Source organism: Pygocentrus nattereri, chromosome 5 (genome assembly GCF_015220715.1).
Source record: "Pygocentrus nattereri isolate fPygNat1 chromosome 5, fPygNat1.pri, whole genome shotgun sequence".
Classification (NCBI taxonomy): domain Eukaryota; kingdom Metazoa; phylum Chordata; class Actinopteri; order Characiformes; family Serrasalmidae; genus Pygocentrus; species Pygocentrus nattereri.
Window position 1 is genome coordinate 4,995,278 of NC_051215.1, and position 72,089 is coordinate 5,067,366.

Below are 72,089 nucleotides of genomic sequence, written 5' to 3' on the forward strand. Positions count from 1 at the left end.
TAAAACATTGAAGTGAAATAAGATCAAATGTAACTGAGGGGCTGCAGAGTTAATATTAATGATCTGGGAATTCCTTCCATGCTGACATTTTCAAATATTGCCCTGTTGCCGTTTTAACAGCAGCCATAAAAGATGATTTGTTTTTCCAACAGAGATAGAATATGTTAATGTTAAACTGGATTTTCATCATGATAGGTGAGCAAGCAAGTCAACGTGTGTGAGTTTTCTGTTGTGTTTAAATGTTATTCTATGGTTCCAGTTGCAGGAGATTTTTTATATGTGTTCAGAGAGCTGTGGTTATCTTACAAATCATTAATAAGCAGTTATAACGCCTTAATGAAAAGGGCAACAATACCATGTTTCATGTCAAATACTGATCCCACATTCATGGGATTCATGTTCAAACTCAGATCTAGCTGGTTACTGATATTACTTTGTGTCCTCCATCAGTTATAAAATTTATCAGACATAGCAGCTCATTGCTAAACTTTTCAATTGATGATTTATAACATTATTATTGATTTTAAAGTGCTAACTATTAAAATGATTTTAAAAAGTGTCATAAACCAATTATAAACCATTTATTAACCTGTTATAAGGGTAGTCTTGTTGTAAAATGGTTTAAAAATCTGTATGTAAAAATATTCTATATATATATATATATATATATATGTGTGTGTGTGTGTGTAAATGTATATTTACACATTATTACATATTATTACATATTATATTATAACATAACTCCATGCTCTGAGCTCCAACAGATGTGAATTATAGTTTTGAATGGATAAAAAATAATTTCTGAAGGAAACTGGTGCAGAAATGTCTATTTGCAATATAGTCACTCCACCCACCAAGATGCTTCATCAAAGGTTCTACAGTAAAGGCAATGGTAATGCCATGAGTTCTATACAGAACCCTCTGCATGCTTAAGCAGTTCTTTGCATGGTGGAATGGCTCTTCAGATTGCAGGAGAACATGTTAGTTGTATACAACGTTCTGCTATCATTACAATATCAAGCTTGTAACAATAGAAGAACACGTTTCGGTTTTTGATAGAACCAAAAGATTCTATATAGAATATATTCTCCATCAATCTGAAGAACCATTTCACCATCCAAAGAGCCAAGTGAGCATGAAATGGTTCTAAATAGAGCTCATGAACAATGGCCTTTACTAAAGAGCCCTTGAGGAACCGTCTTTTTAATTGAGCACGTTTAGGTTCTAGAACTTGACCAGATTCTAGTGATCTGAGACTGTTCGGCTGTTTTGTTCAGCATGTCAGCGACCTATTAAGGTCCTAAGCCAATCAGTGATTTGTGGAGAATCAGTAGCATTTAAAAAGCTATTCTGAAGCTGTCTGAGAGCTGAGAGATGTAATGGGCCAGTTACTGCACCAATGTGAGTAAACTTTCTTTCCCTAAAGTTCAAGATGTTCACCAGGTAAGTGTGAGGCACAAAGTCCAAAGGGGGGCTGGGGGGGTTACCATGATGGTAAGTTCCAAAGCAGACTTACATACAAAGAAGTTTCAAAGCCAGCATTAAGGATCTTCTACAGTATGTATCTGTTCATTACCAGTGAAAGAAACTGAATCTGGGCTGCAAAAGAAAGTAGTGCTGTGCGTTGTGGTTTTACTGAGTCTTTTCTTTTTACGTCAGAATACCGTCTTCATATTTTCACACCGTACTTTCGTCATTTTGCATGGTATAATTTGCCTTCATCATTTTACACCATGTCAGTCACCTTTTACTTCTCGTTTACTTTCCTGCTTAACCTCCCAAATGGCCAGGACCTCCCAGTGGGCCCAAAGTTTTATTGTAAGCTTCTGCAACCTAAGAATAGCTCAGTTAGTTTGTACTGAAGTGCCTGTAGTTATCAAATAATAAGCCTTCGCTTGCAGTAAGCCTGGGATTTTAAGGGCTTAAACACGTAACATTGCAGGGAAATGTAGAGAGTTTGGACTTGCTGATTTATTGCTTCAAAATATGAGATACTGTGTAATTTATTAATTGAATAGCTGGAAGGCTATTTCAGTGGAATTTGATTAAACTGTCTTTTTACTTGCCATCATTTTAACCAACATAAACACACAGCACTTTCCACACCAGGTCTGGAAATATCTTGGAACTTCATCATCATATTACCAAAAATTATTATATTGTACAGGGGACATTCTGGGCAACAGTGCTGTGGAGATCAATGTTTACGCTTGTCTTACACACTTAATTCAGTTCATGAAGGCCTTGCTGATAAGCTGATGAGCTGTATCAGGTATGTTTAACGAGGCAGTGTGCAAGTCTGCAGTGTTTTGACCCGCAAGGACTGGAGCCTGACACGTATGCTATTGTTTTTCAAACCAGGACTTTTCAGATGACTGCAAGAGCTCAGATCAGATTTGTGTGTCCAAACATTACTAGCCAATCTGCATGGGCTGTCATGGTAACAAGGTAGGCATTAGTAACTATGCAGCAATGCTGGTGATGCAGATTTGTAATGCAGGTGAAGGTGCATCATCTCACCCTCCAAACTTTTCAGAACTCTCTGGCATAACCATCGATCTTCGGTGCTCTTCTTGAATCCCAGCGCTTTAATCACTCTGGACTTGATATTGTCGTAGTTTTTTGCATTAAGAGTGACTCAAAAAACACGTCCAGCATCCAGACAAATCTGATTGAATTGATTGAAATCACATTTCAAACCCCCTCCAAATGTAGCTTGGCTCCGATTTGCAAAAATCAGATTTCATTAGTTTTTTGTTTGTTTGTTTGTTTTATATTCAGACTATCAAAAATCAATCTAGGTGCAAGCTGGATGCACTAACATTCAGAGTTGGGCTGGCAAGACCTTAGTACTCCACACCTACCTGGTTAATACCTACAGCTTCAAGGTTATATAGTTATTATATAAGTTATTATAAACTATAATACCCATAACTGATCTCAACTGCAAAAAAAAGTGATATAAAAAGTGATATTTTATAAATAAAATAATAATTAAATTGTTCCACATAAACAGCAACCTCAACAACAAAGTCAGCAACTGGCCTTTTGTATATAAAGGAAAATGTGTTGAGAGTATGGTGCATGGTAATGAACCACACGCTTCAGCAGCAGGAGAAGGGCATTAGTTTGAAAGCGCTACAGTATTCCTTTAACCCTTTTTTGAACAATGTTGCCTCAGGGCAACAAACTCCTTTTCCTCACATTACAAGAACCTTATACATATTTAAACTCAAGGATAGGGTTAACAATAAAGGGAAGAGTTTGAGTAGGTCAATAAGAAGCATGTGTTTGGTCAGACTCTCTCGTCAAATCTCTTTGTAAGCATTGAGTATTCAACACTGTGCGACAGTGGGATGGATTTAGCCAGTGACAAGGCAGGTCTCACATAAAAGTGAATAGATTTTTGTTTTTTTAATGCTCCCATAATGCAGTAGAGGGTTAACCCAGCTGGGGAACTCCTTTAACCCAGCTAGACAACTCCTTTAACCCAGCTGGAGAACTCCTTTAACCCAACTAGAGAACTCCTTTATCCCAAGTAGAGAACTCCTTTATCCCAAGTAGAGAACTCCTTCAACCCAGCTAGACAACTCCTTTAACCCAGCTAGACAACTCCTTTAACCCAGCTGGAGAACTCCTTTAACCCAACTAGAGAACTCCTTTATCCCAAGTAGAGAACTCCTTTATCCCAAGTAGAGAACTCCTTCAACCCAGCTAGACAACTCCTTTAACCCAGCTAGACAACTCCTTTAACCCAGCTGGAGAACTCCTTTAACCCAGCTAGACAACTCCTTTAACCCAGCTAGACAACTCCTTTAACCCAGCTAGACAACTCCTTTAACCCAGCTAGACAACTCCTTTAACCCAGCTGGAGAACTCCTTTAACCCAACTAGAGAACTCCTTTATCCCAAGTAGAGAACTCCTTTATCCCAAGTAGAGAACTCCTTCAACCCAGCTAGACAACTCCTTTAACCCAGCTAGACAACTCCTTTAACCCAGCTGGAGAACTCCTTTAACCCAGCTGGAGAACTCCTTTAACCCAGCTGGAGAACTCCTTCAACCCAGCTGGAGAACTCCTTTAACCCAGCTAGACAACTCCTTTAACCCAACTAGAGAACTCCTTTATCCCAAGTAGAGAACTCCTTCAACCCAGCTGGAGAACTCCTTTATCCCAACTAGAGAACTCCTTTAGCCCGACTGCTCTGAAGTTTGAAATCAACCTCCCTCGGCACTCTTTTCATCTGTCTGAAGAACAATCGATAGACATGCCTCCACTTTCTGCAGCATAATGAAGACCACTTTGCAAAGTCCAGGATTTTGGAACTCAGCCATGGCTGCAGGTTTTTTTTTTTGTCATTAAATCTTTCAAGGGCATCTGCTTGGCCGTTTTGCTCTCGCGGACACGTCTGGCCCTGCAGATTTAAGCTGCTTACGTGGTGTTTTCAGTTCAGCTGTGAATTCCAGGGCAATCCAACTTTCCGGCTGCTCGGCGCTGTTAAAGTGAACCACTTTACGCAACCATATGTGTCCTATTTGTGGAAAATCTGCTTTGCATTGAAATCACGTCTGAGTGAGGTTTTGTATTCAAGTGATGCATGAAATGTCAATGTAAATACAGAATTTTATAAAAAAAACGGAATGTATGCTGTTCGTGTGTGTTGATAAAAGTTATAAATTAGTTTTAAAAAGTTCAATAATTATTCTTTAATTTAAGGAACACATATTGGGAGATTATTCTTTATTCTTTATTCTTATTATACTTCTTTTGTTCAGTTAAGCTCAAATCAGATTCTTTTAAATGTTTAATTCACTATACATTAAACTTTAGTCATTATGATTGGTAGTAGTGCATTACTAGAGGTCTCTTTTATAAAATTCATTAATAATTGCATTTTTAGTTGTGTAACGGTGGGGAGCGATGTTGAGGCGGACACGTGTGTGGAGACAAGCGAGATTTATGGGCGAATCCAAATTCAGGGTGAAGACAGTCCAGGTTCAAGTGACCAATATGTAGAGCAGGAGGGACAGACATAAATAAATGAACAGGTACACAAACAACAAATAATCAGACCATCTAACATCCAACATATCAAACAAAGACCAGCGAAAACACAGGGCTTAAATACAACAGGGCTAACGATTGTTCACAAGCCACAGGTGGAAAACAGGTGGAACAAATCAGGGGCGGAGTCAAGAAAACAAAGGGGCCAGACTGGGAGGAACCAAACAAAGAAGCACATGGACACGTAAACAGACACACATGCCAGACCAAAACAAAAAGCACATGGAGGAGTGGGAGGAGCCAATTGTGACAGGTTGTTATAATGTACAATAAAGATCTTGTTTATATAAGATCTTGTTTTACACATTACTGAGCATAAATTCATTCTCTAAATTCAAAATATTGGTGTATAACTGACCATCTTTCATCCGTACTCTATAGGTTGCAGGCAGTGTATTATATTTTACCTTATCATAACTTCACTTTGGGCGGCACGGTGGCATGGTGGGTAGCGCTGTCGCCTCACAGCGAGGTGGGCCTGGGTTCGATTCCCCGGCCGGGTGACCAGGGTCCTCTCTGTGTGGAGTTTGCATGTTCTCCCCGTGTCTGCGTGGGTTTCCTCCGGGTTCTCCGGTTTCCTCCCACAGTCCAAAGACATGCAGTCAGGCCAATTGGACATGCTAAATTGCCCCTGGGTGTGAGTGACTGTCTGTCTGCCCTGTGATGGACTGGCGACCTGTCCAGGGTGTATCGTGCCTTTCGCCCGAAGACTGCTGGGATAGGCTCCAGCACCCCCCCGCGACCCTGACGGAGAAGCGGCTTGGAAAATGGATGGATGGATGGATGGATAACTTCACTTTAACTTGTTTTAGCACTTTTTGGCCTCTAATTAGTGGTGACTAAAATTATTTTGAAGTTTTAGTCTCATTCAATTCTGACTAGCTCTATATAACCTTCAGATGTCGCACCATCTAGAAATTACAGCAATGGTGCCATTTATACACAAAATAGATGAACATGCTGGATTTATGTGATGAAATCACACTCAATAATTTGCGGAAGGTCTTTGCTGTGCATTATAAAACCAGCAGCGTTGGTCCTGAAATCTGACTGGCTGAGCCGCGTTCGAAGCCGTTGTAAAATCCACGATGTACCTTAGCTGTGACCACCTCACTGATGAAGTAAGAACCTTAAACTGAGGGTCTGAAAACTTATTTTCTTATCTAGAACTAGGCTGGTCAGCTAGCTCACAGGCAAAAAGATAGCAAACATAGTAAACAACACCAACATTAATATCACAGGCATGAACTAAAGTACTCACGAAATGATTCACTAAAAAATGGCAATATAAAAAATGGATTACATGCTTCAAATGTCCGTGTTTCAGTCAGACATAGCATCAAACCCAGGCTGAATCCCAAACAGCTCCATGCTCCTTAGCTAAATCCTGTGCTGTGTAACATAAAGTTTAGAAATTCTAGCTTCTGCTGTCTAATAGTGGCTGCCTGTCGAGTATGAACTCTGATGAATCCCAACTGACCATTTTTAGTGATACTTTGCATTGTTGGGCTGCAGGATCCAGTATTTAAACTCCTATGTAGTGCTCTATGTAGGGAGCAGGAGAAAAAAAAAGTGACATCATCAGACTGGCAGAAGACTTGCGGTGGTTATTTGGTGACCAAAAACTACTTAGAAACTCAAAGTATTTGCATTAAGTGGTGTCAACAGTGCTGTCTTAACATATGTTCACTTTTACATGAAAACAAGTTTTAATAATGATTAAATGTCTGCAGTTTACAGTGATTGGCGACCAAACGTTCTTGTCCTCATTCAATGGTCAGTGTATGCTTAGCAATGATACCGTACTCTAAAGGCACTACATTTCTTGGCAGAATACTTGTTTATGTTGGTTATTATTAATAACAACTTAAATAATCATCTAAAACATGCAATTTAATATATTTTATGTTGGCTGCTGTTTTATAAAAGCAGTAAGCTGCTCGAGGCAGTGGGTCACTGTGATTTTATCACGGGGAAGGGAGTTTTAGGCACTCCGCCTCACATCATGCCAAAGAACACACTTCCCTGAGATAAAGTCACAGTCACCCACTGCCTCAAGCGGCTTATTGCTTTATTATTACAACTAATATATCATTATCCCCCGTATTCCCATGGTTTTCTTCATGGTTTATTACAGCAAGAGCAAAATTGTATAGTATGCTTATTGATAACACTGTTGATTTTCTAAGTGACAATAAGTGACACATTTTAGTGCACAATTGCTGTGACATACTGGGAGAATGCGCAGTGGGTGGCACTGTCAGCTCACAAAAAGGATTTGATTCCCCTGCCCGGGTAACCAGGGTCCTTTCTGTGTGGGGCTTGCATGTTCTCCTTGTATCTGCATGGGTTTCCTCCGGGTTTTCCGGTTTCCTCTCACAGTACAAAGACATGCAGGCCATTTGGACATGCTAAATTTCCTCTAGGTGTGTGTGTGTGTGTGAGAATGTATATGTCTGTCTGTCTGCCCTGAGATGGACTGGTAACCTGACCAGAGTGCATCCTGCCTTCCACCCAGTGACTACTGGGATAGGCTGTGATCCAGAAGGATAAGTGGCTTAGAAGATGTGTGTGTGTGTGTGTGTGTGTGCATTAAATTCAGCATATAAATAGAAACTGCATTAAATTTTGCAGATTAACTTGACCAGGTGTCTTCAAACTTCTGCATGAAAATGTCATTTGAAAACTAAAGTTTGGGACCATTTAACATTAAATGTATATGGACCTGATCACTTTAAGGGGTTTTAATAGGGAATGTATTTGCCAGGGGTGTCCAGTCAAATCAGTCAAAACAAGCAAGGAGCACATCTGACTGTACACACACACACACACACACACACACACACACACACACACATATATATATATATATATATATATATATATATAAAAACTTGGTTGCAGGTCATCTAGAAAGCAAAATGTCCCCAACAGTATAAAACTAACCTCAACTAACTAAAGAAATCTTTCAATAGCATTTCCGCTTCTGATAACAATGCACATAAAAGAAGGCATGCCAAGAGCCAGGTTTATGAAATTCAGCTTTTATCCACATGAAAACATCATAAATATTGTAAGACATGTTTTTGATGACCTAAGCATCAAAATGCATTTGAAGTTCAATACCTTCAACTTTTCCCTCTTTTCCTATATGCAATTATTCTGTTTTCTATAGCTGATGCTACATTATTTTATACATTTTATCCAAATGCAACATATAAAAATCTTTGTTGATAGCAATCAGAACTGATTCCTGTTCTGCACTGAACTCACAGTGACATAGTCTTTCAGTGATGTCATGGATTTGTCCTTGACTTCACCTGCTTACTACCCACTTCATTCATCATTATCAATTCATAATTATGTATTATATTAACTAAGAGCAGATGTTGATGTTTTCACTTGATGGAACACGTCCTCAGAGTCTGTTCACAGCTCTCAGACAGCGAGCCTCACACTCCTCTTGCGTGTCGAACCTGTTTCCGTTGCCCTCGCATCCTCCGTACCAGAAGCGAGTGCACTCTCGCTTGGACACATCGAAACGCCATTTCAAAGAAAAGTTATAGCATTTCCCCATATCATGAGTAAGCTGGCAAACATCTGTGCAGAGACAGAAGAAAATAATATACTGAATGGAGTACTTTCATTTTTTTTTCATCTTCAAAATGAGAACTTTACAACAGAAGGAAAAAACCTACTTTACTTTTAATGTAAGTCAATGGAACCAGATTTTTTTCCAAGTTATTTTGGGCCATTTCTTTTAGTCCGTTCATCATGAAATTTACACACAATGTAAAGGACAACAGGCACTTTCAATTATGTCAAAAACTGAAAAATGATAAAAACGGAGATATGAGGTTTTGTTCTGACAGCAGTGATTTACATTAAATACAAACCCAAATTCTGGAAAAGATGGGACATTGTGTAAAATGCAATAAAAACAAAAATCTGTCATTTGTTACTTCCTTGAACCTTTATTTAACTGACAATAGTACAAAAAATCCCAACATCCCAACCTTTTCTACGAGTGTTACAGGCATCAAAGTCTGAATTTCTTACATTTACAAAATACAATCAAGTTGGTCAGCCAAAACATTAAAAGGCACTTTTTTGTACTTTGGTCAGTTAAATATTCAACAGAATTAAGAAATTACAGATTCTTTTTTTATTGCATTTTGCGAAATGTCTAAGCTGTTCAGGAAATTTTGTATGATCACATTTGAACATGTTTTCCAAGGATGGTTTTGGTTTGATTCATTTTGATCAGGGAAACCAAACTAAGAACAAAACAATTTTGGCTGCTCCAATAATATTCAACACTAAGCTTTAAGTTGAAATATTTACTGGATGGTTCACTAGAAAACTGTGCTTCTCTTAACTTCTGACATTGCTGTAGCTCATCACTCACTTAGACACTTTTCCAAATGCATTAAACTTTCTTTTCAGACCACAAAGAAGCCCTTTTGACCACTTCAGCAATGGACTCATTGTGCTTTATGGCCAAATGATGACTTGGGGGTGCCTGCTTTTACTGCTTATAGCAAGAAACAGCCATCTGTGTGTGTGTGTGTGTGTGTGTGTGTGTGTGTGTGTGTGTGTGTGTGTGTGTGTGTGTGTGTGTGTGTGTGTGTGTGTGTGTTTATATTACCGTCTTGTGTTGGAGGATCATCCTTGAGAAGGCTTTCCAATTCTGTAGGGGTAAAAGATGAAATAATGTATCAAACATATAATTTATATTAAGTTTTGTAAGGTCACTCTGAAAAAATCATACGTCATATGGTTAAAAAGTCATTAGATTACGTTCAAGGCAACTAAATTATTTGATTGCAATAAGGCAAAGCAAAATGACCATTTAAATGGCCAAAATCAATGTTCATCAGTCCACATCAGGCCAGTGCAGGGCAGGGGCTTGAGGGGGCAAAAGAGCGACATGAACATGAATTAAAGGGCTAACATAGAACTAGGAAAGTGCATTTCCTGAAAAAAACGCAGAGTGATAACATAGCTTGCTAAGTGGTTACTAGGGTGTTGCCAGACAGTTATGATGGTCAGTGGCTACAAAAATGTTGATAAGTGATCACTATGATATGCCAGGGTGCAGCTAGGTGGTTGCTATGGAACCCCACATGGTTAATTGGGTGTTGACTTGTATAAAGTTAATTCCTATGTGAAAATAAATAATTTATTCCATTTAGCAATGATTTTATAAGAGCTCTACATGTCCTTAAAAGCTGCACCATTCCCAATCAGAGCAAACATTCCGGCATTGGAACTGTGGGAGTTATCATACAAAAATCTGGCGGAAAAATAAGAAGACCAAGGGATGAAAAGGTGTTACATAGAGGAGTACGGGTCAGTTTGGCTGCTCTGAGGGCATACATGCAATTCTGCTGGCTAAAGGAAAGAACAAGGCTTGTGTGGGGGTGAAAATAAATGGGACCCTACAGGAGGAAAGAGGGATGAAAAAATAAGAAATAGATGAGTCCAAGTCAGAGTAAAATTGCATTCGTGCTTGGGGTCCTGCCTTGAGATAGTATATGTGAAGCGGTGTTTTTTGGTTGAGCTGAAGTACAGTTGATGGGCAGTAGGGGGGGGGCATGAACATGAATGTAGCAGGTGGATAAGTGCATGTTTCCAAATGTTATATATAAGAACACCACAAATCAAATTTGGTTTGGAGTCGATATTTCAAAAACCCCTGAAGAAGAAGGCCAGACAAGAAAATGTAAGAAAACTTGAGGAGAACGGTAGTGCATATGCAATCCCAATAAATATGCACTGTATAAGGAATTTGATGAGCTATAAAACTACAAAGCAGTGACTTATTTGAGTTCTGCACAGAATCTGGTATCAATCACTGTTGTTTGTTTGTTTTTGTTTAGTTTTTTTCCACATGTGCAGTCAAGATAGCTTACAGTAACTGACATGAACTCTCCACAGGCAGTCAGGCAGCCAACAGCAATGAAACCTGAGCCTAACAACTTGCTCTACCATGAGCCTCGCCTTGCTGAAATGAACCTTTAAAACTGGCTATATAAAACACAATTATTATACATGGCATGTAGAATCACACACTGATTGAGGGGGCAGCAGGGACAGAGGACAGAAGGGCAAGACCTCAAGCCCCCACTGGGGTCATAAATGCCCATGCCTGATGCAAATCTCCGACCCTTCAAATCAACCATTACCCTTTGTCATTTTTTCCAGTACATTGGCAGCAGGGTTGCTGCTGACTTACCCAGTCCTGCACACGTCTCTAAGCATTCATTTTTGTTAAGGAAGCGATTGCTGTTCCCATTACAGCCGCCATACCAGAAGTGTCTGCATTCCCGAGTGTTTCGGTCATAGAACCACCGGGACTGATAACTGGAGCACACAGTGCCGGTGTCCTTATCGAGCAAACATCGAGCTAGAAGACAAACATTAGGTGCTTTATTTAACTCCCTTATACTCAAATTCTACTTAACACCAGCCAGAAACTAGAAGAAAAACACTTTAAAAGAAACTTTTGAAAGATAAAAGTCTGAGACCCTCTCATATCTAAAGACAGTGTCACAGTTTTTAGTCACAGATTATAATTATACAAAGACTAGCAATCTTGCAGTATCAGTATTTGCAAGACTGCAACTAGATTTTTGAGATGAATTCCCATCATGCACCTGGTGGAAATTTACAAGCAGAACAACACTTTTCCTTTCACTCTATAGTGGTAAAGATGTGGAGATACGTTGGCTGGGTGTGTAAAGATCTGGGGCTCAGATTAGTTCACTATAGAGTCAAGTCTAGCACTGTATACTCGACAGACCATCGCCCAGAATTTGAAATAACCTGTAAAATGTGCAGATACTTTATTAATTTTATATGATTTACATATCAACACAAACCATAAAAAACAAACAAAACAAGAAACCACTGTAACGGAAAGCAAAAAATAGAAAAAAACACATTGATGATTCTTCAGTAAAGCCATTTTCAAAGTCCTCTGCAGATTTCCTTACATCAGTGTTACCGGCTCAGTTAACATGAAATATTAAAACAGCTAAAATGTTCAGATAAATATGATTTTTTTAAAGTTGCGCAGATTTGCCTTTTTACAGAGATTTCAGGCATGTGCAAGCATCCTAGCACATCGCTATTTTCATGAACCAAGACTTAAAACGTCTGATAATATTAAGGATGGTGGATTTTGTACTGAGCCCCTAAGGGACCGTGGTAAAAAAAAAAAAAAAAAAAAACATTTAATGACATTGAGTTCCCTCACAAATGTTTTGGGCTCCCTCACAAAATATAAGCTATTAAGACAGCAAGCAAACGTAGGACCAGAGGTGCCCAGCGACAAGGCCTGCATTAGAGCTTTGTTTTTATCATAGGTAACGTTAAAAACTGTTTGCCCAGTTTCGACAGTCTGTGCTGAGTTTATTCAGCAGTTTCTCTCTGCAGTGTAAATTTAGCTTTTACTGTACAAGGACACTCGACCTCAGTTTCAGTTTCAGTCACTAACGGCAGATTCATGTTTGATTTTGAGCAGCGAGACTATGTCTTTATTTTTCAATCCAAGATCAACACAAAATTCAATGAGCTGCTTCATGTCTGAGCTTAAGCAAAGCACAGCTTTCACCAGTGAATGCAAACCGTTGCATCGTAATGCAAAACATTCGCGAGGGAGCTCATTTCAAAGGGAACGCAAAACAAAAACTTGCCCTTGATCCAATACGGCAGCTTTCAAGGTGGCGGCCAATGTTTCGGACATAGCCTAAAAGATAGGCCCCCTCACCCACTGCTTGCTGGGGTATTCAGATCTGTCATTTTCCCTTTCGTTTCTGATATAAAACGGTGTCCTGTGACTTTTTTCACTTACCCTGTAGCTCTTGGCAATGGACACCAACCTTTGGACCCTACATACAGTGTGAACTACAAAGTGTAGAGTCATGAAAAACCAAGAAGAAGTCGGATTTATGTACCCTCAGATTCATCCAGCCCACTTTGATGTGTAACTTCTTTCTGCTCTTCCACTTCCTTTGCGGGAGCCTCAGTGTACTCCAGGTTTTCAGCGTGTTGCTTTGTGTGGTCATTGGGATATACGTCATGATACACATCTTGATATACATCTGAGAACACTTCTATATAGGGCTCCGTATATGCCTCAGCATAGGGCTCCGTACTTAACTCCTCAGTCTCTGCTGGAGGAATGGTGGTTGGAGGAATGGTGGTTGGAGGAATGGTGGGCAGACCAATGCTGTCACAAAAAAGATCATTCTGTAAGTTGCCTTGTAAAATATTATATAAAAACAAAAAAAGATGCATTACATTATTGTTGAATAAAATTGTTGATTGCCATTTTTTCATAATTCTCAATATAAACTTTGGAAAAAAACTGTTTAAACAAAGTTTCTATGCACTTTCAACTAGCTGTGTATTATGTACCGTGTACCATGTCCACACTATCAAAAAAAGGTATAATTGGTTTGTGAATAAACATTGCCAGAATATGCTGAACAACTGAGTAGTAATTTCTTAAAATGATAATTATCACCTGGCTTTCAAACATGTTTAGGATTATGTGTTACCTTCCAGGTAGACGCACAGGACCAATGCTCCCATATGGCCCAAATTGCCTGGGAACAAAGGTACTACACTCACTCCTTTGGGATGAAGGCTTGGGAAACAAATCTCCTGTAAGCAGAGGAAAGGATGGCATTAACGGGGTGGGTGATATGGCAAATACAAAAGATCACAGTGCTTCAAGACAAGGACGGAAACTACCAGCTCAGAGACAGCACCATACAACCCATCACATATTTACAAATCCTGTATTAAAGGCCACTAATCTTTTTTTAGTATGCGTATCTGGTCTGTAAAGTTCACCCAGCAAACACTGATACTGGTCTCCCAACATTACAATAAATCAGCTTAGCATGATGATCACATTGTGGAAAGTAAAATTAGAGCAATAGAGAATACTAGAAGACATCTGGTTCTGCAACACAACCCTATACCCCATTCAGTATTGGCCAGTTTCTGATTATATTATACTAACGTTATAGTCTCCCATAAATTATCTACAGTTTAATAACAAACTGTCATTTTACATCATTCCATAAAACCAGCTTAGAATGATGATTCCATAATCATCAAAAGAGCTTTGTGACGTTATAATAAAATTGACACAAAGGATGCATCACATTTGGAAAGTGGTGATCAAATCTTAAGGCAAATAACGTGACAGGAAAATTACTATTACTGATTACTCTTATTAATGTAAATTATGCATTTTTCTAGTTTGACCAATCAAACTATCCTCAGCAGTGCAGGCTCAAGCCTAGCTATTGCTATAATTTTGTGACTGTACATTGGAAAGTTCTACTAATAGCTCTCTTGATTAAAGATATTTCCAGCTACTGTGATGGTCAATGTGTTTATCACTTTAGAACATGGAGTCTGAAGTGTCATTTACAAGCAAAACAGCTGATGCTGGGAATTTCAGTAATTCAGTAGACTGGATAGTTTTTGTGGAACAAATACAGATAAATCAACAAGCAGCAAACTAACAAAAGTAACAGCAAAGTGGAAAGTTCCACTTCCTCTTGACAGCCTCATCTGTAACAAGAATCCGTGAACTGTATGAACAAGAGTGAGTGCAAAAACCTACAATCACAGAGACTGTGTATATGATATATACAGTGCAGTGTAATAAAATAAGAATTATTAATAAACATATATTTCCTTTATAAGTGGTAGTACATATCAGAAGCTGGGAAAGATGTGTCTTACTGGTCAGCATGCGAAGGAAAGCTCTGAAGAACCGTTGAGCATGCTTCAGATCTTTCAGCACTAGCTGACCCAGGTGCACTAAGTGCTGCTCTGGAGGGTAGGTGGTCAGTTCCTCAGCCAGAGACCTGCTGAACTTCTCCCCTACTGTCAGGATGAACAACACCACATCTTGGCACATGCACAGCTTAGAAATATAGTTCAGCTCTTCTTTGTCCAAGTACCCAGAGTCTTCACCGAGAATTGCCAGCACCATTCGTTTCTTCCTGGGAGCTTCAGCTTCCATGAGCACATTGGTTACTATCCGTTCAAGAGCTGAAAATAGGTGCGATGACCCACCAACTTGCTTCATAGCTTTGGAAATGTGACTCTTCATCAGGCCTCTGTCTCTGAACGTTTTGAGACTGAATTCTTCCTTGATTTGGTTGGGGTAACTAGAGCTTTGCTGGTAGACAGCGATTCGGGCCTTTCCATCTTCCTTTGTGGGTTCAATGCTCACATCTACTTCATCCACCAGTGAGACTAAAACTTCCTTCACCCCAGAGTACTGGTCAGTTGGAAGGTCAAAGGATGCATCCATTATTATAACCAGGTCCACATCCACCTCTTCAGGTGGAGGGCTCAGGATGATGCCACATGTCAGGTCTGGTTTGCAGCGATCTATGGACGAAAAAAAAAAACACTTTATGAGTTCCTTGTATCTTGTAGGTCTTCTTCACTCTATATGTGTATAATTATAGATTGCAGCCCATCTGAAGTCATGTACAGCCTTCCTTTACATGTGATCTTGTAATGAGAATGGTGTAAACATTTGGTACATGAAATCTTATATCTTAATGCCATGGTATGCAGTGACATTGTCCTCTACTTTGAACCCCATCTTCACAAGCCATTGGATTGGCTCACTTGTATCTAGATCACATCTTGTTCCATGACACTACCATATGCTCTACTGATTTTTGGCCAGTTGTTGACTACAGGACTGCTAACCAGATATTGTACTAATATTATGGTCCCACTTAATTTAGATCAACCCCCATAGATCATCTACAGATGTCTACTTTATTAACAAACTTTCATTTAGAAGTCAGTTGATTCTAAGCAATGGTAGGTTTAACCTTAGAATTAATGGAAGGGTTAGACTTGAGACCAAGATGAAGGTATGGTTAGGTTTTGGGGTGAGATTAAGGTTAGGGTTAGGTTTGGGTGAATCAGTCTAATTGTACACCATCAAGATGAAGTGACAAGGTAACTTGACCTCTCTGATCTGATATAATGGTGCACTTACAGCTATGAGCAATGCATGAGGGTTCGTCATTAAGAATAGGATGATTTACCAAAACAAATGACACACTCTTTAATCCGACTGTGTCGCCGATCGTCAAATATCATGTAACTCCTGGTTTCATCTGCCTGAGAAGCAAAAAATACAAACAAAGATAAGAAAACAAATATTATAATACTGTATGCAACACATGATTTTGGACCCAATTACTTGTTCACTATTAAATGACATGTTTCTGTCATGCAAAGCCAGAAATTAAGATAGATCATGCCAGATTTTTCTTTCCTCAATAAGACCTTGCAACTAACAACATTAACAACAACCAACAATGACTAGTATAATAAATAAGACCATGCTGAAGCATATTTTGCATTTTTCACAGCAATAAGTCTTTGTAAATAACAGCCTCTTAGACCAGGACTTTAAAATAAAAGTTCAAGGATCTTCAAATTACTCATCATCTCACATGTTTTCTGTGGTATTAAGGTCTTACTTTGGACTGGGCCATTCTTAGACTTTAAACTTCTGTTTTTGAAGCCATTCCCTTGATGACTTGTATGTGGAATTAAGATTGTTATGTTAGAAGGTGAAATTCCTCTTTGTCTTAGGCTTTCTCACAGATTTTATGTAAAATTATTTTTTATATTTGGAACTAGTCATGATCTCATCTATCTTGACTAGAGCCCTGATTTAACTGAAAAGAGGCTGCCCCAAGGCATGATGATACTGCCACCGCCATGCTTTACAGTAGGTATGGTGTTCTTTAGTTGATGAGCTGTGCTGCCGTTGTGCTAAACATGTATTTTAGAATTCAGCCCACTTCAAGTGTTGTCTCAACAGATGGTTTTTGGTGATTTAGTCAATGATTTTTTTTTTCTTGAATTTTGTTAGATGCAAGGTTCCAATAAAGATGGCCATGGTTTATCAAAATTTCTGGTTTTATGTTACACACAGGTTCTACACTTTCATCATTTGTTACCTGGAAGGCCCGATTGACATTTGGAGCATCATTGAAAGCAACAAGTCCCAGATGGACATCCAAAGCCTTGAGCTCCAACATGGCTGTGTTAATGGCTGAGACATCCTCTGATCGACCATTTGTGATGAAGATCGCCACCTTTCTCACCAGCTTTCCATCCCGAACCCGTTTAAAGACATTCTGAGCCACGAAGCGCATGGCCTGGCCGATGTTCCGGTTTTTCCTGGTACTCTGCAGAGACAGCCCCTCCACTGCTTCCAGTAGGAGCTTCTTCTGATGGTAGTCTGAGAAACGGATGAGGTATTTGGTTTCATTGTTGTAGGAAACTACAGAGACCCGAGCTCCAGCTGGACAATTCGTCTCAGTGATGGTGATGTTCTCCAACAGTGAGAGGGCTGCTGATTTCATTCTCTCAAACACTTCTGAGGTTACATCCAGAGACGTATCCAGAGCAATGACCAGTTCTGTTGGGTATGCTGGACACTGAGTGTGACCTGGAAACATTGCAAGAAAAGATGCAATGAATATCAAAAGATGGAACAACAGCAGTATAATATATCTGTAGATACATAGATAAGACAGGTCTTACCTACACAGCAAGCTGTTGAGATATAAAATGTTAGAATTAGAGACTGCCCAAAAGAAATAACAATGAAAAATAATAATAACAGACAATGTCAAAACAAACATTGTATATTACTGTGAGGTATTACAAATGAAATCCTTTAATATTATATAATAAAAGTTTTCAACTAATTGTCTTTAATTATCACTGCACTGTCCACTGTTGGCTACGTTATGTGGCCAAAAGTATGTGGACATCTATTTCAGCTACCTATTGCGAATAATTAAAAATCATACTGAAGAGCTCAGTGTGAGAAGAGCGCTAGAGTGCCACATGTCCAATAAATCAGTTCATCAAACTTCAGCCCTGCTAGAGCTGAGCTATTACTGTGAATTGTGAATCGGAAATAGTAGAAGCAACAACAGCTTAGCTGTGAAGTGATGGGCAACACAAGCTGACTGAATGGGAAAAAAAGCTAAATAGAGAGGTTGTAAAAAGGCCTGTCCTGAGTTACTGGACATGGAGATTACATTAGCATAAGAACTGTTTATTGCAAACTTCATGAATTGGTTTTCCACAACTGAGCAATTACAGACTAGCCTAACATGCGCAATGCCAAGTTTAAGATGAAGTGGTGTGGAGGACCACAATTGGACTCATTGGCAGTGAAAACGATTTCTCTAGAAACCGATGGATGAATGCCCAAAAGTATAGTGCTAACTCTAAAGTTTGGTAGAGGAGGAATAATGGTCTCCCTAGTGTCAGTGAAGGATAAACATAAAGCTTAGTTGCATACTAGAGCGTTGTGTGCTTCCAACTTTGTGGCAGCAGTTTTGGGAAGGCCCTATCCTTTTTGAGCATGAAAACAAACTGAGGTACATAAAGAAATGATCTATCATGTTTTGACTGTCATGCACAGAGCTCTGACCTCAACCAGACCCAACACTGTTGGTATAAACTAGAGCCGGGCTGTATTTCTCAACATCAGTGTCCAGCCACACTAATGCTCTTTTGGCTGAACAGAAGCAAATCACAACAATCTTCCAAAATCTAGTAGAAAGTCTTCTCAGATGAGTGAAGCCTGTTGCAGCCAATGGGATACAAATTAATTCTAATGTCCATGGTTTTGGTGTGAGAGGTTTGGTACAAGATGAGGTGTCTGTATAGTGTAGTGGTTAACACCTCTGCCTTGTAGACTGGGGTTCAATCCCCACCTGGCCAAACACCCTACACTATACCAATAAGAGTCCTTGGGCAAGACTCCTAACACCACCTTGGCCTCCCTGTGTAAAATGATCCAATTGTAAGTCGTTCTGGATAAGAGCGTCAGCCAAATGCCATAAATGTACATTATAACTATATTATACTATTAAAGTTCCATATTAAAGATAAGTTGTGCTGCTGCATGCTACTGTATGTTGCTAGATATGGGTTAAATACATTAGTGAGTAAAACTCTGACATCAAGCAAAAACACTTGTGTAACATTTTAGATGACATTTAACTTCTAAAAATAAAATGTGTAATTGTGTTGATGATTCATCTTACCGCAGTTTTCACGGACATAATTCACTAGTTCACATTCCTACATAACAAAGAACAGAGCAAACCACTTAAAACATTAAACAGTAATGTGGTATTAGTTGTAAAAACACTAAAAACACCCTCATGCACTAACTTACAAACATATACATTAGGGGTGGGAATCTCTAGGCACCTCACGATTTGATTATGTTATGATTCAGAGGCTGCAATGCGATTATAAAATGATTATCAATGCGTCTTGATGCTTTTTTTTCTAAAGCAAAGTATTTGTAATGATCTGTAATGAATTTGCTTCCAATGTCTTCTATTAATAAGTCAAATGGAAGTGATGTGGCAAATGAACTGGAAGGCTCTCGTTCACTGCTCTTGTTTGGAGCACATGAGACACTGCCGACACTGATCTGTGATGAAATGCGCTGCTACGGTGAAATAAGATCCTTGGATGATCCTTGGATGATCCTTGGATGTCCACGCAGCACTTGTTACAGCTGTCCTGCCTGTTTTCTTCAGTGATTTCATAACTTCGGTTTTGGTCTCATTATAGAGATTTTGGGGGGGGGGTAACGGTTATAAATCCTTGACAACAAAGTTTGTTATAAACTTGATAGAGTTTATAAGTCGATTCGCGCTTTTCAATTTGGGTGGTAGCTCTGACAAATCTTCACTGATGGTCCTCTGGTTGGCAGCAACTACAACAAAACACGTTATATGCTCCACACAAGCTGGTGTTTCCCTGTGCTAGCTCTGGGGTTCATCAGCCTGCAGCTCTTTTACTGGCCTGGTGTGGCCCCACATCAGAATTAGATTTCAAGATAAAAATAAAATAATCCTCCTTCGCAGAAAAATAAATAAAGTTTCATCAATAAATGATCTTAAACACTGGAAAAAATGTAGCCTACAACTGGTAGTAGCTAACGAAAAGGCTAAGAGAAAGAAGAGCATCCGTAATTTGGAGACCAGTGGACTTATTTGCATTTATAATCAAACCAGCTGGTTTCCTGATACATTTAATCCGCAGCGAGAGACTGTCTAACACTAAAAAACGAATTGTCCCGTTCCACCTTAAATGGTGCAGCAGTTGCTTTCTGGCACCTCAGGCACCATTTAAGGTGGAATGGGAAAATTCAAACGAGAAGCTGGAGAACGAGAAGCGACTTCAGCCTCGTAAAAAATGAACATTGAGAGACATTTTTCAAGAAACTGTTCTACTTCTGTGGAAAAGTTTCCAGCTGGTGATGCAAGAAAAGTGGCTATAGCTGAGCTAAAGCTTAAAGTAGAGCAAAGTAAGTCTGCGTTTTTGTTTGTATAATATTTTTAGCCTTCACTAGGACATGAGCTTGTACTGAGACACATGTACAGCCAACATGGTAAAATGGACTCAAATGGTTGCGGCTCCGGAGGTGGTTTGTTTTTTTGTTGGATGGACAAAAATGACTTATTAACATTTGGGTTGTGACCACTGCACTAGTTTTAATGTAGTGTTCCACCACAGACTGTCCCGGCACTGCGCTTCTGCACAAGTTCTGCCTTTTGAGCTCCGTCAAACTTTAAATTATCAATTAAAATTTAGAAAATTGACTTTTGACATTTGTGAATCGATTCGGAATCGTCCACATCTGCATCGCGATGCATCTAAGAATCGATTTTTCCCCGCCACCCCTAATATACATACATTCACACACCTTAAACGAAAATTTCAGAATTTAAGCATAATTCAATTAATTTGATTAAAATGTTAACAATGGCATTCAGAGTGATTTGATGTGAAACTTTCAGAGTCGTAATTGTTTACAGTGGTGGTGAACTCGATGTCTGAGAGGTTTAATACCTCTAAAATCTTCTTCACATAACATTAGAACACAATGGTCACAAATGCAATGTTTTATGTTACTTCTGAGATGAAAATGGATGTAAATGTTTTACAAAGCCATTCATGGATGCCGTTGTGAGGCTTTTTTGGTCTTTTTGGATAGTAAAGGCAGTCGTGGGCTGGAGGTTCGGGAACTGGCCCTGTGACCGGAAGGTTGCCGATTCGATCCCCGGTGCCAACAGGGCATGACTGAGGTGTCCTTGAGCAAGACACCTAACCCCCAATTGTTCCCTGGGTGCTGTGGATAGGGCTGCCCACCGCTCCAGGCAAGTGTGCTCACTGCCCCCTAGTGTGTGTGTGTGCTCTTCACTTCACGGATTGGAATAAGTATCACTTAAACTTAAATGAAATTGTGACCCCTGGTTTCTATCACCACCAGAAATTTGAGCTGGTAAGTTTCTCTTCAGTGAACCATTTCAGCCCAAACCACTCGGAATGGGTTTTTTCAACCACAAAAGAATTATCTAGAAATTTTAAACAATCAGAGGAATTCCCTTTAGTGGAAAACTCTTATTCTCAACAAAAATCCTGAGAAAATAAAAACAGGTGATGTAGACAGACGTGCATTGAAGGGTTACGTGTAAAACATACAGTCTTGGAGCTGGTTCCTGGCAGTCCTTTAGGGCCCTATGGAAACAACGTATATTGTCATTGCACTTTATCCTATTTATAACCTTTAGTAATAATTATGTAATGTGTGCAATTGTAAGTAGTTTTCATGAATTAGGCCTTTTAACAAAAGTAGTAGATGAACATTATGTGGCAGGTAGACATGATTCTGTCATCCCTCCCACTTTATTGTTGGTTGTTTACATGATTCTTGGCTATATGTCAATTGAAAACAGAAAATACTGACCCTGTGTCCAACCAGTCCTCTCTCTCCAGGATCCCCTGGAAGTCCCTGAGCACCCCTGGTCCCCTATTCAGAGCAAATGAGAAAAATATTCAAGATCTGTGAGTCTGCAGAAATTAAATTCCGACAACAAATTGATAAATTAATGATAAGCTTACCGGCCTTCCGTGGTGTCCTTTAGGTCCTGCTGCTCCATTGGATCCTTTAAAGCCATCTTCCCCCTTGTATTTACATTGAAGTATTGTTTAACAAGTTGGCATTATCACTAAGATATACTCAGAACACTCTGTGTGATTATAACTATGTACAGTTTTCACAGTATTTAAATCATGTTTATTTGTGTCTATAGAAATCAGCATCAACTCTGACTGAGAAAAACTTACTATCAAACCAGGATAACCAGGAAAGCCGGCATTTCCCTGCAGGAGGACACATTTTACTCCATAACTGTGATATATAACACAGCAGTAGACTGTATAATCATGGAAACTGATACTATATTGTTTCAAAAAGGTTTATACAGTATATAAAACATTTAAACATTGTTTGAAGCAGATCATATTAATTGACTATATTGTTTCTGCTATCATCTTCAGAAATACAGGACAGAAACAGCAACTGTACTTTGTGTCCTTTGTGTCCTGGAGGCCCAAACTCATCAGCACCTACGTGACCCTGTTTAGGGGAAAAGTAATATATTGATAAGTGCTTTGATCACAGCAGAGTCCTTTAAGACAAATGCATATTTACTGGGGATCACTTTTGATGAACCCCATTAAAATCAATAGCACTGATGAAAAGTGATTAGAGAATAGAACCAATTCATCCACTGGGGGTCATTCATGCATAAATGTATGTCTGTCTGTCTGTCTGTCTGTCTGGCCTGCAATGGACTGCCGACCTATTCAGGGTGTATCCTGCCTTCTGCCCCATGACAGCTGGGATAGGCTCCGGCTCCTCTCGTGACCCATAATGATAAGCGGTTAAAAATGTGTGGGGGGGGGGGTGTTCATTCATGCTTTGCTTTATATACATGATGATGACATTTTGCATTTTCAAGTTACTTTTTATCGAGAGGCAGTATTAATTGATTCACCAAGTTATATTAACTGATCATGAGCTCTGTGTGATTAAACAGTAGTCCAAACTGACTTCATGTCCGGTACATTGACCTCTTAAACTCCTTGAGACCACTTATAGTTCCAAAATGCACTTCATCATATTCTTCATAACTTTCATATTTCATAAGCTCCATTCAGAAGCTGGGCGTCTTATGACGCTGTAACTCTTCTCTCCAGTCAAACAGACGGTGATGTCATTTTGGGTCAACCATCCAGAGCAATGGACAGTGTAGAAAAGAGGTGAAGAAGAGGGTGCAGGCAGGATGGAGTGGGTGGAGACGGGTGTCAGGGCTGATGTGTGACAGAAGGATAGCAGCAAGTGTGAAAGGGAAGGTTTACAAGACAGTAGTGTGTCCTGCTATGATGTTTGGTTTGGAGACTGTGGCTCTGTCTAAAAGACAGGAGGCTGAGCTGCAGGTGGCGGAGATGAAGATGCTGAGATTTTCGTTGGGAGTGACCAGGCTGGACAAGATTAGAAATGAGCAGATCAGAGGGACAGTGAAGGTGGAGCAGTTTGGAGATAAAGCCAGAGAGGCCAGGTTGAGATGGTTTGGACATGTGTTGAGGAGGAATAGTGGATATATTGGGCAAAGAATGCTGGAGATGGAGCTGCCGGGTAGAAGGAGAAGAGGTAGACCTCAGAGAAGGTTTATGGATGTTGTGAAGGTGGACATGGAGATGGTTGGTGTAAAAGTAGAGGAGGCAGTGGATAGGGCTAGATGGAGGCAGATGATCCGCTGTGGCGACCCCTAAAGGGAGCAGCCGAAAGAAGAAGAAGAAGATAATAAAAGAAGCTGAACTCAGTTTTTTTTTTTTCTACTGAAAGTCGACCCGTTTTTCCCCAAATCTGGGCTATAAACTATAAACAGACGGCGTCTCTTCAGTGATCTGCTCTGGAAACATAACTTTTATAAAATAACACAAAGAGCCTCTGAGATTTTTGGCTTTCAGCAGTAAACTGTAAGCATATGTGTAGATCATAAAAAACATGTTCTGTTTATTTGAGGGGAACCTTTGGTATTAAAAGAAAAAATACAAATAACAATAAATAAATAAATGCACATTTATTTCATACAGTTACTGAATAATTTGCCTTATGATTTGGTCAGTTAAATTCAGATGGAAAAAACGAAATATACCCTTATTATAGAATAAGAGGTTAACATTCAATTCACGAGTCATTCATATTAAACCATTCATATAAAAGCAGTCTTATTTTAGACAACACAAAAATACCTTTCATCAAATTCAAACCACAATAAAAACATCTCATTTTTATCTATGAACCCAAGCGGAATGATTGGTGGACAATATTTCTCTGCTTATGAAAAACAGTTGATATGCACTAACATCACACTTTGGCTCTCAGCAGCAATAACAGTGGCTTCTAATTGACAAATGTAAGCAAAATGAAGAGTATGGGGACATACTGACCGGTGTTCCTCTGAAACCCCCTAGTCCAAGGTCACCTTTACTGCCAATGTCACCAGGTGGGCCCTGAAAAGAATGCACACAGATATTAGGCATGAAGGCGTACGTATTTATATTAAGCCATTATTTGCGCTTGAGTGTAGAAACCTAGCTTGACAGTTCACAGAAGGTAAACGTTCACTGTGTTTACAGGAACCAAAAGAATATGTGCGTACCTGTGGTCCTCTGCGTCCTTCATGTCCTTTAGCTCCTTTGCTTCCAACTGGACCGTAGAGTCCCTGAGGAAGAACTGAATTTAGCCAACATCACAAAGATTCACCTATTCATTATGTATCTCCTCATATATAAAGCTTTGTGAACTTGATCATCTACAAGAATTACATAAGATTTGTGTGCCCTTTAAAAAAATGACTCTGTTTGCCTTGTTTTCTACCCGTCTCCTTTAATAATGTGATTCCTCAATGTTGTCTTCTCACTTACTTTAACATGTGAAGTACAACAAAGACAAATATCCATAGATGTCAAAAATGACCACTTTAAGCACACAAACAAATTTGAAGAGTATAGTATGTGGACCCCGCTACTAATTACTGACTTGAGGTGTTTCAGCAACACCCACTGCTAACAGGTGTACAAAATCAAGCACATAGCCATGCACCCTCCATAGGCAAACAATGGCAGTAGAAAGGGGGTGCACCACTATCATAGGACACCACCTTCCCTGAAACTTCTCCCAGCTAGATCTGCCCCAGTCAACCGTAAATGTTATTATTGTGAAATGGAAGCATAAAGGAGCAACAACAGCTCAGCCATGAAGCTACAGACCATGCAAACTCACAGAGTGGGGCCACAGAGTGGTGGTTGGTGTCGTGTAGTGTCTTCTATGCTGTATAGAAGGGCAAGACTCCTAACACTACCTTTGTCTAGCTTTGTCTATGATGAAATTGTAAGTCACTCTGAATAAGGGCGTCTGCCAAATGCCATACATGTAAATGTAAATGAGTGCTAAAGCATATAGGACACAAAAAGCACCTCTTTTGTTGCATCAATCACTACAGGGTTCAGAACTGCCTCTGGAATGAAAATTAGCATAAGAACTGTGCACTTCATGAACTGGGTTTTCATGGCTGAGCAGCTGCACACAAGGCTAACATCGCCATGTGTAGTGCCAGGACCAACACTGGACTCTGGAGTTGTGGAAACGTTACCTGAAGTGAAAAATCACGAATCACTAACAGGCCCTGAGTCCCAACGAGGGGTAATGTTAATGCTACAGCGTACAACGATATTTCAGACAATTACGCACTTCTGAATTTGTGGCAGCAGTTTAGGGAAGACCCTTTCCTGTTCCAGGAGCCCTGTGCACAAAGCGAGCTCCATAAAGACATGGTTTGATGAGTTTGGTGTGGAGGAACCCCAGTGGCCTGCACAGAGTCCTGAACCCCAACCCCACTGAACACCTTTAGGATGAACTGGAACATTAATTGTGAGCCAGCCCCTCTCGTCCAACATCAGTGTCTGACCTCAGAACTTGTCTTTTGACTGAATGGGCACAAATTCCCACAGACACACTCCAAACCTGGTGGAAAGCTTTCCAGAAGAGTGTCAGCTGTTATAGCCGCAAAGCGGGGCAGCTGTATATTAATGCCTATAGTATTGGAAAGGGATGTCCAACAAACTGATATGTGTCCACACACTTTTGGCCATATATTGTACTTCACACTTCATTTGCTTTTTAATGTTACGTTGCTTAGACACTTAAGCCAGCTTCTTCTGCACAGTGATAAGAAACACAGAAAGCTCCAATTCCACACGCTGATCCATTTTATTATGACCATTGTGAAATGGTCTCTGAATGGGACTGGCATGATACATTATAAAAGACAGGGTATTTTGCATTTTGCTTTCATCATTTCAAGGGTAATAGTTCTTCATTGAAACAATTTCAACACATAATTAATCACATTATCCCAAAAAATCTGATGATAATGATGATGCTGCATGATAATGAGGATGATGAGCATCAAGGTTAGGCTCATAGGTAGTTATAAACTAGAAGAGCAAGTAAGAGAGCATACCTGAACTCCAGGTAGACCTTGATCACCTTTCTCTCCTTTGTTTCCATCGTGACCAACTGGGCCCTAAAGAGACATTAAAAATAAATAGTCCAGAACAGAGAAAATAAGAATGAATGAAATGGGATCTAGGAAAAAAAACATCTCTGTCAACTCAAGAAGTCTTTAGTTGGCTTTCATATGTGTCAAGCTTTCACAGCACAGGGGTTGGTTATTTTATATACTTTTAATATTATCATAGTAAATAAGACCAAGATCACTGAAGCTTTGAAAAGAATGTGTTGCATTTAAAACATTTGTAAGGCAGTGTAATTTTAAGCATGTTTTCTGTTGCAGTTCTGAATATCTCCACTAGGCGGCAACAATATATTAACAGTCAGGGTGAAGCCCAGCTGCTCACTTGACCCTTTCATTTAGATACAGTCACATGGACGAAAGGGTGTATCGAATAAGGATGATCGTTTTATTAATCGTTATCATGGTTTAAGTTTTTAGTTGATTTTATCAAGATTTTTTAAATGTGTTTGCAGTTTTTCCTCATGGAAAGCAGTAATGAGGGTGACATGCAGACTGACTCCAGTTCAGTCTTAGCTGAGTTATACTGTGGAGCAGACGATTAAGGAGCTTTCGGAGCTGTCAGACTGTCTAAAAGCGAGGAGGACCACCCTGGAAATGGTTTGGCCGGCAGCCCATGCACTCAGCTGGTGCAGCCTGTTCTCCTAGACCTGATACGAAGTTCACAGAACATGCTGAGCTGCCCAATTTTAAGGTCACCCTCACTAGAAACTAGTGGGACTCAAATAAGTACACGTCTCATTACTAAGTAGAGGATCAAATAACAGCACAATGAAAGAACACATGACTATTCAAAGGTTGGGGCCTTTCCAACCATCTGTATAGATCTAAAGAAAAGCATTGTGTTTGTGTGTGTGTGTGTGTGTGTATGTGTGTGAGGTCCTTACTCGTGAACCAGGAAACCCTGGCGGTCCTTCTGGACCTGGTTCTCCTTTTACAGTTGAAGTCAGACCCTAAATAAACAAAATAGACAAAAAGCATTGATCCTTGTTACACACGATTATAAACTTCTACAACAATTTGATGATGTTTAGGAAATTATTCAATGCTATAAAATCTAAAATTCCACTAGATTTCAATTTATTTTGGTTACATTTAAAAAAATTTGATAAATGGAGGATTTACACAAGAGGGCATTATAAAAAATATCGTTTTCTTTATTTACATTTAAAAATCAGAGAATCGATACATTTTTGCAGCTCTACCCACCACAGTAAGTCATTTCAAGCAAACCCCACAGTGAACATTAACACTCAATTACCGGAAGACCTTCTGGGCCCTTCCTCCCAGGGAAGCCCTGTTAAAAAGAGGACAGTGAGACACATCATTGCGAAAAACCCTTTGGCAAAATTTATGCTTCCACTCCAAATATTTTCCTCCGGCACATGTTTTGCTGATGACAAGCCCAACGGACAACATCACAGACTCAAACGGAGAAACGGTGCCAAAGCTTTCACCCAGCAAACGGACAAGCACGGCTAAGCTTAAACTAAACATCAGTACATTAGTGGAAAAGCCACGTCGAAGATAAACTAAAAGCTGATGACATTTCAGAGAGGCTGAAATACTCACAGGCTCTCCGGACTCTCCTGGTCTCCCTGGAGGTCCATCTGGACCCTGGTCACCCTGAAGAATGGACAGTCAGAGAAAATGACTGAAGAGCTTGTAAGAACATGTTTATATAAAATGAAGCCAGATTTAAACATGATAAATTATTTAACCCCATTAAGCCCTAAAGGTTCCCACTCCTTTCTCTTATAACTATAGAGCATGCAGAATAGTTTCATAGTAATTACTGAATAATTACTAGTAGTTACTATGTAATAAGCTCTAATTAGATAAATAACTGAATAAGCCTCCTAATACAAGGCATTAAATCAGTCATAGTGGTTAGACAGAGGGCCCACGCTCTGCACATATTACAATGATATGCATTATATGTCCAAAAGTTTGTGGACACCTACACGTCCAACATTTGTTCTGAAAGCGCAGGCATTAGTGGAGAGTTTGTCCCCCTTTTGCTGCAGTAACAGCCTCTACTCTTTTGAGAAGTCGTTACACTAGATGTTGGAACATCGCTGTGAGGGTTTGGTTGAGCATTAGTGAGGTCAGCTACTGTTGTTGGATGATCAGTTCTGGATCAATCAAACTCTTCCCAAAGGTATTGGATGGAGCTCCATCACTCCAGAGGACACAGTTCCACTGCTCCGTAGTCCAATGCTGGGAGGCTTTTTACCCCTTTAGGCATTGGTCATGCTGACCTTAGGGTCACCAGTTGGTGGACCTTGTCTCAGCCGAATTCGTATATTAGAAGGGTGTGTATGCTACACCACTAAACTGTGATAATACACTGTCACTGTCATATCAAAAACTCTAAACATTTTTAATATTTTCAGTACTTTTATACCGCTTGAAAAACACAAGTAAACAGTGCTTCACATTGTTTGAGCATTTCATGATTAACAGAGCAAAAGAAGTGACATAAAATTAGTTGAATAGCTTCTTCAGAAAAATATGTTTTTGTAACAAGCAGCAGTGATTTGAACCAATTAAAGTTTAAAGACATTCCTAAACACTTACTGGGAAGCCTACATATCCCCTTTCACCCGTTGGACCTGGCAAACCGCTGTCCACACCTGGTGTTCCCTATGATTCAAGCAGAGGGGCACAATGGAGAAGGAGAAAATACAGCTGTACAAAATAACCGCTACCATCACATTACATTACAACAATGAACTACTGCATGTGTGTATATATTTCCCTCCTAGCTCTATAAGATGTGCAACACGTTGCAATGAAAAAATAACTCACAGTATCTCCTCTCACACCACGGTCTCCTTTAGGCCCAGAGGTCCCTCTAACTCCTTTTATACCCTACAAATACACCCAAGACCAGAAGGAAAGAACAAATTATGATAAATTACAATAAGGATAAATTAATGAGTCATGAAAAATGTGAAAGCTTTATACTCAATCCTTCACTTTCAGCGCAAATGGCACTAAAGTGTCACTGGGGCAGTGGCCCTCTTGTCCCTGGGATGGGACCCTCACGGGTTCATCTCAGTACCTTTAGTCAGGGAACATAACTGAAACGTAATCTACTGAAATGTTATTTTCTAAGCTGTGCTGACTCCATGCACCCCGCCTCGTCTCCAGGCTTTTATTCTACAGTTCTGTTTTAAAACGTTTGGTTATGAAAAGATACGAATACGAACTTTTCACCTGGAGGAACTGATTTAAGGCTCCCAATTGGACCTTAAAACCACTTGCTGTACCTTTGAGGGAACATTTACACTGTTTGTACCTTGATGAATGAAAAATGTCCCCGCACTAAACTTTATTTCCAACAGTGTTTTCATGAGTTTGTGAAGGTGAATCAGTGAATCAATAAGCAGTAGAACTTTTTCATTCTTAAAATGTTGATCTACTAGGAGCTTTTCCTATATCTACACCCTATTATGCGTTTTAGTGTAATTGGTTAGTGTATTAGTGTATTGGTTAGTTCAGTATAGTTAAGATTACCTGCTCTCTTTAAAAGATAGTGCTTCAAGGGTTCTTTAGTAAAGAAAATGGTTCTCTATAGAACCATGAAAACTCTGATTACACCAGTGAACACACACACTAGGGGGCACTGAGCACACTTGCCTGGAGCAGTGGGCAGCCCTATCCACAGCACCCGGGGACCAACTGGGGTTTAGATGCCTTGCTCAAGGGCACTTCAGTCATGGACTGTCAGCTGAGGGGATTGAACCAGCAACCTTCCGGTCACGGGGCTGGTTCCCTAACCTCCAGCCCATGACTGCCCCTGATTAAAAGGTTCTTTGCATCATAATAGCCTCCTTCAGATTGATGGACAATGTCCTGTAGGTGTTTACAATATAGAATCTTTTTGAATAAAACCTTGACATTGTAAGAACAGAAGAACCCTTTCTGGTGCTATTTAGAACCCTTTTCAAAAAGGCTCTGAAGAGAACCATATGCAACACATTCTTTCTCAATCAGAAGAACTCTTTGACAATGCTAAGAAACCTTTAATCATACAAGGGTTTGTTTGAGTGGTCATTGTTTTATGTAGAACCACTTTCCTTACTAAAGAACCCTTGAAAAACCATATTTTTAAGAGTGTGGTACTTTGGACCTTGTACCTCACACTTATCCAGTTAATACCTAGAACGTAGGGTGTGGTAAAACTATGCCAGGCTTTGTATGCACTAAATTTTACAAACATCAACAGGGTGACTTGAGAGAGACCTCAAAATAGATGCCAAGAGCAAAGATAATAACCACAAACACTGCACTGCTCTGGCCATTTTTCAAAGTGAAAAGGTGGTAGAAGCTTGACGGTAAGGGTGCAGCTGTTCAGCAAAGAGATGATGTGGAGTACGGTGGAATGTAATTACTGGGCGCCCTGGTTCTCCCTTTGGTCCTGCTGGCCCAGTCAATCCCTTTTCACCCTGTTCAAAATGAAGAGTCGATACAGTGAATCAGTGAATCACGCAAGTTCATAATGCATCAGACGTAATCAGTGAATTGTAGAAGACTGGAATAAAATCAGATGTTCCAAGCAGAGATGGCCAGAGAGACACACACCTGCTCACCATCCACACCATTCAGACCAATCTCACCATCTTCACCCTATAAGAGATATCAGAATGTCAAGAAATGGACAATGAATCTCAGGCCAAAAGAGCTAAGCACTCAAATTAGACCAGGGTAGTTGTATTTAGTCTGTTACTCACCCGATTTCCAGTGTAGCCTACTGAGCCCTGTTGAAAACATTAAAGAATGGGTTAATAATACATAGATTCTTTGTAGATTTGCACAGGCAGTTTGTAGCTACATAAAAAATAGTGACTTATTGCAACCTGAGCCACAAACTTCAAATGAGCTTAGAAGGTATTTGCTTGTAAATTCTGTTATACCTTCAGGCCTCTTCTTCCTTGGCAACCCTGGTGTCCTTGAGTCCCATTTAGGCCAGGTAAACCTCTTCCACCCTGGGTTAAAGAAAAAAAATCTCTGCAGAACACTGGATTTGGAGTAATGACTGGCTTTACACTGCAGGTCAGTTCCTACTTAGGACATACAAACACATAGTATTCGGTAATATTTGACCTGCAGCCTGTTTGGTCAGATTCTGAAGAAGAGAATGACCACAAGCCATCAAATTCCAAACCTGGCACTCACCAAAGAAAGCTCTTCAGTCAGCAGCTGTGATTGTGGGACAACTAAATACCTCAACAGCCAAAAGTAAACATAGTATAACTCAGTAAACAAGATGGGCTATGAAATGCTTACTGGGCTGGCTGGAACAAAACCACATTGACATTAATTTGGTAAATATTGAAAAGATGAGCTGAACCTGATATTGCAACAGCTTTATCAGTTACAACTTATGGAAAAAGGAATTGCATGGATTACTATTTGATGCAATGTCTGACAGTTCTCTGTTTAATGTTTTCTAAAAACACTAGATGACATAAGATCATGTGCTATGATCAAATCACAGTCATGATTGCATCCATGAAAACACATTCTGTCAAGTTATATTGCTTATTTATAATCTAGTTTAATCTACTGTAATCTACAAAATAAAGTCCTTGGTTATAAATGTAAAATAAAGTCATCTAGTATATTGTTGAATTGCCTATTTTTCTCTATTGTGTACATTGGAGGTACATTTAGGCATTCATTGTTTTTTTGTTTTTGTTTTTATTAGATTTAGAGTCAATTATTTCTGAGATGTTCTGGACAAACTGAATGCTTTCCTAAATAATTAAATCAGGTTGTTGTGAAAACAGATTTACACCCCTAAAATATAAGATGTTACACCAAATATAACGCATTAGATAAATTGTGCCATATGTTTGGCCAAAATGTATCAAAACACATTCATTTCACTAACCATGGCTCCTTCATCACCAGGGAATCCAGGGTAGCCTCTCAGCCCTGGAATGCCCTGTAAATCCAAAGAAAAAACACATTATTGACTTGAGATGAATCCAAATACTCATTCACTTCCAGGATGTAGTGTAAACAGAAATACATTTCATTGTTTCGTCCAATGTTCAGAATCTAGTCCTCTTTCCTGTAACTATAGCTTTGCAATCAGTAATAAGACTTTATGCACTCAGTGTGTTCTGGTGTACACAGGCCACACCTTTGATCCTAGGAACCCACGTTGACCTTGGGGGCCGAAAACCCCGCTACATGAACAAGTTACGTTGCAGCACTCTCTCGAAGCCACTGTTTCCTGTTTTTGAGGAAAAAAAACAACAAAAACAATGAGATAGAGAAATTTCTTATAATATGTTGCCAATTATAGTCGTTTACAAAAGGTCAGATTACGTGTTTTGTTAAGTCAACACATCGTCTACAAGAAAGAAATGAAAATGTGTCATTTCTCTGCTAATTTATTGGCTAAATTTCTATGTATTTAACATATTGAAACATATTTCAATATTTAACACATTTAACATATTGAAAAAAAGATAAAAACACTATTAACGTATTACAAATGTTATAACATTAAAATGTGCTATACATTATCCATTGGCTCCATTATATATGTATTTATTTATTTAATTAGCCAATTTAATTAGTATTTAATTTTTTAATAAGTGTTTTATTGTCACTTTTTACAAAAGCAGGTCATTTGGCCAGGTGTGCTTATATGTTTGCTACATTTTACAGCACAGTGATGCAGCCTTTTTTGGTCAATTTTATTTTAAGTGAATGTAACTCACAATCTGTTCCTGCAGAGCGTTGCCCACATTCAACATGTTGATGGAAAGAGGCCTAGCATAGCTGAAGCCTCGTCCAAACTCCAACTGCTGATAGTCCACATTACCATTCAGAGACACAATCAGCAGTGCACTGACCCCTAGATCGCAAAATATTCAGCACAACTTAGAAAAAAGTACATATAAAACACCTCAGGACATGCAGGTGAATCAGAGTGAGATCGGCAAATCACCATTGCAACATATCAGATGTAATGAATTTCTTAGAAACTGTAAGTCTTTATAGTCATTTTGTTTCTCTCTGTGGTTCTCTTACAAGTCACTGCTGCCCTCTGGTGAGAATAATTAATCATTGCAGATGCATTTCCATGTAGTACTGCAGTGTTTGGTTGTCAGATGACAGATGATAATAGATTAATCTGTGTTAATCAAGGTGGTTGAATCTGTGCTTATTGTTATGCAACTTTGGCAAAAGAAAGGTGTTTCAGTTTTCTAACTGCATTTAGTCATTTCTTGTTCCCAACTGTTTTTAAGCCCCTAATTTGATGGCCAACCGTTTGAGGGAGTGCTCATACCACTCTGACGGAGTCTCTCTGAACTCTCCTTTAGATGCTCCAATGTATCGTCAAAGCCATCTGTGAAAAGGACCACCACCTAGAGAAGAAACAGAAACAAACCATTTGTTTAGAGTTATGCTCCATCCAAGTCTGTTCCAGACAAACCACAGATTACTTTCTGTGTGGTCTGACCTTTTGCATATCCTGTCACTTTTATTTGTGTCTTCTCTTGTATGAAAACCACCCAGAACATTTCCCTGAAGAACATGCCTAACCAATTGCTCGTTGAACCTATGAGTTATGTGAGAAATTCAGTGCATTTACTCACCTTCACTCCAGCCCTAGAGGAACTCAATTTCTGTCTGAAGGAGTTCAGAAGAAATGAGTTGAAAGCTGTGGGAGTTGTAGGCCGCAATTCCAGCACCTTCCTGACCACATTGCTATCATACTTTTCGAAGCCAAAATCATCCATAACTTTCCCATCTTGCCCAGAAACAAGTCGGAAGCCAAGCTTAGTCTCAATTTTGTCTGCCGGGACGCAGCAGAGATTCCCCACTGTAGACATGTGATGAATAGCTGCAGCAACCAGGGGTTCGATGTGCGGACCTAGCAGAGGCTGAGAGCTTGTTCTTTGTGATACATCGAACCCAATGCCAATGTCAATAGAACAACCTATCCAATATGGAAAAAAGGATTACAGTCAGTCAGAAATATTTATGCCATAATTTTAGATAAATATGTGTTTACTGAAGGTTATCCTAGACTGGGCAGCCCTGGTCTTTCACTGTGTGAATACAATATGCCAAAGGACCTCTGTTGGAGCATATAAACCCTGTATCTATGGACAACTACTCTTGATTCTGTACAAATTATAAGCATAGTTTACTCTAATCTCACAAGACACGAAGTGATCCTGTAACAAGAATGTCTGAAGACAACTACACTCTCAGAAAAAAAGTATGAAACTGTCACTGGGGCAGTTCCCCTCTTGTCACAGGGGTGGGCCCCTGAAAGGTACATCTTAGTACCTTTAGTCAAGGAACATAACTGAACCATAATCCTTTGAAATTATGTTTTCAAAATTCTATTGACTCCACACACCCTGCCTCGCCTCCAGACGTTTACTGTTCTGTTTTAAAACATTAGGTTATGAAAATGTTCAAATAAAAACTTTAAACTTGGGAAAAAGTTTCACAATTGGACCCTAAAACCACTGCTGTACCTTTGAGGGAACATTTACATTGTTTGTACCTTGATTAACAAAAATGTACCTGCACAGAACCTTTTTTCTAACAGTGTATGAAAACTTTTTTGGGCTAAATGTGGATGGAAACATTCCTCGTGAAGGTGGTGATCAAGGTAGAGGACCCATATCAACACTGTCCAATGGACAGCAATACTGTTGTTAGACAATGGCTGTGACATACATTGCATGACTGAAAAGTCTCCCCCAGACAGTGTATGACTACCCAGCTTGCTTTGCTTGTGTTACCGATTGTTCTCTGGATGTTAAAACTCTAGGAATCGCTATATTTTCCAGACTATAAATTTACACACTTACCCTGTGGATCGGGAATTGCATCCGGAGTACAAATGGCTTGGAGCACTTTCTCCGTAGTCGTCTTCAGTGTAAGGCTCTCAAAGTTCTCGAAGAAGACCCGCTCTTTTGAACCCGCTATTTTGAGAAGTTGAAAGTGGTTTACATCTTCGCCAATTCCAATGGCAAATATTTCAATATTCTTAGCTCTAAGTTCAACTAGAGCACCCAGATTCTCCTCATCATTAGCTTTGCCATCAGTGATCAGTAGCAAATTCTGAGAAACTCCTTTGTTTATCCTGCATCCGTGCTCTGGTTTAAAGTAGTCTTGTACCATTTTCAAGGCACTCCAGGTGTTTGTGCCTTGCTTCCTTTGGGAAATGTCTTTTATGCCTTGTTCCACTCCTTCTAAATTGCTGTATTTGTCTAAGTAGAAGTGATCCAGGACGATGTCGCTGAACTGGGCCACACTAACCCGCCATCTGTCTGGTGCGATCTCCAGTTTTCTGACAAGGTTGATCATGGAACTCTTTAGAACTATCCAGTTCTGTGGACTAATTGATTCTGATCCATCGACCAAAAAGACTAGGTCCCCCAACTCCTTCTCACACACTAAACAGAGAAATAGAAAACTTGGTTAACACATGAAATCATCTGACAATGCTTACAGTACCTGAAAGGAGTTTACCTGGTTTTGTCAAATTGCAGAGCTGATGAGTGATGGGTTTACATAGTGTTTCTAAAGCTTGGAAATTGTCCACATAGAAGGCCCTTTGGTTGTTTCCTGCGATTCTCCTCAGCTCAGCCTCACGAGCTTCTGCCACTCCAATAGCAAACATGTTGACCTCTGACCCTGCAAGAACTCGAGGCCAGTCTGCCAGACCAGAAGAGTCAGAAACTGGGCCATCTGTGATAAGAAACAGGACTTGGGGAACATGTTGGGCGCGCCGTCCTCCGTGTGCTGCAGAGAAGTAGGAGACTGCATACTTCAGAGCCTGGGCTGTGTTTCTGCGTCCTCCAAGGGAGTGCAGCTCTGAGATGGCCTTCAGAACCTCAGCTTTGCTGTAGTACTGGTTCAAGGTGAAGTCAGATTGAGGTTTGTCGGCGTAGACGATGACACCAAAGCGAACCCGTTTTTCTCCAACCTCTGTCTTGGCCACCACAGTCTCCATGAAGGTTTTTATACCCTGAAAGGTTGCTTTGTCAACGCTATCAGCTCCGTCCACCAGGAAGATTATGTCTACTAGCTCAGGTCTCTGGCAATCTAGAGAACAATAAGAAGATTTTTCTTTAACAAATTGTGAAATGGTTGCCATAATACCAACATATGTACACCTTGATAGTTATTTTATTTAGAACAATTTTGCCAACTGTGTTTTACACACTGTGGAATTAGACCTCCACATTTAACCGGTCCATACAGTGAAACACCGACATACATGCACACTAGTGAACACACACACTAGGGGGCAGTGAGCACACCTGCCCAGAGCAGTGGGCAGCCCCATCCACAGCACCCAGGGAGCAATTTGGGGTTAGGTGCCTTGCTCAAGGGCACCTCAGTCATGGACTGTCAGCCTTCCGGTCACAGGGCTGGTTACCTAACCTCCAGCCGACAACTGCCCCTTGTCTGTTAGCAGCTACTCTAACACTAAATATTTATAAATAATCCAGTCTTAATTTATGTCAGTCATTGGCACCCATAAATATTCTTATATAAAATGCAACTGAAGCATGTTCCCATTTAAAATTCCACAGATTATATATAAAAGACACAGAGGCCAAATTCCCTTAGTCATTCATCAACATCTGAAACACAGACCTTCATAAATCAGCCAATGAATATATAAAAAGGCTACACTTAAACACATTTGCTGATAGGGTAATAATTAAGATATTCAAACTACCAGAGCTGTAGTAAACCTGCCTGAAAGAGGATGCATGGTTATTTTGCCCCATGCACAGTGAGCAGGCCCAATCCCATTTCACCCCTTGCACCTACTACATAGCCCTTAGCCCTCCGTTTTGTGGTAAGGTGGTAGGATGTCCCAATTTTTGTTGAGATAGAGGGGTAGGTTGAAGAGTTATGGCTATATGGCCCTCCAAATGGAAGTTTTTCAGAGTCATACTGCAAAGTTATGGGGAAAAAAAAAACAACAGCACAAATGACCAAATAAACTTACAAATAACCTACAAATATGAATATCAGCGTTTTCTCCATTTGCAAAAAATACAGTTATCATCATCTTGTCTTAATTTGAGTCATTTCAATTTATAATGGTAATATTATGCTGATACTGCTGGGATAGGCTCCAGCATCCCCCCGCGACCCTGACGGAGAAGCGGCTTAGAAAACGGATGGATGGATGGATGGATGGATATTATGCTGATGTCTCGGTAGCTAAGTGAATTTCCCATTCCACCTTAAACAGTCCAGCAGTTCTGAAGCCTGAAGCACCAGGATGTAACTGCTGCAGCATTTAAGGTGGAACAAGAAAATGCAAACAAAAAGCATATGATTCCCTAAATGTAACTAAAGCCCAGCAGCTGAACTTGCTGAACTTTACCCTCCTCTGCAGACTGGCAGGGTCACCTACAGAGCAGCGCTAGTAGCCTGTTAATGAAGTTATGTTCTTTTTATTTGAGGGTCCCATTTCAAAGGGGAAGATTTCAGCCCTTGCAACTTGTAACTCAGTTCAAAGTGACAAGGTGACAATCAAAAACAAGGGAAAGGGATAAAAATAAGAAAAGGAATTGGGCCTGTGTCTTTATGTCTTTAAGACTAAGGGTTGATGCCACCTCCATACCAACAAAACATTCAGAAGGCATGAAAGAAGAAAGCTTTTCTTTCATCTAACCTCAAACGTGAGCACCTGGAGTTTGCTAGAGCCTTTTGGCAACATTCAAGGTGGGTTTGGTGAACGAGGAAGGATGATTATACAGAAAATAAGAAGTTCAAAAACTTAGCTTTTTCAAAAATGCTGACATCATGACATTAACTTTCACATGGTTGGCACTGATTTGCTTTTGTTGAGCATGCAGAGGTTCTAAATACAGTTAATGACTGAGTTGTTCCTCTGTGCTTGACAATCTTACAATTGAATTTGGCTTTACTGTTGCATTATATTAGCAAGAATCTGCTGCACGTGGTTCTTTTTAGTTAGGTGTCAACCTGATTGTAACCTTAACAATAACTCAATGATCATTAAAGTCACCAGCACAAAGAGGGATTTTTGAAAATGGAGAAAACTGACATTTTCAAAAATGTCCAGATGCATGTGGACGTGGCCTTGTTTTGGAATATCAATCTTTGCTTCAGTTGACGTCAAGTCTCTGACTTACCAGTGTTGCAGATCTTGAAGATGACCTCACTGCCCAAAGCTTGGATGGAAGCAAAGTCCTCCAGGTTCTCCAGGTACGTTCTCTCATAGGATCCAGAGATAGAAAACAGCTCAGATCTGCTAGCATGCTCCAGACCAACAGCAAAAATGTTGATGTTCTTCTCTCTAAGAGCCTTAGCAGGCAGTGCTACGTCATCTTTGGACAAGCTATCAGTAACGACTACCAGGAACTGCAAAACACTGGTGCGTCCCCCATTGGATTCCTCAAAAGCCTGTGACACTTCTGTCAGTGCTTTTCCTGTGTAAGTTTTGCCTTTGAGCTGCTTTATTGACACTATTTCTTTCTGAAGCTTGTCTTTGTCATAAAAGGAATTCAAAGCAAATTCCACTTTTGTGTTGGTGCTATACTGAATGACGGCAAGTCGTACCCTGTTTTCTCGAATGGGAAGCTTTTCTACAGCGAGTCCTATTAATTCCTTCATTTGCTCAAAATCTGCAGGGTCAACTGCATCTGCACCATCGATAAGGAAGACCACGTCCGCCAAAAGGTCACTGCAAGCTGCAACACAGGAAGACAATAAGGTCATTCCATTGATGTGTACTGTACCTTAATGACATCCCTTCTCAGTAAAAATAAAGTGTGGCCACAACTTACTAAGCTGTGGAAACAGAATCTGAATGCATGGCCACTATTTAATCATTTCATTCTTATGCCTTACTTAGTCATGACTTCATTATCTTGTCCTCATGTCCTACTAAGTTGTGGCCACAACTATGGCTTAGTTATCTTGTTCATGTCTTAATTACTTAATGAGATCACTACATGGTTTAATTATTAAATTCCCATGCCTTTACTAAATCATGGCCACAATTTCATTATATTGTTCCCATGCCTTGCTGAGTCTTGGTCATGATGCATTTATCTCATTCTCATGTTTACTAAGTAGTTTGCATGAATTCATTATGTTGGTCTCTTGTTTTGCTAAGTCATGGCTATGACCTGAATGTCACATGAATCTTGTTCCCACACCTTAGGTTAATCCACACATTATACTAAGAAGGAATGGTACAAGCATGGCTCTGCTGGTGTTTAGAAAATAATAAAAACTATATTCACATCAGTTTATAACTAATATAAGAAAATCTTTACAGTCACACAAGCATAGAGAGATGTTCACACAGCAGGTATAAGAGGCCCAAATGCGACCGTTTTCTTCACGTGTGACACAGATGTGTGTCTCTGTTCCAGTGTGAACAGAGAAACGCACCGAATCTGACATTTTCAATTCTGCTTTGAGACGCTTTCATATGTGTTAGTGAAATCTGATACATATCCAATATGCAGCAACGCCACTCAGTCTGAACAGCCAGATCGGAACTCATGAGACTTTTACACCAATCCAACTCAACATTCATCATAACTTCACGCTGCTTAGACCTCAAACATTTCGGGTGATATTTCTGTACAAAAATTAGACAAAACCCTTCATGTTTGATGAGATTTCAAAAGAAATGGCTGACTCGCAGCCGTAGGAGAAGGAGAGGTTTAAAGAATCGGAGGACACGAACCAAAGAAGTGACCACACCCTTTTTAAGGCGAACTCAAACACATTCTGGGTGATGAGCCCAGCTCTCAGTCAATGAAGTTTCACGATCCTCCTATGATTCTGGTAAAGATGAAACCCAAAGCAGGAACGGACTGGCATTCGTTGGCAGTCGTGATTGTTTACATCCGGATTAGCGCACTATGTCAAGCAACATGAAGCATTGTTCTTTTGCACAAGAAGGTCAGTTTAGGAGCTGATCTGTTCAGACTAATGCATATAGAAAACATTAAAAAGATCTTGTGAACAGCCCAATAAAAAATGTGATTTTTTAAATGAAAATCAGAGTCGGGCCACCTTTACCTACTGTGTGAATGTAGCATTATAGATACATAATAATTAATATGTGCTTTGCTAGTTAAAATTATAACTTTTGTATTCTGTACTTACCAAAAAAGAACAAATATTAAATAAATTGAATTACTACTTAATAATAAAAACTATATATATATATATATATATATATATATATATATATATATATATATATATATATATATATATATATAGTTAAACATTGGGGAATCTTGGCAACACTTCCCAAACACTTGCCTTCAAATGAGCAAATTTCTTTGAGGATTTTGGTTTTGATCAGCTTAAGAGCATCATAGTTTTTCACGTAAAATGTCCTTTTAGGGCTGCCAGACATGTCTTCCAGCTCAGCCATGTCTGCATTTTTTACTCCAACAGCATAGATTGTGACGTTCTGCTTCCTCAGTTGTTCAGCGGGAATTTTTACTGGTGTCCCTCCTGGCTCAGATTTGCCATCTGTGATCACGATCAGCAACTCCCGAACCTTTTCTTTGCGTGTTTGCTCAGCCTGCTTGAAGAGAGGGATCATTGCTTCCAGTCCCAGATCGGTTCTGGTGCCGCCTCCCTCCTGGAACAGATCTTTCACTGCTTTTTCCAAAGCAGGTTTACTGTCATAAGTATTCAAGCGGAACACGATGGTCGCTTTGTCTGCAAACTTCACCACACCAATGCGCACTTGTTCGGGTCCAATCTGAAACATATGAAGGAACTCTAAAATGAAAGCTTTCATGTCGTCAAAGTCAGCATAGGTGATGCTCCCTGATTCATCCACGAGGAAGTAGATGTCAGCTTCCGCTGTAAACTTGCAGCCTGAAATTAAGGACAAAGACTGGCCATTAAATTATTTCAATCTGTAGAATTTGGATAGAGATAATAGTATTTGTAGAAGTAGCAATCACGATTTTGTAAAACAAATGAATACCTTAGTTCTATCTATATCACATACTGGACATTGACATAGCTCAGAGTAATTGTTAAGTACCTTTTTGAATAGTGATAATTTTCGGAAGCATGAACACGTCATTTTCAATATTCCTACAAAGGCTCTTTGTTAGTATGCCTGACAGTGCGTTGAGCTTAGTGAAACTCTCCACGTTGAACACATATTTTCTGGGTGGAAAGGATGAGATCTTTTTCAGATCATCTACATTGACGTTTTTAATGCCCAGGGCAAAAACCTTCACGCCTGAGCGGCGCAATTCCGCTGCCGGGCCGCTAAAGTCATCTGAGGACTTTCCATCAGTGACGACCACCGCTATCTGTTGAACCTGTTCATCACTCCGACTTCCTCTCGCCTTAGTGAAAACCTGGTCCTTGGCGAATTTTAGAGCAGCTCCAGTGTTTGTTTTCCCTCTGCCGTAAGACAGCGTCTTAATATATTGCAGGATTTCACTCTTGTCATCGAAAGTGTTTAGATAAACATCAGCCCTGGGTACATCACTGTAGTGGACGATGGCGATCCTCACTTTGTCCCTTCCCACGTCAAGGCCTGAAATGGTATTCTGGAGGAAGTCACGTACAAGCTGGAAGTTTTCTGGCCCCATGTTGCCAGATTCATCAACAATGAACACAATGTCTGCCACCTCAGCGGACCTACAATCTGTAAAAATATACACACAGCGAAGGTCAGTCACTTTGTTTTAATGCGACTAAACCCCTGCTAAAAATTAAGGCACCAAAAAGGGTTATTTGCACCATGTTGAAGAAGAACTATATTTGGTTCCCTTAAAAATATTTCAAGGGATGATTCTTTGGAGAACAGTTTGTTGTCAGTGAGATTTGTGAGTGTGAAAAATCTTTTAAAAGTTTAAAGGACTTCCACTTAATGTACAACCCCAGTACCAAAACGTTGTGGTGCAGTGTAAAATGTAAATATATGTAAATAAAAATAGAACGCAGTGATTTGCAAACCTCATAGACCCCTGCTTTATTCACAATAGAACATAGAACACATATTAGATTAGTTGGAAGTGAGTCATTTTATCATTTCATGAAAAATTTGAACTCATTTAGAACTTAATGGCAGCAACACATCTGAAAAAAGTTGGGACAGGTGCAACAAAAGACTGGAACAGTAAGTGATACTAATTAAAAAAAGCTGGAGGAGCAATTTGCAACTAACTCACATGACTGGGTATAAAACAAGCAATTTAGAGAAGCAGAGCTCTAGAAAGAACATTTAAATTAAAATCTCAACAAGAACCTTTCAATCTTTCTTCACACTCACCAATCTCTTTTTCAATCATGGTGCCTAATACATCAAAATATTCTTCTTAAAACCCACTTTACGAAGATTTCGACATTCATTAATGTTTCCTTGTTGGGCTTTATTCTTAGGTAAGAACAGAATCTACACACAATCAAGAGCACAGAGGTACAAATATTACTGTGGTTTAAATCACAAATCCTTTACAGCACAAGAATTTCTTTAGGGCCTTTCTCAAAAACAAATTTAAGAAAAAAATTATTTTTCCCTAAAATGCCCAGTGCTTTTTAGGGAACCAAGAGTGAAAAAACTAATTCTGCATTTTTTTTGTGCTCAAAAATTGTGCTCAAATGAAAATGTAACCAACTTCGAAGACAAAACTTTGGAGGTTAGAAAAATTATCCCTGCAAATTTCCTGACAAACTTAGTCTCCTGAAAAAAATGGAAGCTGTGACAAAGACAAAGAGTGACGCTAAATACTGAATAATTTATGGTCTATTTAGATTTTAGGGTTTAGTTTTAGTGTCATTTTCTATAAAATGTTATGTTCCTTATCACACAAAGAAAAACTAACTAAATAACTATTGACTGCGTAGATCTGTATATAATATATAATAAAGAACACATTTACCGTCTGTGACATTGAGCTCCTCTTGTGATTCAACCACAGCCTTGATTTTTGGGGGCAATTGTGGAAGTGTTCTCGGATCTAACTTGTAGCTCAGGGTGGGACTGGAGATGTCCTCCATCTCATCCATTTCTGAACGACCCACGCCAACAGTGATCACTTTCACTGCCTCTTTTTTGAGTGTACGTGCTGGACGAAGGACCCCATCATCTGATTTGCCTGCACTTGCAACCAACAGGAACTGTTTGAAGCCCTCGGCAATGCGACTACCAGCTGCAGTGTTGAAGAAGTGAGTGCGAGCGTGTTCAATGGCATGTCCAATTCTGCGCAACCCTTTAGGCCTCAGTTGCAGATTTCGAATGGTCGTCAGAATCTCACTTTTTGTCTTATTACTGTTGAAGAGAAACTCCTCTTCAACATCCTCGCTGAACTGCGCCAAGCCAACACGGTTAGTATTCTTCCCTACGTTGAGCTGGTTGACCACCCGTGTTAAGAGACTCCGAATTTGTTGAGTCTCTGCTCTAGATGCTGTACTGTCAACCAGGAAAAAGACATCTGCAAACTTCTTGGAAAAAGCTGCAGAGGAAAGAGATAAGAATTTGAGAGTTATTCTATTAAGATTAGATTAAGTGATCCTTATTAGTCCCATAATGGGGAAATTTCACCTCCACAATCTAACCCATCTGTACAGTAAAACATCACATACACACTAGCAAGCACACACACTAGGGGTCAGTGAGCGCACATGCCCAGAGCAATGGGCAGCCTTATCTGCAGCACCCAGGGAGCAATTGGGGGTTAGGCGCTTTGCTTAAGAGTACCTCAGAGATCAAACCGATGACCTTCTGGTCACAAGGCTGGTTCCCTAACCTCCAGCCCACGACTTCCAATGTAGACATCATTCCCAGAAAAAAGGTACTAAACCCTCTTATCACTACACTCTCCGAAATAAAGGTATGAAACTGCCACTAGGGCAGTACCCTCTTGTCCCTGGGGTGGGACCCTCAAGGGTACATCTCAGTACCTTTAGCCAGGGAACATAACTGTAATATAATCCATTAAAATTATATTTTCTATGCTGTACTGACTCCACACACCCCGTCTCGTCTCCAGGCTTTTATTTTATTGCTCTGTTTTAAAACATTAGGTTATGAAAAGCTACAAATGCTCACCTTTCCCTGAAGAAATTTTTTATTAAATTGTACAATTGAACTTTAAACCATTGTTGTACCTTTGAGAATACATTTGCTTTGAATGCACACAGTATTTTAGTTCTGACAGTGATGATACACTCTTAAAAAGATGGTTCTTCAAGGGTTCTTCAGTAAAGAAAAGGGTTCTATACAGAACCATGATCACTCAAACAACCCTTTATATGACTAAAGGGTTCTTTGCATCATGAAAGGGTTCTTCAGATATAAAGAGAATGTGCTGTAGATGGTTCTATATAGAACCTTTTTGAAAAATGTACTATATAGCAACAAAAAGGATTCTTCCATTGTCACAAGATTCACAATGTAACTATAGATAAACGCTTTTTGGTGCTATGTAGATCCCTTTTCAAAAAGGTTCTATATGCATGAAGACATTCTTCACCAGCCTAAAGAACCATTTCACAATGCAAAGAACCCTTTGATCATGCAGATGATTATGTGACAGTTCATGGTTGTATAAAGAACCATGTTCTTTACTAAAGAACCCTTGAAGAACCATCTTTGGAAAGCCTTCCATTTTAACCACTTAAAATATCATCATCAACTTTCTACACTGTGACACTATTTGAATATATCATTTTTAGATTATATTGAGGGACAAAAGTCTAAGCATCAACATTTTTTCATCATAGCACAGCATGTCTTGTCTTAGTGTAAAGAACTTTGTACATCTAGGGCTTTCTCTCCAGAGTAGAGCTTAATTGTCAAAGTATGAACCATAAAAATGGAATAAACCAAAGATCTGCTGTTTACCTCGTAATTGGTCATCAACAGCAATGCACGCTTTTCTGCGCAGATTCTCTACCAGTTCCTGTAGTTTTTGGTGACTGTCTGCACTAAACAAGAATTCTTCCTGGGGACTATTAGCGATGGCATGTAGTTGCACAATATTGGCCCCCCCGGTTTTAACTACAAAGGTGATGACTCCCTGCATTCGGAGCTTTTGCGCAGGTTCCTCCACAGCATCTCCTGACACCCCGTCCGTGATCACTATGGCAATATGGGGGACATTCTTTCTGGCTTGGTTGAAGTAGTTTTCCCGAATGAAGTCCAGCGCAATCCCAGTGTTTGCACTGCCCTTATGGTACCTGATGTTGTCAAACTTCTTTAGCAGGTCTGCCTTGTCTGCATATTCACCCAGCAGGAATTCCTGATAAGGTTTATCACTGTACTGGACAAGTCCAACTCTCACCTTGTCTGGCCTTATGTCAAGTGTATCTACAAATGCACGAAGAAAACGCTGTATCTCTGCAAAATTGGCATCTCCGATGGTGTCAGATGAATCAACAAGCAGCACAATATCTGCCGATGCCATCTGTTTGCATTCTAGGAGGAAGGACATTGTTTTAGTTTTGCAGTTTAGTCAGGCAGGGCATCAATCATCACAGTGTTGTTGAAAATTAAAAATAGCTCCAACTGAAATGCATGGAACTGGATGCTTTACTACTAGAGTACAGTTCTCCAAAGTTCTAAAACAGTGCTTTGCCATTCTGATTTCTGATCCTTAAGCATGTGATTCCTGTCCCTAACATCTGTCCAAGACCTGGTCGACCACCAAAACTGTCACCATCAGATAAGAAGAACTTTCAGCTTCATCTTTCATCAAAATAAATCTTCACTCTTGCTTCAGTTCTAAAAATAAAATCTTAAAAAAAATAGGTGTTTATTTGAGAAGACAGCTCAAACCTTTAAATCTGAAATCCTTTTCAAGAAGAAGAACCTTAGCAAATCAATCAAAGAAGCTGCTGGTGTACAGTTCTCCAAAGTTCTAAAACAGTGCTTTGCCATTCTGATTTCTGATCCTTAAGCATGTGATTCCTGTCCCTAACATCTGTCCAAGACCTGGTCGACCACCAAAACTGTCACCATCAGATAAGAAGAACTTTCAGCTTCATCTTTCATCAAAATAAATCTTCACTCTTGCTTCAGTTCTAAAAATAAAATCTTAAAAAAAATAGGTGTTTATTTGAGAAGACAGCTCAAACCTTTAAATCTGAAATCCTTTTCAAGAAGAAGAACCTTAGCAAATCAATCAAAGAAGCTGCTGGTGTTCTCAGAACAATGGACTGTCTGTCACAGATGCTGGACTTGCGGCATCATTGAATGTGTTTGGAATTACTTGGGTCAAGAGAAGATTAAAATACAATCAGTTCTTAGACTGAACTTATTAATATACCTGCAGATCTCTTTGAAAAACTGAAAGCAAGTATCTGGAAAAGAATGGAAGCCATAATAAAGGTAAAGATCAGAGAAAACACCAAGGTTGGAATCCGTTGCTCCGAATGAATACAATGATCACCAACAAACTTCCATTTCATCCCATTTTTCAAACAGCTGCTCTTACCTTGTAGCGGCAGGATGATCTCTCCCTCCTTTTCCACTGTGGTGCACAGCTCATGAATGATGTTCTGCGAGATGCCCTGCAGCGCTGCAAAGTCAGACACGCTGTACACATGCTGGTCATACGGCTGGGTTGCAATCTTCTTCAGCAAGGCTTCGTCTGCATCTTTGATTCCAATGGCATATATTTTGATTCCCTTCTGCCTCAGCTCCTGAGCAAATGGCTCGACCTCGTCCTGGGAATCCCCATCCGTGATGACCACCGCGATCTGAGGCACCTGTTGTTTGGCTCGACTTCCTGCTTCCTCGACAAAGTGGTTTTTCAGTAAGAATTCCAAACCCATGCCAGTGTTGGTGCCACCGGTCTTATAAGGCAAACGTTTAATGTAGTCGAGGATCTCCTGCTTGTCCTCGTACCTGTTGAGGGTAAACTCAGTACGGGGTGTGTCACTGTACTGGACCATGCCTATCCTGACTTTATTAGGAGCAACATCAAAGTTTGACACCAATGAGAAGAGGAAATCCCGGATCTGCTGGAAGTTTTTTAGGCCGATGCTGGCAGAGCCATCCACTAAGAAAACGATATCGGCCATGGCTTCTTGGGTGCAAACTGGAAGAAAGAATGAGAGGTAAACATTGTAATAATGGATTTTCCCGAATGTCACTGAATTTGTAGGATTCAATGCTATCTTTTAGCGTATGTGCTTACCTTTTTGGAAAAGATTTGATTGATTTAATACATTTTATTTGAAATGACTTGTCAATTGAATCAAGTACATTTTATGTGGTCATTTCATGTGTCTTGAGTAGAGTTTTGGGGAAACACATGGCTTCTGAAGTAGTGAAGTAGCACATTTCAGTATAAAATCTTGTCATATTACAGTGAATAAGAATACTGAATTATGGGTCACACTTTATTTGGATAGACTCCACTAGATGATCTAGATGTTGATCTGGTGAAATTAAATTCTCAATAGTGTTAAGATTAGGGTTAGAGTTATTATTACAGGCCCATTTTGGACCATGGTAAAGGTTAAGTTCAGGTATTTGGCTGAGTTTAGGGTTATGGTTAGGACTTTAGTTCCCTCGAACCAGGGTTGGTGAGTAGAGGTAACTAAAGTAAATTGAATAAATATATAGCTGAATGCAAGTTAAAAACCGTAAAACCCTTAACATTTCGGGGATTTTGTTTTGTAAATCGCAATTATAAAGTATTCACATGTGTCAGTCGCACATGCCATATGGTGTTATTTTCAGAGGACCCTGAGCTACTCAGAAAAATCCTAACAGAAATTTGATATCTTTCTGAATTTGGGTCATTTCTGATCAAAAATTTACCTGGCGCCTGCTAAATTTTGTATTTATTTCATTAAAGATATCTTGAGCGCAGTAGTAGTTATCTTTTCAGCAATTGTTAGTATGAATGATTTTGATGGTGATTCATTCTGTTGGTTATTATGTGCAAAAATAAACAATTAGCATAAGGTGGTCAATTTTTTAATTGATGTTCTGTCCTCTTGGATTCATACTCAGTGATAAAACTCTGATACACAACAAGACAGACTTTATTTTTAATTACAAATTGAGTTGCATATTTAAAATCAGATATTTTTACTACTCAAAATCAGCATAAAATGAAAGCCCTTTGTTTATAATATAAGGGCTAAAAGCAGAGATGTAGTATAACAGTAACGAGTGGGGTTTGGGTGATTTTGGAGCTGGATTTCTGGCTGATGGAGGGTCACAGGTGGATGAACTCACTCTGGATGGTGAGGGAGAGTCTGATGAGTGATCTGATGTGTGAATCGTGTGGCTGGGTTAAACCTTTTTTAGAATATGAAGACCAAACAGCAGAGCAATAATTTCAGGATTTTGGGTGATATTCCAAGCCAAATTACTCACTGATGCTGATGTCACAACTTGATAACATCATGCTGGCTAGTTAGAGGTGGGTCTGCTGAATGTCCATATTTGTGGATCAATTTTATATCTTTTTTATTTATGTTCTGAAGTTATAAAGGCTAGAAGTGACCTACCGTTTTGCAGTCTTCAAGTTAATCCAAGACAAGCATCTATACAGAACACTCTCAAAGAAGATGATTCTTCAAGGTTCTTTAGTGAGGAAAATCATTATAATCAGAACCATGAACACTCAAAGAACCCTTTGCATGATTGAAGAGTTCTTTGCCTCATGAAATGATTCTTCAGAATGTGCTGCAGGTGGTTCTATACAACCTTTTAGAAAAGGGTTCTATGTAGCACCCAAAAGGGTTCTTCTGTTGTTATGGTGTCAAGCTTGTAATAATATAAGAACACTTTTGGGTTCTATAAAGAACCCTTTTCAAAAAGGTTCTTTGCAAACTCATCTACAGCACATTCTCCATCAATCTGAGGAACACTTTCATGACGCAAAGAACGCTTTAATAATGCAAAGGGATATTTGATTGTTCATGGTTCTGCATTGAACCAATTTCTTTGTTAAAGAACCCTTAAAGAACCATTTTAAGAATGTAGTCTGTCCATTTAATGTAACTTTATGTTATGCTACTTTCATTATACACTCATAAATCTCTAAGAGTGTAATTAGTCGTGATGCATATACAACATGAATTGCCCCAAGTGCTGAAGGCACTGTAACCTCAATGAAGGCATAGAGGAACCAAAGTGAACTCACATAGAAAACTGAAGGATAAAGAACCCTGTGCATAGGAACAGAGAACATCAACCTCACCTAAATAGGCCAGAGTCAGTATTCATTCAGGAGCACCTCTGAAAGTTTTACTTAATACTTTACTTCACATTTTAGATTTTATTTGAGGTAGCTGATTTGGAACCGTTTCTAAATTGAATGTCGGCTTTGGCTTGTTCTTTCCAACTGGTACAGGATTGTATGGGTTCTAGAGAGCAACTCTGAAGTAGTATGATTGTTTTCTCCATTAAGTAATAAGTAAATTATGCAGAAATGTACAGTGGCAAGACTAGATCAGGGAAATACAACAGTTTGCCAGAGACCACCGAGACCAGAGGTCTTTAATAAAAATTCAATAAGGTCCTGACAAAGAAAATTTCCTCAAGCGAAGGTCCAGAACCTCATAATGTCTAACTTGCATGTTGATTCAGTGCCATATTCTGTTTACTGAAGAAGCCTAGTAGGTATAGCAACATGTTATGCAGTCGACAACTGAATGTCAAATCAAATAAAGTGCAATTCAGTCACATTTCAACAATATTTATTGTCAGTTTTCTCTTTTAGATCATGACGTGCAAAATAATCTGGCTCACTTTCTTCTCTGACTGCTGTTTCTTGCCTCGTCGCTCCCCAGTGTGTGCAGCACTAATTCAAGTCGCAGTGCTCATCGTAATAGACAGATCTGATTGGCTGAGTAGCATCACATGTGATTTTTACAATGCATGTGATTGATCTGTGAGTCTCCCAGGCACTAGAGCTACCGTAAAGACTAGAAAAGTTGCACCAATTAAAATAGGACCACCCTGTTGAAATTAAATAATTCTCCTTAGTTTATCAGTTATAGACTCAGGTCGGCATAGGACAGCATCTGGATCCAGACTCAGACTGTGGTCCGCCTATTAGAGACCTCTGATCTAGACAAAGACCAAGACCTCTGGAGCCATGTGCTTTGGACTGATTAATCCAAAGTTGAATTATCTGGACACAGTCACAGAAGACATGTTTGGTGCAAATCAAAAACAGTATTTGAGCACAAGAACCTCATTCCAGCTGTGAAGCATGGTGGTTTGGGGCTACTTTGCTGGGCCTGGCCAGCTCTCCATCACACCAAGGAATAGCTGAAAAAAAGAGCTCTGGAATGGCCAAGTCAAAGCCTGGATCATAATTCCACTGAGATGCTGTGGTGGGGTTTGAAACAGGCTGTGTATACAAGAAACCCCTCAAACATCACACAGCTGAAAGAATTCTGCATGGAGGAGCAGGAAAAAACTTTCTCCCAGTCAATGTCAGAGACTGGTAGATGGTTCTAGGAGATGAATTGAGGTTATTTGAGCCAAAGGTTTTTATTGTTGTTGTTGTTTTTTTTGCGACAGTAATATAAAATTCATATAGAAGTCAGATGAAATTACTTGGTATAGTCAGGGTTTTTTTTTTCTGGTGGCCCAAATTCAGTTATTCAGTTAAACCTAAAAGCAGGGTAAATTCAGAGTGATAATTGTGGATTATGAAGGATTTCATGTGCAATAAAAATCAGTGAAAATATTTCCTACCAACTTTCTGGGCATGACTGACAAGAAAGAAGGATGAGATGATGAAAACACAGAGAAATCCACGAATCCACCCCATATTTGGACCAAACCTGCAAAATACAAGACCAGAGAGGCTGAGTTACAGTTACAAGCACCAGCAAAACTTTTATGTTTCTGTACACTTACAATAAAAGTCTCAGTACATTTAGCTGATTATCAACAATATGAGGTTTAGGTTTATAAGTATAGCTGAATAGATACTTAGTTGAATCTTTGTTAAAGACGAGATGTATGTATATTATATGTACAGTGGACAATCGAGCATCACTGAATTGTCAGGGAAGCACATTTTGAGAATGTGCAAATTTTCATTTTTAAATTAATGCAGTTAAATACAATAAAGAACAAAGATGCTGCTGAATTTCATACATTCTAAGGTACACAAACAGCCAAATAATCATTAATAAGCTAGTTTAGTAAACAGTCTTCATAACACACACACACACACACACACACGCACAAACACCCACACATCTTCTAATCTGCTTCTCCTTCTGGGTCGCGAGGGGTGCTGTAGTCTTCATAATATTCACGTATAACATTTATTTTTGGAAGATTGGCTAGACCTTTCAGTGACAGAGAGAAAAACAGGACATTTTCCCAAGCAGAACATATGAGCTTTTGTCACGCCTTCCATAGGGGGGCCCACATCCCTCACTCCGTCAAGCACTCCAACTCCCAGAATTCGCTGGGAGGTAACATGATCACAAACTCTCAGCCAACGTTCAGGCTCACCTGAGTAGTGATTGGTTTCACCCGTTTTAAGGACCATAGATGTTTGTCTTCAAGTGCTCTGTCTTTGCGAGGTACTGTTGCAGTGCCTGTGCCTTACCGAGCCTTGTTTATGTCTACTGACCTCCTGGTTTTGTGACTCTGCCTGTTTTAGCCTTATTCTTTTGGACTCTGTTTTGATCCCGTGTGTACCGACCCTCACCTGCCTGATTCTCCCTACATTAAACCTTTTTTACTGTAGCCTGCTCTGCCCACGTCTGACCACTCACCAGCCGTTACAGCTTTGAAGGACCGCTTTAAGATACTTTAGTGAGATATTTATTTAATGGGCTTATTTGTGATTTACATGATCATTAATAGTAGTAAATATCTTTTTAAATATAAATAAACCATTTAATAAATGACTTTGACTTTCAATCAGCCGGATCAATTAGTCATGTTCGCTGGAAATTCACAGAAACAAAATGATTGTAATTTACTGACAAAACGTAATTTCATTATGTCATCAGTGAAGAATCACCCAACACGGTGTAAACCAAAGACGCAGAACTGAGCGGTTCGCACTGTAAAGCTGTTAAACATCAGAGCTCAAGCTGCATTCTCCTCTGGACCGTACCGTTCACACATCACAGTTTGACATGGGGATTAGTTCTCCCTGTTCTCCTTGCGTGAACTCTACACTCTCTTTTGTGGCTTTTCAAGGGTCCTTTAGTAAAGTCAATGGTTGTATAAAGAACTTTGAACACTCCAGGAACTTTTTCCATGCTTCAAGCCTTCTTTTCGTGGTTAAATGGTTCTTCAGATTGATTGAGAACGTGTTACATATGGATCTGAGTAGCGCCAAACAGGGTTCTAATGTTGTTACGATGTCACGCTTGTAACAATAGAATATCCATTTCATGTGCGGTGTAGAACCATATTCTTCATCAGTCTGAAGAACTGTTTCACTATGAAAAGAACTCTTTAAGTGTGCAAAAGGGTTCCTTAAGTGTTCATGGTTCTATTTAGAACCATTGTCTTTACTCTTGAAGTATGAGTACGAGTGTAATTCTGGCCAGAATAATTATTCCCTGTATACAATTACCAACTGTTAACACAAACAACTTTCTATTTGCCAGCTACAAAACCCCTGACCACCAATAGGCAGAATGACCTAAGAGATTATCGAATTTCTGAGCTGCTGCTGTGTTTATTGTTGTACTTTTGCAGTTATTATTTGACAAATATAGAAATATAAACATACATATCACTATTGTTGGAACAAAACCTTATATTTCCACTTTTGTTGTTTTTCAGTTTCTGTCAAAATCTGAAAATGACTATTGTCTTTTACATTATGTGTAAATTTCATGATGAATGGACCAACAAAAATGATAAAAAATGACTGTACTTTATATGTTTTGCAGTATTTGCAGTATTAAAAATAGTGAGGAATTACCTCCTATCTCAAAACTAATTTTGGAAATATCTTGGATAGACGTTTTAGTGACAGAGAGAAAAACAGGGCATTTTCCCAGGCAGAACATTTGAGCTTGAAGGACCGCTTTAAGATACTTTAGTGAGATATTTATTTAATGGGCTTATTTGTGATTTACATAATCATTAATAGTAGTAAATATCATTTCAATATAAATAAACCATTTAATAAATGACTTTGACTTTCAATCAGCCGGATCAATTAGTCATGTTCGCTGGAAATTCACAGAAACAAAATGATTGTAATTTACTGCCAAAACGTAATTTCATTATGTCATCAGTGAAGAATCACCCAACACGGTGTAAACCAAAGACGCAGAACTGAGCGGTTCGCACTGTAAAGCTGTTAAACATCAGAGCTCAAGCTGCACACTCAAGAGCACCAAGGCGAGAACAGGTCTGCACTTTAAGAACACGCTATGTATCTGACGTAGATTTTTCTTAGGACAACTTTAAGAAAGATTTCGGAAGATATTGTGAATGACGGCCTTTGTTACATGTTCAATGAGTTGTCTTTCTGTATGGCTATAAATAGCCTATAAGCTGTTTATTAAGTTAAATCAACACATTTTGTGTTAAGTAGAGCCAAAAAACTCACAAATAGTAACAAATTTTAAGAAGACCATAAACTTACCCAGACCAGCGGTCAGCCCGAGAGACAGTGACTCCCACCCAGCACTTCTCGACAGCACACTGGAATCCTCCTTGCCGTCTAAGTGGAGTGCTTCATCAAGCCACTCCTCAATGACTTGGCTCAACACACTAACGCTCCAGAGGATCTCACACAAACACACACTTCAAATGAACATTTCATTGAATGGCGCTTTAAAGGCAATGTCTATAATAACTATGTAATTACAAATTAATGATACCTATAACAACTATGTAACTACTGGTAGTGTGTTCACTGTTACACATGGATTACAGTAGTTCACCTTATGTAAATACACACATATCAACTTGAGTTTGTACTGTAAAAACATGCTGTTACAGCTATCAATGCACTACATATTCATGAACACACATGTGTTTACATAAGGTATTAGCAATTAATACATTACCAGTTGTTACATTTTTGTTGCATGTGTTGTTAATATGTTACTACAGTTGTTATAAACACAATGTAATACTGTTTATATATAATAGTGTACAAAGCTATATGTTGGTTAACAAAACACACACACACACACACACACACACACACACACACACACACACGTATATATATATATTTCTTTGGGTCTATTCAAATATATGTATAGTCAAAAATTATGAATTATAAAAAAAAACTATGAACTCTGATTTTTATTCACCATTTAACATACTGTTTTAACTCAACCCAAACTATTAGGACCAATTCAGCCCTATTTTCAGTTAAACATGCAGTACGATAATCATAATCATGACAAATACCATCACGTTGCCCACCCCTACAGTAAAGTTAAGAATATGTTTTTCTTTGCAGAAAGGTTTTGCTTTGACAGCTAATAACTTGACATTAATCACTGCCATTAAAATAACACTAATATACTAAATAATAGCACTAATAAACTAAATAATAGCACTAATATACTAAATAATAGCACTAATATACTACATAATAGCACTAATATACCCTGGCAAGAAAAATCTCAAATCTAGTGAATGCATCTAATGTTTGTCATTTTGTCAGATTGTTGTAATAATGTAAAATAATACTTTTTTTTAGATTTCTTTACTTGCTTTGAGTGAGTTTATCTACTGAAAGTGTGGCATTCCACTGGCAGATAATTGTGCCAACATCATCTTCGTTACGTCTTAATATAAACAAACTTATTTGGCAATGAAGAGACAGTTCGACGCCAAAAGTGTCAAAATGATCTTAGAATATTCTTAAATTATAACAATCTCAGAATGAGAAACATGAATATTTAGACTACACGTGCGATGACTTCACTTGACGAGGTGTCATTTTTTGCCGAGTGAGAAGGCATATCTGTTCAAATATTACTGTTAAGACATTGTACATTTTAAACGAATATTTATGGTTATTATAATATGATAATTCCAGGCGCTACTCCGAACAGAATTTATGCATCAAGGTGTTCCAGGCCATGTTCCTCTCTGACGCACTGACACTGAGCAGCTTGAAGTCTTCATCTGATGTGTTTGCATTCTTGGATCAACACGCAAACTGAAGAGTAAGAGCTGCTGGCACTGCTTATAAATTTCTGCTCTTTCATATTCGCTTTTCTTACTCTGTAGTTGTGCTTCCCCACTGCTTTTTAAGCCACGTGTGCTGAGATGCATGTAGGTATTCCATCAGATTTCAGCACATTGTGAAAAAAACAATAATAATACCTTGAATTCATAAGTGACTACATCACAGTTATCCCCAAACATACACCGATCAGGCTTAACATTATGACCATGCATATTTGACAGAACTGCTGCAGCCTTATTGTCCAACCAGAGCTCTAAGGTCTGCAGATCAGCTTCTCCTAGCTGTTCCCAAATCTCAGCTCATGTCTAGAGGAGACAGAGCCGTCTCGGTAGCGGCTCCAAACCTCTGCCTTTAAATGTATGATCAGCTGAGCCTCTAGAACAGTTTAAAGCTGGTCTAAAAACACATCTATTTTCTTTGGCATTTCACCCAAATTAATTTTACATTTCTCCTTTTATTCTATGTGTAACTTTTATTTATTTATTATTTATTTTTTACTGAATTGTTTTTAATTACTCTTTTTACATTAGTCTGTATTTGTTGTGTAATTTTATTGTTTTATATTTTATTTATATCATTAAATATTATCATTGCACTTTGTACAGCACTTTGGCCAACTGACGTTTTAAAATGTGCTTTATAAATAAATTTGACATTGACATTGACCACCTCCCTGTTCCTACACTCCTTGTCCATTTTATCAGCTCCTCTTACTGTATAGCTGCACTTTGTAGTTCTACAGTTTCAGACTGTAGTCCATCTGTTTCTCTGATGCTCTGTTAGCCCCCTTTTACCCTGTTCTTCAGTGGTCAGGACCCCCATGGACCCTCACAGAGCAGGTACTATTTGGGTAGTGATTCTCAGCACTGCAGTAACGCTGTTGTGGTGGTGGTGTGTTAGTGTGTGTTGCACTGGTGTGAGTGGATCAGACTCAGCAGTGCTGCTGGAGTGTTTAAATATCTCAGTGTCACTGCTGGACTGAGAATAGTCCACCCACCAAAAGGCAGGGTCCTGTGGGCACTGATGAAGGACTAGAGGACGACCAACACAAACTGTGCAGCAGCAGATGAGCTGTCGTCTCTGACTTTACATCTATAAGGTGGACTGACGAGGTAATAGCATCTTATAGAGTGGACAATGAGTGGACACAGTGTTTAAAAACTCCATTAGCACTGCTGTGTCTGATCCACTCAGACCAGCACAACACACCCTAACACACCACCACCATATCAGAGTTACTGCAGTGCTGAGAATGACCCACCACCCAAATAGTACCTGCTCTGTGAGGGTCCATGGGGGTCCTGAGCACTGAAGAACAGGGTAACAGAGTATCAGAGAAACAGATGGACTACAGTCTGTAACTGTAGAACTACAAAGTGCAGCTGTACAGTAAGAGGAGCTGATAAAGTGGACAGTGAGCGTCGAAAGAGGGGGCGGTCAGAATGTTATGCCTGATCATTGAATGTAAATAAACTTAATTCCTGTGGAAACTGCATGTGACTTCGCAGCATCACTTTTTCCAGTGCACGATTTTGGCACGCCGCCTGTTTAAAGACACTCAGCTGGACCACGTGACGGGAGCCTGGCTGTCCAGACCGAGCCACAAATAAGCCCTCTTAATGCAGTTAGTATAAACAAGGCATCACAACCACAATGCAGCCAGATTCCTACGCTGTGTATGTATCAAACTGGATATAAACATTGATTAACACAGCACTCACATCTCTCTCTCTCTCCACATTACAAACTCTATGACAACAGATGTACTAGCTCTACAGCACTTGATCGTCCTCTGAGATGCCATACCTCCTGTCATAACCATTCGTCAGAAACTACATCCAGTTAGCGTTCAGTTTCAGCATCACTCCCATATGAAACAGAGCCGGCTGTTGCACATTTAGGTCAAGTCAGGAGATTGGCTAGACCATGCAAGCACGTCAGATAGATTAAATTGATAGAGACAAGTGATTAGCGTGACATTAAAGGTGTTAGTAAGAAGCCTGATATGATGCAGTTTACTGGTTATTGTTGTATTTTGAGTGACTGCTGGCTTCTCTCTGGTGTTTACTATAATTCGTCATGTTGTGAAATCTTGCATGGCGCACCAGGGATGCGTCGACCCGTTGTACTGACAGGGAATGTTTAACCCTTGTGTGGTGTTCGGACCTGTGGGGCCCATTTTCAATGTTCCAACCTCAAATTCCTTGGTCTTTGCTCATTTTCTGTGAAGAACATATAAAATAACACATTTTCAGTGCCTTCACTCTGTTCACACCCCCCCCATCTGTATTACACATGTGGTGTGTTGGGCTGAACCCACGGGGAGTGAAAGTGTGGAGGTGCTGTGTCTTTCGTTCTGTTCTCTTCTTATGGCCTGCTGTTAGTGAGCGTGTGTGTGTGTGTGGGTCTGGGTGTGGGTCCACCAGACCACTGAGGAACAGAAACACCAGCACCACACGAGGGTTAAGGTCTGTGCTATGGCTCTGTGGCTTTTCCCGTCCTTGTGTTTTTAATACTGTTGTCTGTGAGAACGTAGGAAGCTCCTTCACCGTGATTGCTCCTCATTGTGTCCATACTGTGGTCAGTGAAATCCCCCCTGCTAGCTGTGGGAACCGTGTGTGTGTTCTGTGTTGTATGTTGCATGCGCCTTTGAGCATGGAAAAAGGCACTATATAAAGAAAAGTGATGATTGATGATGAGGATGATGATGATGACGATGATGATGATGACGAAGTCTTCCCAATCAATAATATTATATTTTAAAATTACACCACGTGCAAAAAAACGTGTCTGAATACTTGGATCCCCTCACTAATCTTACAACACAGAGATTCCCTCATGTGAGTCAGACTCGAGTCTTGAGTGTTAAGTGAGGATTTTAGTGCTAATGTTAGCTGTCCAGCTAACAACCTTTCAGGGTCATAACAACCCAACACACCTTTCATTAGAGAGAAGCCTTCAGTCTGAAGAACTGCCACAGGCAATAAATGCAGTGTTTAAAGAAGAGAATTCGAAAGAACTTTTACATTCACGGCATTTGGCTGATGCTTTTGCCAAGAGCGTCTTACAATTTGATCAATTTGAAATAGTCGGTTAGTCTGTAGTTTGTATAGCAAGTATAGCTACCTAGCACAATAGCTAGTGTTATAGTCAAGAGAACTAAAGCAGAGTCAGAGTTAAGATCAAGACTTTTAGTAGTTGAGTCCAAGTGAAGGCCGACATATATAAAATGATACTTATTATTCACAACACATACACACACACACACACACACACACACACACACACACACACACACAAATATACATATGTCAATGGAACCAGACTTTTTTTCCAAGTAATTTTAGGTCATTTCTTTTGGTCCATTTATCATGGAATTTACAAACTATATATAGGACTGTGGGTATTTTCAAATTATGTCAAAAACTGAAAAATGACAAATAACCCTAAGTCTATATATTATATTATATTATATTATATTATATTATATTATATTATATTATATTATATTTTATATATATACAATCTTACTCAACTGGATTCAATGGTAAAGTAATTCTCTTTTCTGTTGGGGGCAGTCGTGGGCTGGAGGTTAGGGAACCAGCTCTGTGACCAGAAGGTTGCTGGTTCGATCCCCTTGGCTGACAGTCCATGACTGAAGTGCCCTTGAGCAAGGCACCTAACCCCCAATTGCTCCCTGGGTGCCATGGATAGGGCTGCCCACTGCTGTGGGCAAGTGTGCTCACTGCCCCCTAGTGTGTGTGCTCACTAATGTGCATGTATGTGGGTGTTTCACTGCACGCATGGGTTAAACACAGAGGTCTAATTTCACAGTGTGCAAAACACAAAGACCAATGGTTGTAAAGTAATTTATTCTTGTCAAAATATTATTAAAAATCTCCACCAAAAGTAAAATTAATATAAACTAAACTACATCAGTTTTTATTATTAAATATAGTAATAATACCATTCAAATCTGATTTCAAACGATGTGTCACTTTTTGGAACTAATGAACATCAATAAACAAAGCCAACAGATTTAATTTAAATATAGACAACAGTAGTTTTGGACCTGTGGGCTGTGCCCCCCCAGTGGGTCGTGGTGGTCCTGCACAAAAATATGCAGCAAAACACTGAGAACACAATACACTAAAATTCCAAGACGCAATTCAGAGAAGAACAAACATACTGAACTCCAGATTTGGTAACATCTATTCATTATGTTTCCCTCCAAGATTCTAGCACCATCAGAAACCATTAGTTTTAAAACCTTAAGGCTTTGCTTTCTATTGGGAATTGGCTCAGCTTCCAGTAGAACACCTTTAGATCCCATTCGGAAAACCATCAAATACATTTAGGTTCACCTTTTAGACCCTTAGGATCCTTTACTTTGTGATATCGTCCCATTAAAGAAGGCAAAACACATCACAAAACTACCGATGCTTTCAATGGGACTTTTTCAACAGGATATGAAAAACACTGCACAAGAACCGCCATCCGCATCTTCTTCAGCTGTGAAATATGACCCAGATCTCTTGAATGGATTCCGATTGCTGAACTTTGCACTTTGTTGGTCTGAAGGGTTCTGTTAGTCTGAAGGGTCCTCAAGATAAATATTTGTTTTTGAAGAAGCCGTCTCTGCATGTGTCGCATCTGCAGAGAAACATGGAAGGAGGTGAGGTTTCTTAGTGATGATCTGCAGAAGATGGAAACTTTTTCCTGCAGTTTTCCAGACGTGTCCTGTACATTCCACTGTTGAAAGGGATTCTCCATTATGAAACCCTTTTTAGTCTTGGACGCTGCAGCATTCGGTCAGCTAATGCAGCTTTAATGGCAGGTATCCAAGCGGTCCTGTTGCTTTGCACAGAGAAGGTCGTGAACTCCTTCCACGATGATCTAACCCTGCAGTGGAGATGTAACAAATGGCACTTCAAATGAGGTCATATCAGAAAAATTTATGCCCTGATGAGTCACTAGATGAAGTGTCTTTGAAAGGTTTTTTCAGTGCAGTGTTGCACAAATTTTCCACACATTTTGCTTCTGACTGTTGACCGTTATCATTCTACGAAAGTAAGATCCTCCAATCTTCACAGAAACAGGACATTTCTAGAGCGCTACCCTCAGAGGTCACTTCATTAGAAAGCCCTCCTTTGGCGCACAAGTAGAGACTGTAGTCCATTTGTTGATCTGTTTGTGGTCCATGATCTGACCAAAGAGCTACTCCTGGCTGGACATGTTTGGTTGGTGATCTTAGCAGTGACACTGACGTGTGTAAAAACCCCAGTGATATTGTGTTGGTGGTTATACATTTTGGGGATTTCCATCTTTGGGAAAAGGTCCCAGACTTTTTTTGTATGACATCACAGCAGTAATTATTTCTTTATGAACTACTGTTGCTTAGATTCCCTGTGAACTGAAGGTTTTTCCACTTTTTTGTTGAGGCATATATGGAGCAGCGTGGTGGGTAGCGCTGTCGCCTCTCAGCAAGAAGGGCCTGGGTTCGATTCCCCAGCCGGGCAACCAGGGTCCTTTCTGTGTGGAGTTTGCATGTTGTGTGTGTGTCAGTTTCCTTCTGAAGACATGCAGTCAAGCCAATTGGACATGGTAAATTGCCCCTAGGTGTGAGTGAATGTGTGTGCCTGTCTGCTCTGCGATGGACTGATGACCTGTCCAGGGTGCATCCTGCCTCCTGCCTGATGACAGCCGGGATAGGCTCCTGCATATAAGGAACATTTTCACCAGCTACACCAGCAAAAATCAGCAAAGTCTCTAGACTCCCTTGAACACTACCCTCTCTGGTCACTTCATTAGAAACCCCTCCTTTGGTGCACAAGTAGAGACTGTAGTCCATTTTTTGCTCTGTTTGTGTTTGCTGTCCTCTGGCCCTTCACCAGTGGTCAGTTTCTGACACTCTTGGCTGGACATTTTTGGGTGGTGATCTTACTGGTGACTTCCTTAAAATGAAGTTTCCATAGATTTTATTTTTTATTTTTATTATGTTTATTATGATTCCATTTTTTCACTACCAAAACAATCAGAACACTACTAGATCAGTTCTTCAGTAAGCTCATTTTCAGTTTTAGCTCATTTTAACCAGAACTCAAAAGCACTAGCCAGTACACGACTGGCAAGCACAGCCTTTTTATAGTACACAGACAAATTCATAACATTTTTAATTAAAATACAGAAAAGTTTAGTTAATTGCAGAACATTTGTCAGTTTTTCAATGGTGATGATTCCTAAAGTTTCACACTGATTTTCACACTTTGGGACACATTAACTTCAAAGCAATGAGATCTAACTGCTCATCATGTGGCCAAGAGGGACAGGGATGCAGCCTCACTTCCTGCTCTAAAATGCAGGGGCTAAATCTCATTTGCTGCACCCAAAATCAAACTGTACTAAGCAGGACTGGCGCATCAAAACAGGTTAGAAGCTCATTCATTAATTAAATGTGTATAATAGCTTGCAGTTTTGGACGCAGTTTTTGTGTGTCAGTACTGGCATGAAAATCTGTCACATCACCATTAAAAAGGTTTTTTATTTAAAAAACTGAACTAATTACAAAAAATTAAACCTAACTCAAATTAAACCCAAACTTCACTTTTAAAGAAATGAAAAATTATAAACATAAAAATTAAAGTTATTTAATTAATATTTTTTTTGTTGCACAAATGTAAATGTAGGGGTTTGAATAGAAAATACAATAGAGCACCCCAATAATGATTTTGTATGTACTTGTGTCTGTGTATATATATATATATATATATATATATATATATATATATATATATATATATATATATATATATATCGCTGCCATTGGAACATAAACTTTGTATCTGCAATACGGTAATTTTACAGGAGAAGGAAAAAACCTACTTTACTTTTAATGTAACTCAATGGAACCAGAAGTTTTTCCAAGTAATTTTGGGCCGTTTCTTTTGGTCCATTTATCGTGAAATTTACATATAATGTCAAGAACAACAGGGATTTTCAAATTATAACAAAAAAAAACATGAAAAACGACAAAAATTGAGATACAAGGTTTTGTTCCAACAGCAGCGATACACACACACACATGCATATATATATATATATATATATATATATATACGTGTGTGTGTGTGTGTGTGTGTGTGTGTGTGTGTGTGTGTGTGTGTGTGTGTGTTATGCATCTGTTTTTTCCTTGGATTTAAATAGATCATAAAATAATCCTGGTAAATATTTAAGATCTGAATATTCATTCATTCATTCTGTGGATCCGCAGTTCAGACTAATTCGGTCAGCATCCAGCGGATCTATAAGGCAGTCAGAGACTGGACGATCCTGAGCGATGAGCTGAAGCTCAAGACAGGATTTTTCATATAATAATTACTTTTAAATATGACAAATAAAACCTTCATAGAAAAGCAGAACAGCACACGTGAAAGAGCTACAACGGCATGACAATGGAAATGTAAAATAAACGATGTAATACAGTTAAATATGAAAAATACAAAGAAGAGGAAAAAAATGATGTAAAAAAAATAATAATATGTGAAGCAACTTCCTCGGTTCGGTTCTACGTCACCACTGGGCCGGATGTTGACGGCGCTGCTGAGCCAGCTGGAGCAGAAAAACAAAAACAACGGGGAGAAGTCGGGGAAGTTAGCGCTGTTATCCCGACAAAAACGGCCTTAAAACCGCTCAGCACTGACCACAAGGACTAGACATACAGACACATAACGCCTGCTACTTTAACGAGACCGAAGGCCGGTAAGACTTCGCTGGTTTTTGCTGGTTTAATCGGAAAATGTTCCGTCTGCGTCGAGAAAAAGTAGTAAAAACCTTCCGTTTACCGACCGGTTCAGCCGCTGTCCTCATGACAGGTGGGCTCGAGTGGGTTATGCTTTCGTTCAGTCGTTTTTTGAACGTGTTGCGTTGCAAAAATCGACCCTGAGCTAACTTAATACTAACTACGAAGCTGAAGTCGGCTTCTTGTTTGAATTCACCCGTTCCACCTTAAATGGCGCTGCAGTAGCGTTCTAGTGCCTCTGCGTTATTATAATAACTGCTGCACCATTTAAGGTGGAACGGGAAAGTTCGAACAGCACGCTGGTGAATAGGAAGCCAACGCTTTGGTGGAAACTGCTGAAGCTAAACTCGAGGCTGAAAAGCTCTTATACGCGGCTTTGTGAAGTGAAGAAACACTGAGAGAGATTTTAAATGAAGAGGCTGCGGACGACAACTAAGTCTTGTAAGAGTGAAGATCTTTCAAAGATAAAAGCTACAACAGGGACGTCTGTCTAAAGAAATCTAAAGAGCTGACCACAGTAGCCTAATGTATCTTCTCTGTCCTGTGATATGCAGGAAAACAGCCTTACTCCTAAAGGGGAATACCTCCGATTTCTCAAAATCTCAGAATAAGTCAGTCCTTGAGATGCCAGTGAAGGGTTCGGGTTAGTCCGTCAGAATGGTTTGGTTCGGAGAAACTTGGCGACTCCAAATTTCTTTACAGTGGTAGTGATAGGAACCAGGGGTCACAGTGTGTACAACACACATATAGCCTGTTTATTTCCTATCTAAAGAGACCAGTGGACCTAGACGTGTTTATTTTTGTTATATAAAGATGGTAAAGTAGTAGTAAATCTGAAAAAAAGCATCTCTTTGGGTACTATTTCACCGTGCATGTTTGCATATGATGAGAATATAATGTCTCGGGCATCAGACAATGTATTCATAACAACTTAATGTAATAACAAGTAGCTTTTACAGGCATTGAACACTTTGGGCCTCTGATTTCTGTCACCAGTGTAGATCATTCTGACTGGGTAAACTTAGAACGAACCACTCTGACTTTGTTTACATTGTAACCCTTAATTATATCGAGATTTTGAAAAATCAGTGTAGTTCCCCTTTCATGAGAACTGTAGGATCTGCCTAATATGTTTATAATGTATTGCAGTGTATTGATTCAGTCATTCAGTGCATGGCTGAGGAGACAAGTGTCCATCAGAACGTTATGTGTGCAGGACCGTGTGGACTGCTGAGTGCGCCATGGGCCGAATCTTTCTGGACCACATTGGGGGCACACGGCTTTTCTCCTGTGCCAACTGCGACACCATCCTGACCAACCGCTCCGAGCTGATCTCCACTCGTTTCACCGGAGCCACAGGCAGAGCCTTCCTGTTCAACAAGGCACGTATCTCCATGAGTCTGCAGCCCTGCACAAACACAGCTCTAGTGAATGAGTCACCTGTTAACAGAACCAATATACAGACATTGACCCCAGACCAAACCATGAGTGTCCTTGTATGTGTCTGTTGTCTCTTTGTTTAATGCTTGGAAGAAGCTCTGCTGCTGAAGGACAAACTATTTCTCAGCTTACATCCGGTACTGGTGTAGTGTTTACTGTAAGGATAGACTATATGTCAAAAATATAACTACACAATAGATCACCATATGCATTATGCATCATAATATTTAGGTTTTCAGGGGTTTGGAATGGACTTCACAGTTTAAACTACTGTAGGCGATGATAAACTGAGAGTGCAGTGTGAAAATAAACTATTCAAGAGGAAAAATCAAACAACTGTGAAAACGTCTAAGCATTGGCCCGGTCATCAGGAGGTCGCGAGTTCGATTCCTGGTGATACTACAGCCACCCCGTGGCCGGGGGTCCACAATTGCCCTCGCTCTCTAGGTGGGAAAGATGGCCCTCCCCTCTCCCCCCATCCCTCGAACGTGATGCTAGTCAGCGCAGGCGTTCGGTTGTCCAGTGACGTTGCATGAGAAGCAGTTAGAAAAGATGCGGTGGTGCTTCGCAGGTCTCGGAGGAAGCCTGTGTTAGTCTTCACCCTCCCTGCGTTGATATTTTTGTGTAACTGGGGGAGTCCTAACTAGCGGGTGGGATTTGAGGCGGCTAAACTGGGGAGAAAATTGAGTAAAAATCCAAAAATAAAAAAAGGACTTATGTCTATAGAATGCTATAGAATGGCATAACATCTTTCATGTTGCCCTTAAAGCCTTTCAGCTCCGGTTATAAAACTTTGCAACAGCGCTTTTATTATATTGATGACGGTATTAAGTGCAAACTGCTCAAGTGAAATGAAATCCTTGTTTAATCATTTGTTTTAGGCTTAGGCTGTTTTATTGAATTGATAGCCAAGCTTACACTCCACTGCTAGATTATAGGTCCAAGTTGAGTGAAATTCACTTTATGGCCAAAAGTATGTGGACAACTCTCCTAATTATTGAGCTCAGATATTTTAGCCATACATTGCAAGCAGGTGTAAAATCAAGCATCTAGACATGTAATCTCCATAGACAAATTTTAGGAGTAAGATGGGTCGTACCGAAGAGCTCAGTGATTTAAAGCATAGTGCTCTCATAGGATGCCACCTTTGCATTCATGAAATATCTGCCCTGCTAGATCTGCCCTGGTCAACTGTAAGTGCTATTATTGTGAAAATGGAAGCATCTAAAAGCAACAACACACTCTCAAATCACAGTTTCCTGTACGAACCTATTTGTTAATAAGGATATCTGTATGAATGACTAAAATCATATTAAATTAATATTTTTAGTTGAGGACTGTCTTACGATCTACTGGTTTTCTGTCGGTTTTGATGTGATTAGAGGAACAACAGCCTCCTGATCTGTGTACATATGTGGGCGGAGCATCCACAGCTAAGACTACTGCAGTTCTGCACTAAGCACCAGCTTATCTTTCTTGCACTGCTACACTAAAGACTGTTCTTATGTCTCAAGGTGGTGAACCTGCAGTACAGCGAGGTGCAGGATCGCGTGATGTTGACGGGCAGGCACATGGTGCGCGACGTCAGCTGTAAGAACTGCAACAGTAAGTTGGGCTGGATCTATGAGTTCGCCACGGAGGACAGTCAGCGCTACAAAGAGGGCCGCGTCATCCTGGAGAGGGCGCTGGTGAGAGAGAGCGAGGGTTTTGAGGAGCACATCCCCTCGGATGCGTCTTGAAAGCAGGCGTTCGCGTTTCTCTCGGTGAATCTTTCTCACTACCTGCTCCTCTTTGCTATGGTGTACCAAGGCTTTGTGGTGATGTTTCATATCTACTCCAAGGTAACCTTCAGTATGTGTATGCTGGCTGCATCTTTGCCCATCGGTACCTTTTACTCCTACAACATCAGAGCTATGAGTATGAGATATGCGCACAGTCACAGAACAAAACTAGCACCCACAATCTGCACTGGCTGCTGTAACACCAAGGCTTTTTGATATTGTAGTGGTCCAATGCTGTACTGCACGTGTTCCACAGCTTCAGAGTACACGTACAGCACCTTTCAGATCCTCATTGTTTTCAGTAGAGTTTACAGTGTTGGTTGTTACATCACTGGGTTGATTGTTCTACAGTGGGACTCATTTAATTGTGGTCGGGCAGCTCATGGTTGTACTGGGAATGTTCACGAATGTTCTCCTGATGGCCAAAAGTGAATGTAATCTCATTGGTCAATCACAGTAAGTACCCCAGCCCAGCAGTAAAACGAAATATCTAGGGTTGGTTTCCTGGACAGGGATTAAGCCTAGTTCTGTTTGTACTGGTTTTTTTCTTTCTTTCTTTAAATGGAGAATCTCCATTCAAAATGCTGTGAACTCTCTTGGCTTGGCTTAATCCCTGTCCAGGTAACCAACACTGGAATCCTAAAGGAGGGGTGATTTAGCCTCCAGACTCGGTTCGGTTTCCCAGCTATTTACTAAACACTAATGCTGTTTTCACTGTATATGACGTGTAGTATAGGGATGCCCCAGATTCTGCTTCTGATTTCTATACAACCAGATCAGCCCAGACTCACACTGCTTGAGCTAAGTGAACTCATAAGACACACTAGCACATTTCTGGCATGTGGTAAGAGCCCAAGTACCGATATAACTAACATTATTTGCTGTAAAATGGGCAGAACTGGTCTAACAAATTTGTAAATGAAAAATGAGTTGCCTGTTTAAATAACATGAATCAAATAAGGTGCAACATCAAAAGAAGGAGGCGACTGGACATTTAGCACAATGAGTCATGTATAATTATGCTACAGCGGTTTGATATCTAATGAAGATTAGCAGCAGCATTCAGACACAGCACAAGTGCTCTTACCTGCTTCACATTATTTACAGTACTGTGCGAAAGTTTTAGACATCTAATCAAATGTTTAAACACTTTCCCTCAGCAGTGAGTTTATCACAGTATACATTAGAATAAAGTCGTATTCATAATTCAAATAAACATGAAAACAATAAAAAGTAACAAGAATTTCTTGGGTCCATATTTTTCCTTGACACCTTCACAGCCGCCACAGAGACTCGTTAATATCATCAATTACATCATGAGCTCAATTTACTGAGCACTGATTGGCCAAACCAGGAGCTGCTTTTAAACTACATATAATACTGGGCTTCCTCGAGGAGCGGCTTGGAAATGGGTAAACAAACAAACACACATCCAGAAAATCACTATTTATTATATATATATTGAAACAAAAATCAGCAGATCTTGGCCAGTTCTAATTGTGCATCTATAGTGTAGTATATTCACAGTCTCAGAGCTCAATATGCTCAGTAAGATCCAGCATTCACTTAGAATTGATCATCATTGTCATTTCTACACCACAGAGATTTTGTGATGAAGGGACCAGTAGAAAAAGTCCAAAGTTATTTGGAATAAAATCTGATTACATTAATGTTACAGTGAGTTAAGTCATTATTTCAGCCATGCAAGGATTTGTTACTACAGCAGTGACGTAGTGTAGATGGCCGTCATTGTCCCACAGTTCGGGGTGCAGCAGAAACATGCAAGGTTAGCAAATAAGGCTAAATCTCTTACAATTCCCAGTAGCACCTTATACACCGTAAAAAAGATAGATCATCTTAAGCCTTATCAGTTTGATTGATTTAATAATTTTATAGGCTTATTTAATGCATTTCTGGATGTTTTTACTTGGTTTAAGTCATCTGACATAGATAGATATTTAATTTAATTGGCTTGAAACGAGCAAAATGATCTGCCAGTAGAATAATTTCTGTAGCTCGAAAAAAAAAAATGTTAAAAATTAAAGGTTAAATAATCTTAAAACATTTCTTACAACAGTCTAATAATGAGAAGTATTAAACATGCTAATGGCATTTTAGACCTTTTCCCTTGCCCAGATATCATTTTATGTGATGTACATCCTACAGTATTAGTGTTTAGTATGTAGTTGGGACATTTCGAATGCAGTGGCTGACTCAGTATTGAGCTCTGCTGTATTCCATTGTGTTCCAGTCTCCACATTTTAACTGGAGCCCAGATAAGAGTCCGGTCTTATTGCGCTGATCGCAGCCACTATGTGCAAAACAAGATCAGCTCTTGAGGTCTAAGAGGCTTTAAGATTTTATGATTTAGACACCTCTGTGCCCAGGCTGAATCAAATTTCATTCGTCCTTAAGAATGTTTTTGTGTGTTCAGTGTTTTCGCCCTAATCTCTATCTGCATCGTACTGTGCTTGTATTGTACAGTCGACTGCAGTCATAAGAGCAGCTTTGGAGACCTGATTGGAGGTTTTACATTATGTAGTCACTTAACTTCACTGCAACTGCCCATTGACTTCTACTGTAAGTTTCCAGTCAGTTGGTAGGGCTGCATGATATGAACAGACAATGCTGTTGGGCGTCGCAGTGAGGATGTGAGAAAGATGAGTTGTTATTAAAACTGTGCCTCCGACTGGATGTCATGCATGTACAAACTTTTTGGATGTGTAAACAGAAATCGAGCCATCTTCTCCTTTAAACAAGTGACAGAACGCAAAATTATCAAAGCACCATTCTCAACTGTGCACGATAAAAAGAAGGAATTCATGTTTTTATTTATTTATTTGCTTTTATTTATTAAAGATGTTTGTTTTGACAGCCGTTACTGCCTCGCACACTTGAAACAACACTGGGTGTGAGTACAATCCTAATGTTCGGCATGTTTTCCCAGGCTTACAGTTCAGGCTGCAGTAGTTTCAGTGCAGCATTCAGGCTTCTAACGGTTTCTGCAGGCAGTGCAGTGACGTCTCAATCGATCTGTTCTGTCACCTCAGATCTTAATGGTGTGTTTATCGGGAAACTCGCATCACAGTAACGATAAAATTAGGATTCATCGTGCAGCCCTTTCAGTTGCCGTTCCGTATAAACGCGAGATGGCAGTACAAATGCAGCAGATAGAGATTAGCTTGAAAACGCTGGCGTATTCCTTTGAGTGAATTGCTTTGAAGGTCACAGTCCACACGTTGTCCTTTTGTTTGCGTAGTCGGGTATTACGTCATTATATAATTTTTTTTTATTGTGGTTGTTAAAAACATTAGTGATAGACCAGTATAATCATCTTAGTTTCATAAGGCATTATGATTTGGCCAAAGTGCTCATTTATATTGTAATCGGATTTCATGATGCTGTTAGAATTATTTCTGCTTTTTTGTTGCATGCAATGGAAACTATCGTCTGAAGGATGATTGTGTGTTTTCTCCTTCAGCTTTGTTCCTTGATGTTTTGTGGTTCATTTTGAATAAACAGTAATGTCTTTCAAACTCACACACTAGCTGTTTATTTTGTTGTGTTTTTGGCTACTAAACAGAACAAAAATGAAAAGTGATAAAAGAGTGCAAGCAGTGAAGATTTATATATATATATATATATATTTACACACTCACCGGCCACTTTATTAGGTACACTAGTAAAAAGGTTGCTAGTAGAAGGTTGGACCCCCTTTTTCCTTCAGAACTGCTTTAATTCTTCGTGGCAGACTTTCAACAAGGTGTTGGAAACGTTCCTCAGAGATTCTGGTTGGTGATTTGAGTTCCTGTTGCCTTTCTATCATCTGGAACCAGTCTGCCAATTCTCCTCTGACCTCTCACATCAACAAGGCATTTTCGTCCACACAACTGACCGCTCACTGGATATTTCCTCTTTTTCGGACCGTTCTCTGTAAACCCTAGAGATGGTTGTGCGTGAAAATCCCAGTAGATCAGCAGTTTCTGAAATACTCAGACCAGCCCGTCTGGCACCAACAACCACGCCACGTTCAAAGTCCCTTAAATCCCCTTTCTTCCCCCGTTCTGATGCTCGGTCTGCACTTCAGCAAGTCGTCTTGACTACCTCTACATGCCTAAATGCACTGAGTTGCAGCCGTGTGATTGGCTGATGAGCTATTTGTGTTAAAAAGCAATGATACAGGTGTACCTAATAAAGTGGCTGGTTGTATGTGTGTGTGTGTGTGTGTGTGTGTGTGTGTGTGTGTGTGTGTGTGTGTGTATAAAAACTTTTTTTTTCCTACTATAAAATTAACAGTTGAACTGTATCTACACATCAATATTGAAAGAATAGGGAAGAATGAAAGGGTGGAACTCTTTTCTTTCAATATTGACAATATAGAGCATGGAATTAGCTCACACAGGCCATGAAGTCAAGCTCAGGCCCCAATCAAATCGCCAGTCGTTATCAGCTGATGGCTCAGCTGATCGCCTGCTATGCATACAATTGCCTAAATTTGTCAGGGCCTTTAAGCTGCTTTAGCCTCCCATTCTTGCCGCTTCCTCTTTAAGCCACTTTGCAACCTGCATCCACCTTCATGCTGTGCTTTATTCATTTCATATTTGTTGTCATTGATGGGGTCTTTTGCTGTTCTCTCTGTTTTAGACTTTCCGTGTATGCACATGGAAGGGCAGGGTGGTCCCAGAACACAGCTATACCACCAAATATAACTTACTGCAAATGTAAACAAAATATTTTCTTTGATGACGCAGTCCTGACATACACTACAGTCTTTGGCAGTCACAATTAAATGTTTAAAACTATTTATCTCACACAGTGATTAGAATACTAAAAATTAGAATAAAATTAGAATACTATAGAATAGAATTAAATTTAGAATTATAAAGGGTTAGAATATCATTTTCATGGATGCCTTTAGCACATTACTCTATATAGAAAACAGTTAGTGAGGCATTTCGTGTATTTCTTCAAAATGAACAGTTGAACTGTATCTACACATCAATCAGTAACAGTGTATCATAATGTCAGAACATCTCATAAGCAGGTCTGTTTTCTCTCCTCCTCTGTTCACTGGTTGCTATGCATTTATCCTTTAACTTGGCAATAGAACCAATTCTGATTCGGACCTAATCCATCAGAACATGCGACAGCTACGATCAGGAATTAAAATCTTTGCTATTATCAGCTAATATCGGCAACACTGGTAGGGGTGGTTGATCGGAATCTGGGGATTTTTGTGTTTTCCAAACATGCATTCGGATCATTTTTTCAGG

At 39.6% G+C, this 72,089-nt stretch overlaps 2 protein-coding genes across 2 annotated transcripts; one reads left to right on the top strand and one right to left on the bottom strand.

Annotated features, from left to right (window-relative positions):
• Window positions 1-8,118: 8,118 nt before the first annotated feature.
• On the bottom strand, window positions 8,119-54,273 carry LOC108441456 (collagen alpha-4(VI) chain). Its single transcript, XM_037538440.1, has 42 exons — window positions 54,229-54,273; window positions 51,348-51,436; window positions 47,113-47,718; window positions 45,522-46,094; window positions 43,558-44,130; window positions 41,703-42,320; window positions 40,961-41,530; window positions 38,806-39,363; window positions 36,152-36,727; window positions 35,488-36,075; window positions 34,255-34,598; window positions 33,945-34,023; window positions 33,373-33,509; window positions 32,787-32,879; window positions 32,532-32,585; window positions 31,552-31,623; window positions 31,369-31,395; window positions 31,220-31,264; window positions 31,030-31,083; window positions 29,441-29,503; window positions 29,210-29,275; window positions 28,202-28,255; window positions 27,891-27,926; window positions 27,517-27,582; window positions 26,558-26,620; window positions 24,695-24,757; window positions 24,483-24,545; window positions 22,552-22,602; window positions 22,311-22,346; window positions 22,086-22,148; window positions 21,931-21,993; window positions 21,666-21,701; window positions 19,208-19,244; window positions 17,685-17,696; window positions 17,096-17,589; window positions 16,169-16,244; window positions 14,835-15,491; window positions 13,631-13,736; window positions 13,025-13,299; window positions 11,302-11,472; window positions 9,712-9,753; window positions 8,119-8,663 (listed from the first exon to the last, which is right to left on the bottom strand). Exons 2-42 carry the CDS (start codon window positions 51,421-51,423, stop codon window positions 8,482-8,484), a joined length of 8,418 nt encoding a protein of 2,805 aa, XP_037394337.1. The 5' UTR covers window positions 51,424-51,436; window positions 54,229-54,273; the 3' UTR covers window positions 8,119-8,481.
• A 9,100-nt stretch (window positions 54,274-63,373) lies between these two features.
• On the top strand, window positions 63,374-68,037 carry LOC119263489 (protein yippee-like 5). Its single transcript, XM_037538554.1, has 3 exons — window positions 63,374-63,555; window positions 64,812-64,977; window positions 66,550-68,037. Exons 2-3 carry the CDS (start codon window positions 64,837-64,839, stop codon window positions 66,772-66,774), a joined length of 366 nt encoding a protein of 121 aa, XP_037394451.1. The 5' UTR covers window positions 63,374-63,555; window positions 64,812-64,836; the 3' UTR covers window positions 66,775-68,037.
• The last annotated feature ends 4,052 nt before the right edge of the window (window positions 68,038-72,089 follow it).

What these genes read in the sequence shown, in the direction of transcription:
- LOC108441456 (XM_037538440.1), bottom strand. Translation starts at nt 51,423, where the DNA reads ATGGGGTGGATTCGTGGATTTCTCTGTGTTTTCATCATCTCATCCTTC. An exon ending in CTGCAATTTGACAAAACCAG is followed by an intron (nt 36,076 to 36,151) that starts GTAAACTCCTTT and finishes TTCTCTGTTTAG; the next exon opens with TGTGTGAGAAGGAGTTGGGG. An exon ending in CTGGTGATGAAGGAGCCATG is followed by an intron (nt 31,624 to 32,531) that starts GTTAGTGAAATG and finishes TCTTTAACCCAG; the next exon opens with GGTGGAAGAGGTTTACCTGG.
- LOC119263489 (XM_037538554.1), top strand. Translation starts at nt 64,837, where the DNA reads ATGGGCCGAATCTTTCTGGACCACATTGGGGGCACACGGCTTTTCTCC. An exon ending in GAGCCTTCCTGTTCAACAAG is followed by an intron (nt 64,978 to 66,549) that starts GCACGTATCTCC and finishes TTATGTCTCAAG; the next exon opens with GTGGTGAACCTGCAGTACAG.